Consider the following 70,541-nt stretch of genomic DNA (forward strand, 5'->3'; position numbering starts at 1 on the left):
AAGGGGCCCTCCCGCCCGGCCCCGCCCGAGCCCCGCCCGAGCCCCAGCCCCGCACCTCACCTTTCCCTTCATGCTGAGACCCCCGGTGTCGTAGACGATGCCCTTGCCCACCCACGCGATGGTCTGGGTGGCTCCGTCTGGGGTGTGGCTGAGGACGGCTAGGGCTGGGGGGTGGAGGGCAGCCTTGCCCACACCGTAGATCCCTAGGGAAAGCACAGGACACGTCAGCGAGGCGCGGGCTGGACCCAGCGGAGGACTCCCGGAAGCCCCCCAGCAACACTGCTCTCCCCCCGAAGTAGCCACTGGCCTGTGGACGTTCCTCCCGGACAGCTCCCTGCCCCCTCCCGCCCCCTCCCGCCCCCTGGCTGGTGTGGGATCGGGGAAGGCAAATGAGTTCACTGCCCTGGGACTGCAAATGAATTCCACACAAAGTATTGTGAGGCAAGAACACCCGCTGAGAAAAAAAATACTGTATCATTCCCAGAAAGACGTGAACAGGATTGCAGAATGAAACGATTTCTGGATAATTCTTCAAGGCCGCTCCAGCCCCTGCTCGCCCTCCCTTCCCTGACCTCTCTGTGCACTCAGGATGGACCTCCCTTTCCGACCTCGCTCCCACCACTGCCTCACTGTTGGTTTCTATGCCCCACCTTCTCAAGAAAACTGTGGCTTGCTGTGGGCACAGCCCATGCCTCAAGGCCCCCCAGTAATCGAACTGAACAATCGTAGCAACCAGGACAAGAGGCAGTAATAGCTGCCTGACAAACTCCTACTCATCCTGCAAGACCCGCTGCAAACGTCACCTCCTCTGTGAAGCTTTCTGACTGAACTGCCTCTCCCTCCCCTAACACGTGCCCACAGATTCCGCCCCTGGGCATTCATGATTGTGTGGATCCCCTCCCCGAAGTGTGGGCAGGACTGCATGTCTCAGTTCCTCTGGGTGTGGCAGAGATGACAAGACCACTTCCAAGATTAGGTGACAAAAGAAGACCTTGCCTCTATCTTGCTTGCTCTTTCTCATCTCTTGCTTGGAGACCTTGCTCTGAAGAGAAGTAGTTGCCACGTTGTGAGCTGCTCAAGGACAGGCCCACAAGACAAGGAACAGCCAGTGGGGCCCAGAGGCCTGCTGGCAGGGCCGTGAGTGAGCCCTGCTGGGAGCACGTGGCCAGCCCCAGTGGGGCCTTCAGATGACTGCAGTCTCGAGAGACGCTGGGCCGGACCCAGCTAAGCCATGCCTGATTCCCCACCCACAGGACTGCAAGACAACTGGACACGTGTTGCTTTCAGCTGCTACCTTCCGGGGTAATTGGCTTTGCAGCCTCAGGTAACAACGACAGTGACCTTCCCAGCCAGACAGAAAGCTCCTGTCCTAGTCGTCACCGCATCTCAGTGCCTGGGAGTTAGGGAAGGACGGGCCTGGCAATCAGGAAAGGCCCTCTGAGGAGGTGGCCAAGACGTGCAGGGTAAGACAGCCCTATCGTGAGACTACCTCGGGGGAAAGCATCCCAGACAGAAAGGGCCGCAAGTGCAGGCCTTGATGTGGACGTGAACTTGTGTATTCGAGGAACAGAAAGGCCCTGCTGGGTTAGCCAGGGAGCCAGGACGGCAGCATGTGGGAGGCTGCAGAGCGAGTGGGCGGGGGAGGTCTTGGATCCTGAGGCTTCCAGGATCTGAATCAGAATCTGAATCGCTGCCTCCTCTCTCCCCCACAGATGGTCTGCTTCCCAGGGTCTGGCCTCGGGGCTGGACGCGGGCTGGGTTCCTTCAGGGCAGAGCTTAGGGCGAAGCTTGGGACGACACACCGTGCAGCCTGGTGCCCCCCTGCCGCCCAGGTACCCCGGGCCGCTCCTGAGGCCAGGATCTGCGAGGACCAGCCCCGACCCACCTCCAAACCCTCTCGTCTTCAGCTCCTCGTCCCGGATAACGGTTGGGACGATCCCCAGTTCTTTTCCAACTTTCTTAATCTCCTGGATGTGTTCATGGAAAAAACAACAACACACAAACACGTGAAGACGGCTTAAATCAGGGCGAGGCCAGGGCCTGGGCCAGGGGTGAGCAGATGCTTTACGGTGGGAGAGGGATGGGCCGGGATGCCGTGGCTTTGACTCTTGGCTCCGAGCATGATTGAACCCAGGAGAGGCGGCTCACCCTCCAAACTCTGCGATTTCCTGCAGCTCATGGCTGGAGTCCTGCTGAGGGGCCTTGGGGAGGAAGCTCTGTCCTCCCTCCACCCTCAGCTGAGGCCTGGGGGCCCCTTGGCTCTGGATGGACGGCAGGACTCTGTCCGCAGCAGCCCACGGCTTCCCCAGATGAGGTGCAGAGACTGTGGACCATCCCCCTGCAGCCCTGGGTTTCCTGACTCTCCCTGAGGTCTACCGACACCGTCCCAGTCCCGGCAGGACCCCAGGGCTACGAACCTCGAGGAAGGTGTCTGTGTCCATCTCGTTGCAGGGCGTGTCCACGATGCGGGCTGCCAGCCGCACGCCTTCTGTGGCGCTTGTTAAACACTAGGAGAAACAAAAGGCCGTCACTGGGGCCCTGGGACCAGGTGGAAGGCATCCCTCCTCATCCAATGGCCAGGGGCCCAGAGGTGTCAGAGGCACACCTCCCCCCGGGGGAGGTTGCAGGGCTGCTGCCAGGGGAGCGAGGGCAGGTGGAAGGGAAGCAGAAGTTTGCCCGTGACCCCCCAGCCGTCTACAGAAAGTCCAACGCAGCTCCAGAATCACAGAGGAACCCTTCAAGTCTGGCATCCTGCGTGGCCTACATGGGGCCCACCTTGCTTTCTAAACCTCATCTCCTGCTACGTACGCCCCTCATCCAGGTGGCAGGTGGCCCTCCTGCCTGGCTCTGAACACACATTATGTCTGGCCTCAGGAGGAGGTACTGCCCTCTGTTATGGCCTGAATGTCCTGAAGCCCTGACCCTCAATGGGATGGTATTAGGAGATGATCAGGATTCAATGAGGTCAGGAGGGTGGGGCCCCATGATGGGATGACTGCCCCTAAGAAGAGGACACAGCAGGCTTCCCTGGTGGCGCAGTGGTTAAGAATCCGCCTGCCAATGCAGCGGACATGGGTTCAAGCCCTGGTCCGGGAAGATCCCACGTGCCGCGGAGCAACTAAGCCCATGAGCCACAACTACTGAGCCTGTGCTCTAGAGCCCACGAGCCACAACTACTGAAGCCCGCACGCCTAGAGCCTGTGCTCCGCAACAAGAGAAGCCACCGCAACGAGAAGCCCGCGCACCGCAACGAAGAGCGGCCCCCACTCGTCGCAACTAGAGAAAGCCTGCGCGCGGCAACGAAGACCCAATGCAGCCAAAAATAAATAAATAAAATAAATAAATTTATAAGAAAAAAAAGAAGAGGACACAGCAAGAAGGTGGTGGTCTGAAAGCCGGGAAGAGATCCCCTCACAGGACCCACCGTGATCCTGGACGTCCTAAACATGTGCTGTTCAAGCCCCCCGTCTGTGGGCTGTTGTCATGGTGGCCTGAGCAGACCAAACGACTCCCCTTCTCTTGCCAAGATCCCAGCTACGCTTTGAGGTACTTCTCAAAGGCCATATCCTCCAGGAGCTTCTCTGGATCCTCCCAATGGAGAAAAGGTCCCTGGGCCCGCTGGGGAGGAGTTTTTCTCACGTGGGCCCCATGTGAGTGTCACAGACCCCCACCCTTTTTCCTGGTCGTCTGATGTGACACTGCTCTGGCCACAGGGCCAGGAGGGAAGGACACAGACAGAGCGGCCTTGTGCACCGACCCAGCGCCCAAAGGGGAGCAGGAGCCTGACCCCGTCCACCGCGGGAGGCACTGCAGACGGGGCACATGCACACGCAGAGGTCATGCTCATCCCCAAACCGGCTGTCCCCTCTCCCCTCGCAGCTTCCGCCAAGAACTTCTGTCCACCCGCGTCAGCCCTGATGCTCGGCTTTGCCTCCTGCCCCACCTGGCCCTCCAGCACCCACCTCCAGGGCCTGGCTGCCTTTCCCAGTGCAGGGAAGAGGCAACATCAAGAGAGAGGCGCAGCGTGGGTTTGGCGGGGGTGAGGATGGCATCCCGTTTCTCGCCGCCTCTTCCAGCCCCGCGGGGGCGGGGAGGGCAGGCTCTGGGTCCACAATGCCAGCCCAGCCACCTCCCAGGCTGTCCCGAGGTAATTAAACCCTGGCGCCTCAGAGGCAGAGTACTTGACAGCTCAGATGCGAGATGTGCCGTGTAGCCTGCACTGCCTGGCAGCGGGCTCTCCCCCAGGAGGGTGAGGCTCTCTGTCTGTGGGGGGTTGCACAGACCTGTGGCCGCTGTCGGGGAGGTGCGTCAGTGCCGGCCTCACGGACCTTGTGAGCGCAGCGGAGGCTCAGGTGCGAGGGCGCACCTTTGGGGTAGGAGCCTGCACCTCACTGTGCCTCGGTTTCCTCATCACGAAAGCAGGATCATCCGTTCACTCATTCATTCATTCCATCCACGTCACGTGAGCACCTACGGCGCGCCAGGCCCCACACTAGACTCTGAATTCAAAGATGCCCAAGGGACTCAAGTCCAGCAGAGAATCACAACACAGTGTTCCACCAGATGCCACAGAGGAGGAGGGTATGAGAGGCCACAGAGATGGGGTCTAGGCGGCCCCCGTGGTGAGGCAAAGGCCAGCCGGGGTGTCAGAGCCTCAAGTGCTCACGATCCAAGACAGAAGAGAAAGAGGGCTGACGGACGGCGGCCGCGGTTTAAGCCTGGCTCTACCCCATGCTGGCGTGGCCCCGGTAAGTCACTTCATATCTCTGAGGCTCAGTTTGCTCCACTCTAAAGTGGGGAGAGTAACAGAACCCATTTCACTGGGCAGTTGTGAGAATTAAGTGTGTGTGCACACGTGTGCTCGGAGCAGCGCCTGACACCTGACAAGCACTCGCAAAGCGCCGGCCCCTGCCTGGTTGTGAGGCAGTGGGAAGCGGAACCGGAGGGGGGCGTCTGGAGGCAGCGAGGCCAGTTAGGAGGCTGCCGCCGTGGTCCCAGAGAACAGTGGGGTGCAGGTGGGCAAAGCAGGATGGGTGGGATGTAGGGACCAGGGAGACCCTTCATCACATACAAGGCCGGTGCGGGGATTATTATGCACAGGACCAGGACCCTGCCCTCCGGGGGCTGGGGGACTCCGATTCCAGCGCAGGGCACAGAGGCTAAACTCAGATGCGTCATGTCCTGCGTGAGTGGCTCTCGGCTGGCAGAGGGCCTGGCAGTGTGGGAGAGGCCGGGCTAGCCAGGATGGCCAGGCCTCCCCGAGGAAGGGATGTGGGCAGAAGCCGGACTGAGACCAGGCAGAACCAGAGCCGGAAGGGCCCTGGAGAGGGACCCTGAGCAGGACCGGGCTTGGCGAGGCCAAGGGACAGCAGGAAGCCAGTCCCTGTGGCTGAGGGCAGGAGGAGAGGGGCTCGGAGCGGGTAGAGGATGCTCAGGTCTCCAGCCCCAGCCCAGAACTCAGAAGGAACTCCCTGGAGCGGGAGGGAAGGAGTGATCATTGGTGTCCAACTGCAGGCTGGAGCCCAGGGGCACTGAAACCACTCAGAGAGGAGGGAGTGAGGCCGGAATGCCCCCATGGTGGGGGGGGGGGGGCGGCGCACAAAGGGAATGCGGAGAGGGCGGGGCAGGCGGGAGGGGTACGGGGAGGAGAGAAGGCTCAGGCTCCTGGCTGGGCGGGTGCCCCACAAGGACGGATGACCAGTGCTCAAGTCAGGCAGATGTGGTCCTTGGAAAACAATGTCAGGAAGGGGGTGGGCGAACTCCATGCTGGTGGGCTGAGGGGGGAAAGGGAGTTAAGACAGGCAAAGCAAGCGGACCACGGGAGGTGAACGGAAGAAAAAAGAGGCGCCGCCTCAGGAGGGCAGAGATGAGGCACATTGCCTCCTCCTAGGGGACAGAATCCAGGTGGAGGGGAAGCAGTTACAGACCTGGGGGCACACAGCGGGTGAGGGGGTGCTCAAGGGGCCTGAGACAGAGTGACGGGTGAGGGAGGGGAGGGGAGGGGAAAGGACCACCTGAGTCTGGCGGTTGGAGCGGGGGCTGCAGGTGGGGAGGATGGGACCACAGCACCACTCGGCTGGGGGGGTCGCCACGGGAGGGAAACTGGCATTTGGCCCACACAAGGACTTCTAGGTTGGAAATCACTTCCAGCCTCGCCGTGCCTCAAAAGGATCAAACGAAGGAGGATCAAATGAAATAACACATGTAAAAGCGCACCATAAAGGGTAACGCGATATATACACGGGCAGGATTATTAGTATCGAAACATGAAAGCGCCCGGCACGGGGCAGGTGCTCGATAAACACTGGCTGAACAGAACCGAACCCTGAGAACAAGACCACCCTGGGGGGAGGGAGCCCGCTGCCCGGCTTTGGACAGGCCCCGGGGGGCTTTCTCGGGAATTCCAGCAGCCCTGTCCTGTCCTCCCAGGGAGTGGGAAAGAGAGCTCTGCCCAAGCTGGGGGGCGGCGGGGAGTGCGGCGCGGGGACCCGGTCTGAGCTTCCAGACACCCACTTGCAAAGTGGACACTTCCACTGGCCCGTTGTCTTGTCCCACCAGGAAAAACTCCACCGTGACGGTCTTCTTCTCCGGGCGCCGTGATGCCCCCGAGCGCTGGGTGAAGAGCGGGAAAGCGCGGGCCAGGGCACAGGCCGAGGCGAAGGCGTCCGACCGCTCACAGACCATCTGCAGCACAGAGAGTGGAGCCGTGGTGAGGGGGAGCGAGGCGGGGTTGGGGGGGGGGGATGGGACCCAGGGCCCAACCCATGGGAGCCGCCATCAGGAAGTGCTAGGGCCCCAGAGCTGGGTCAGAGGCCACTGTGGAAACAATCTGGACGGAGATGCCCCAGCAAAGCCATCATCCCAGGGGCCTTCCCCGGAATCACTGTCCCACGACGTGAGAAAGAAAATGTCAGCCACCAGATGGGGTCAACTGCCTCCCGAGACAGGAAGGCAGGACGTGCAGCGATGCACAGCGGACACAGGCTCAGGAAGCCTGGGTCTGAGTCTCACATCTGCCACCCAAACTGATCTGCGGTAGACCGTTCCGTCTCGGGGCCCTCGGTATCCCCGTTGGCGGTAAGGCCGGGGTTGCACTGCGCGGTCGCGGCGGCATCGTCCGCCTCGGGGATACCGTGGGCCGGAGTGCTCTGCGGTCCGGAGGGCTGAGCCACAGGCCCCGGCCAGCAGCCAGCACGCAGCGACCCGAAGCTCAGGGGCCCGTGCGGGGCCAGCCCCTCAGAAGCACTCACCAGAATGCACCGATGGGTTCCCGGCGGCAGGCAGGTCCGCACGAGCCGGGTGACGAAATGCGCGGCCGAGGGGCTGTTGTGCCGGCTCACCCTGGAGGGCAGGGCGGCCACGGTGGCATAGTTCAGGTAGAGGGGACAGCTGTCCGTGGGGCTGGGGTTGAGCGTGCTTAGGGCAGCCTGCCAGAGCTGCATCACAAGGGGAGACACAAGACAGACACCAGCCTTTACAGGGCCGCCGGCCAGGAGCCCTGCGCGCACACGCCTGCCTCACTTGCTAAAAGGGCACTTTTGCAGCCTCCCTGCGGCACCCAGGGTCCCTAATTAAGAAGTGTCACATCTCACTAGATAAGCGCTGTGTGCGTTGGCTGGCGCGCGTCCACCCTCGTGGGATTAAGCAGTGGGGACTTAAACGGCCAGGCTGGAGGCTGCTCTGCTACAAACGCTGGAAACCTGCACTGGGGTGGGACGCAGCCAGGTGCCCCTGGAGGGGGGCGGGCGGCACCACCACAAGGGCTCTGGAAGGCGGTGTCAGGGCCGCGCAGGCTGCCGGGCCCGGCCCCTCAAGGGCACTTCCTTCGCGCCTGGTCGAAGGGCAGGCCAGCTCTGCCCACGAGCCTGCGGCCCGGGTGGGTGCGGGGCGCGCGCGGCCTCCGGGCGGGGCTGCTGGACGGGAGCCCGCTCCTCTGGTTCCTGGGAGGCGGGCGGCCCCGGGCCTCGCCGGCCGGCCTGGCCTGCTGGGCGCGCCCGGGCCGTTGGGCCGTTGGGCCGTTGGGCCGGGCGGTCGAGGCGGGGCCTCCGCGGCCTCCCCGCCGGCCCGGCCCCGCCCGGCCTCCGCTCGCCGGCAGGGCGGCGCATGGCGGCCGGCGCGGCCCGCTCACCTCCTCGGTGACCCGGGGCAGCAGCTTCCCGCGGACGTGGCTCCAGGGCACGCGGTGCAGGTGGTGCAGCTGCCCGAGCAGCAGCAGCGGCCGGCTCTGCGGGTCCGCGTCCCCGGCGCTCGCCTGGAACTGCAGCCCCACGTTCGCCATCTTCGCCGGCCCGCGCCCCCGGCCCCGGCCACCGCGCCTGCCGCGCTTGGGCTCCCGCTCCGGCCGGGCCTCGGCGCCGCCCCGGCCCTGCCCGGCCGCCGGCCCCGCCTCCCCCGCCGCTCCGGGCCGCTCGCGAGACGTGCAGGGCCCGCCCGGGGCGCGAGGGGGCGCCGGGCCGGCGGGGCGGGTTGTGGGGGGGGGGGGGCAGGCCCGGGGCGGGCGGCCCGGGGCGGCCCGGACCTGCAGGCCCCGGCCCAGGGCGAGCCCCGAACTCCGCCAGGCCCCGCACCGCAGGCAGTAGGCCCAGGCCCGGCCCCACCAGGCCCCATTCCCGGCAGGCCTCAAACCGCGGCAGGCCTCTAACCGCGGCAGGCCCTGGCCCTGGGGCAGGTCCCGACGTGGGTCCTTGCGCGCAACTGAGGAAACACAGCTCTCCGGACGGCCGTTCCGGGAAGGGGCCCCCCCAGCCCCAGCAGGCTGCTAGCGGACCCTAGTGCACCTGAGCTCCAGCAGGTCCTGAGCAGATGCAGGCCCGACCTCAAGGCCACCCCAGCCCGTCCACCAGACCACAGTCTAGGTGGGCCCTGAGCCAGCCCAGCCCCGAGGAGAGGCAGGCCTCCCAGGGGTCTCTGAGCAGCAGTGGTGGTCCAGCTGGACCCCTCCCGGAGCCCTCGCCACACCCTGTCGCGTTTGGACTGGCTGGGTGATTCTTGGATTCGGGCCAGCTCCCCGTGGCACGGGGCCCCTCTGGCATGCTGGGCAGTGTGCATAATCCCCTCATCCTCACTTAGTGGGTTCCTGAACCTTTGTCAGACCCCCAGGATTTGCCAGGCCTGTCCTGGATGTGACGAGGGCACCGGGGACGGGGTGTCCATTCAGGCTGCTGCTTCTGGGATGGCCACTTAGGAAGCCAGGCGTCACCTCGCCAGCCCAGCCCTTTGCGAGAAGCTGTCCCTGCGGCCTCCCACCCCGCTTAGGGAGAGAGGAGGGGCAGCCAGTGGCTTACAAGACCCCTGAGCCCACCCCTCTCTGAGGAGGGAAGGCTAGTGGAAGGGCCCCCAGAGGGTGGGGGGGGGGGCGCCCGGTGGATGGTGAGGGTGCCTGGCTCCCGCTGCGGCTCAGGTACGAGGGTCCGGGGGTGGGGACCCAGTTGAGGAAGCTCTACCAGGAGTCATTTAAAAATAAACACCTGTCACTCCATCCCGTGCACATCCTGATTGCTCGAGGGCCTTTGGTTGGCACCCCTCTCTGCTACCTCAGCTAGTTCCATGCACCAGTCCTCTTATATTTAGAGTTTTCTCTTCATCACCAACCTTAAGAAGCAGCAGAGCCAACTCTCTAGTGTGGCAGCCAAGCGCCACGGCTGCTGACCTCCCAGCGTGTCCCTGACTCCCTGACTCCCTGACTTGTGACTTGCGCCACCCACGCACGAGCCACACTCCCATCTTCCCTGTCTGCTCCCTCCACGTCTGCCCCTCAGCTGGCCGTGGTCCCTGGCACAGGGCAGACGGCCCCACGCATCCCACGGACTAGAGCCTTTTTCTTCAGGGCCTGGCACAGAGCAGCCCTCAGTTTCTGACTGAGTGAAAGGAATTCCTTCGAAACCCTCAGCTTTCCCGACACAAAAGTCGGCGCTAATTGGATCTTATTTTCCTCAAAAGATTTTACAGCAGCTGAATGTTTTCACACATTTGTAAAGGGTACGAAGAGCATGTATGAAGATCTATCACTCTTTCTTCTGTTTGCAAATATGCTGCAGACAGGCGTGTGGGGCACTTGGGGGCGGGGGGGAGGGCTTCCTGGAAGGTGAGGGACGTTAAGCCCTGCCCCGATGGATGAACTAGGGCTTGCGCAGGCTAACAGGACAGGACAGGATGGGACGGGACGGGACGGGGGAGGCACGGAGCCCGTGTCCACGGGGCTCTGAAACCAGAGTGTAAGAGCAGCGGGTTGCCAGAGACGAGGGAAGGAGCGGGGTCAGGGGGACCAGGGAGTCTTTGATTCAATCCACAGACTTTTGCAAACTGAGGGAGGATCCAAGCCGCATTTCAGAAAGCCCGATCTGGCAGTGTTTGTGTACAGGGAGTTGGGGGGCGGGAGGGGGGCAGAGAAACTGCTGGTAGACCATCTTTCCCTTTAGAAATCTTCCATATTTAAGAATAGATTGAATAACCCCGATGGCCCCAAGAAAGGGTGAACAAGATGATTCAATGCAACCGACATTTATTGAACACTTACGTACACAAAGCAAGAGAAAATGTTAGATGCTTGTTAGAAGCAGATATTTCTGATTCTGGTCTTAAGCCACCCCTGAATCGAAGAAATCCAAACTAAACAGAACACTAAGGAATTATTCCACTTCAAACGCCTGCCAATTTCCTCAAGATGCCGCTTGTGACAGATATAACTATATTCCAGGAAAGTACTTGCCCCTTTTCACTGCAGACTTTGCAGACTTCAACATAAATAAGACAGGCCCCACTTTGTTTAGATAAATTTTTATGAAGGTATTAATCCAGAGCTTGGTATATATTTCACTGTCAATGAAAAATTCACCTCAATTTAATTTTCTTAAAAAGTGAAAATTTAAAACAACTTACCAGGCTCTTTAATGCAACCCAAGAAGTAACTCATGTTTTTGATGACTTCAAACTCGTTCCAAACTCAACTGGGTCTTCAGACTTTTAATTTAGGAGTTGAGGAAAAGACTAAAAACTTCTGGAAGAAATCAGAATAAAGTTCCCAGGACATATTAGGAAGTTTTTTGGTACAGGTCACATACTAGAACATATTTCTTAAGTCATATCATGTAAGATGGCTCTCGGTGTATGAAATGTGCATTTATGTGTTAATTTCATGCCAGAGTTTACCTATATAAAATCAAAATATATGAGTACCAGTTCTGAAGAGCTTCAGGCCAGGTCAGGCTTTGGGGATGTGCAGCAGTGTGTGTGTGTGTGTGTGTGTGTGTATGTGCACGTGCGTGTGTGCGTGTGTGTGTGTGTGCGCACGCGCAGGGGTGAAGGAACAGACACAGCAGTAAAACCAAGAAATCCAGTCACTGGGAGAAGACTGAGTTTGGATGAGATATTTGAGCTGGGTCTTGAGGGCAGGTGTGCCAGGCAGTCTGATCCCTGACAAGGGAATCGTTCACACGAAGACCCAAAGTACTACTAACCAACGGGCACGGGCCATTCTGGAACCACCGTGGCTCCCGTGGCTGCACACATAAATTGTGCGTGAGATGTATGCTGAGCCCTGGCCTTTGGACTTGACCTTGCGGGCCACTGAAAGCCAGTGGACGGGCCTCAGTCAGGACCAACGTGAAATCGAGGGAGGGCTTGTTCCTGGTTGAGAATGACCTGCTGCTTCTTGTGCCCAGAGGATGCAGAGGAAGGCTCGGCTCCAGCCACCTCCCTCCATGGGGCAGCTGGCCTGGAAGTGAGCCCCCATCCAAGAAAGGTGGCGGGTGACACGTGCATGACCTCCCTGGAGGCTGCCTGTGTCCAGCGTGTGCCCTCCATCACCATGCCTGGACCTCAGGGAGCCTCCCAGTTACATTTTGTAAATAACTGCGTCAGACGTGCCAACTAGAAGATTTGTACGTTCCCTCAAGGATTGAAAATTAACTAATTGCCATAAAAATCACATTTCCCTAAACACTTTTTTGAAAAAAATGCATGAACTTATGGAAAAGTTGAAAAACCAGTACAATGAACGCTTGTATGCCCTTCACCTAGGTTCATATATATGTGTGTGGATGTGTATGGGTGTATATATAGGTATTTTTCTCTGCATCATGTAAAGTTAGCTGCACACACTTAACCCTAAATGCCTCTGTGCATCTCTCTTAGGAACAGGGACACCAGCCCCCATGATGACAACAGCCATGGAAATTTAACATAGAAGCCATTCTGTCATCTAATATGCAGTTCCCATTGAAACTTCTTTAGTTCTCCCCAAAATGTCCTTCATGGCCTTTTCTTTTTAAATCCAGAATCCAAGTAAGGATCAGGCGTTCTGCTTGGTTGTCAAGGCTCTTTGGTCTCCTTTAATCCAGAACAATCCCTGCCTTTGTCTTTTCTGACATTGACGCGTCTCACAGAAGGTGCCCACAGTCTGGATTCCTCTGATTGTTTCCTTATGATTAGATTCGGGTTAGACCTTTTTGGCAACAATGCACGTTGTTTCCCACTGCGCCCCATCAGGAAGCACATAACCTAGGTTGTCTCGCCTTACTGGCCAAGGTTGGTTACTTGGTTTAAGCGGGGTCGGCCAGATCTCTTCATGGTAAAGGTACACTTCCCCCTTTACACCGAATAGAATGGAAATCAGCTTCCTCTTTATAATGCTGGAGTGACACTCTGAGACTATGAGAATGTTCTGTTTCCTGACAACCTTTCCCCCATGGCTTTCAAACCCAATAATGATCTCTGCCTGCATCGAGGACTGGTTGCAGCATGGTTATTTTCCAGCTATCTCATCCTTTCTACACTTGCTGCCTGGTATTCTTGAGTAAAGAAGACCATCATCTCTGGAGGTCTAGGGCAAAAATGAAAATGCAGAGCCTCTTTTTCAAGATGGTGACAGAAGAGCATTGAACCCAAGACAGGGCCTGGGCGACTGCAGTGGCTGCAAGCCCAGGACGCCGGCCTTTCCCCCACTGAGGACGTACGTAAGGGGGTACCTTTCAGCATCTCTGCTCCAAGCGTCTCCACTTAGGCCGATGAGAACCCAGCAGGCAGGCTCCTGTGTCTCTTTCCCATGTCCCTATCGGTTTTTGTGTACTTCTGTCATTTCTGGAACAATAAGATGACCCCCAGGCTCACAGTGTCCCTTCCTTGCCCAACATCTACAGCCAGCCACTTCTCCAAGGAACCCTGTTTCCTTTTGGTTGGGGGAATGGCTGGTAAGAAAGTAAGGGCTTCCTATTGAGAAACCCAGAACTGCATTCCAGGCGTGCTCACAGCTCCTTGGGTGTCATTGCTCCCAATCCTTTTAGAGGACAGCAGTAGAATTTGTTTTATAGGGATACTCAGTTGTTCTTTCCTACAACTCTCACCAAATAGCCTCCACTCCTGACAACAAACCTACCGCATCAAGATTCCGTCCCTCCTTCCCTCCTTCCTTTCTTCCTTCATGTTCTTAGAATGTATCCCACTGATATATTCAAATTTTACTTCATGTTTGTGTGGTCTGTCTAGCTGATGTCCATCTAGATTCCTGTGTTTCTGTTTGTATTCAACATAAGGGTTTGCTGGGTCAACTGAAGTAAAAATGCACAATGTGGGAGCCGTGAGTTCAGTTCTATTTGGAGACTCACTGAGGACTCTAGCCCAGGAGCTCTGAGGAACTGCTCCAAAGAGGTGGGGCGGGGGGAGATGTCAGTATATACGTGATATTGGAGAAGGGGTAGCTGCAATCAAGCACACGTCTTGGTAGAAGGTTACTATTAGTCACAAGGAACAGATTATCTCAGTTCAAGATTTCAGCACTTTTCTAAGTATGGGAAGATACAAGAATCTAGGTTCATGAAATTTTCTCCTGAAAATATCTAACTATCTGAGGGCCTGTTCTCCTTGTTTTCCCAGAGCGCAGAGGGCCTCATTCCTGCTCTCCACCCTGAATTCCTTTCAGGGTGTACGGTAGGTAGAACTGGATGATGGGCAACATTCTTTGTTTTACAGCTGTTTTGTAGTTTTGGTTTTTTTTTTTACATTTTCAGTTTTTGAACACATAAAACATTTGTATGGTTCAAGAGATGAAACTGTAAAAAGGAATGCTCAAAGAAATCTCCTGTTCCTTCCACCCCTTTCCACATTCTCCCACCGTAACCATTTTCATTACTTTTTAGTTTATCTTTCTTGTCTCCTTTTGAAAAAAAAAAAAAAGCTTATATATATTCATGGATCTTACACAAAAGACAGCATATTGCACGTCATCTTTTGCGCTTTGCGTTAAAAGCACATTTTGTAGTCTCATCTCAAGTCCTGTGTTCGTTTTTACCTTCCAGGATCAGTGGGGATGACAGAATGTGTTAATAAAAATGTTACTAGTGGAATCATTTATTAACAACAATAAGCATTCCTTCTTAACATCAGTTTTCAGGGCTTCTCGATAAAATGAGGGCTGAATGAGTTGCTCTCGGAGCTCCCTGGCCGTGCTAGCAGCCTAAATTATTCTCCCAGCAAGGGGAGAGTGTCAGATAGCAATGACCCTCATGTCTCGGGAACTAAATTTCTATTTACTTCTCAACACCAGCAAAATTATTTTTGTGGTTGTAAAAGTTTTCAAGGGCATATTGAAGACCTGGAGCCTGGAGATGGGGTGGCTGAAGGAAGTAAGAGAGAAATCATTAACAGACCAATCGTGGTTCTACATTCCTTGAAGCAAACTCAGCATATAAAATGGAGATGTATAGGAAAGCGAAATGAGGGGTCCGTGTTTATTTTGATCAAGAAATTGTTTCTTTAGGAAAAGCGTCCCTTATAGGATCCTCTGAAGTGGTAGGCTTCTCGAGTGCCTTGAAAATGACTCAGTCTTTAAAAACCTGAGTCACATTTTTTTTCCAGAAACACTCTTGTGTAAAGCAACACATCTATCTTCGTATCTAAATGTGGATCTCTTAAAAAGCAAAAAAGAATCCCGAATCTGTCGCTGATGATTTTGGTATAGCTGAGCAGTGTGGAGGTAAGGCTGGGAGAGGGAAAAATTAACCAGAAATTATTGGGGTTTTTTTTTAAGGCCCATGAGAAGGAAATTCAGTATTTTTTTCTCACTGATTCTGGAAGGCTCCATAATTTGGGCCGGTTCCTAGTCATGGATGGGAAGCACAAAGAAGGAGCAACCTTGCGTGTATTACAATGCAGGTTAAAATGCTAGGTTTGAAATCAGATCACCTATCCCTTCTCGGTGATTTACGAAACTTGAGTGACATTATAACCCAAACAGAGTAAAAAGCATTCCAATCAGGTCTGTGGTTCTCCTAACATCTTCATAAGTTCAGTAACACTTAAACATCACCTATGAGAACCCTAAAAAGACATTCTGAAGTCTTTTTCTTAAAACGTTGGGAACATGTAGTAAATACGCACTATAAAGTACTATTTTTAAAACATGATTGATTTGTTACATTATAAATTCAGCAGCACATGAAACCAAGTAGCGTATATACCAAGAGTTCCCCTCTTTCTTTTTCCTTTCCTTTAAATGAGAGGCTACTCTCTATCCTCCAGTACTCCTGGGGCCATAGAACAAGGAGAGGAGAGATGGGAGGGGTACAGTGTCAGGTGTGGGGGGCTGCGGCAGTCCGAGGGGAAGGAGTGACAGGGCTGGATGGCAGCCAGCTCTGGGACTTAGCAAGTCAGGGTGCACGATCTGCTGTGTGTCTGCACCTTCGCCGGGGACTTTCGCCTGCCGCTGTTGTGCAAAAACACACGACGGGTGCCTCCACGAGGCACGACGTAAGTGTTGAAGTCCTGTGTAAATTTAATTATTAGCGTGAACTGAAGGTACTGTCATCGTTTAACTCAGCCGACCTTTTAAATGGATAACCAACCTTGAGGCTTAATTGGATTTAAAAAAATCAATTTCTAGCCACTGCCTAGCATGGAAATGAAGCGCTACATTCTCAGGCAATTGTAAAATCAGTTCTGCTCGAGACTATTTTTTATTATTTACAACGTCAACATGACACGATCCATCTTGGTCAGCGTTTTATGCAGACGTACACCTTTTATACGGACAACCGCAGATGGACACGTATGCACACCGAGGCATGTCACAAAAGCAGCATTATTATCTGCTGGGCGGCAGCCTTAGTCATCGGCAGCCAGCCCTTCACACCAATTACACGAAAAACTGAGCTCGGGGTAATGACATACCGCTCTTTGCAAATCTCTCTTAGCCTCAGTCTGCTCTAATCTTTGTAGTAAGAAAAAAAAAAAATCCTTGAGGAAGCTTTTACCAAATCACATCTTGACCATTAAATCTTTCTGGAAGAAGGTCATTTAATTTTATGGAAAGAAATGAACACTGAAAAGGGCATAAGCAGAAACAGTACTGGTCTGGAAATTGGGAAGTCGAAGATTCTAGTTCCCGCCGTGGGTTCCACTAGTCTTGTGACCTTGGCAAGCCCTCTGTCGGCTCTCAGTTTCCCCATCTGGAAAAGGGGGAGGTTTGGCGGGGAGAAGGGGGGCTGCTCTATTTCCCCGACAGCTGATGAAAATGGAGGTCTATTATGGTGCCGAGTCAGAACACCAAGTTTAAAAACAAAACAAAAACAACCATTTGATTCCCTCAGCACTTCCTCTGAGAAAAAGAGACCGAATGATGCAAACCAGAGCCCTTCTGCTTGCATTACAACAACTACAAAATGAGAGAAACAGTGATTCCTAACGGCGGAATTTGGACAATTAGCTAAAATGCAATTTTAGCATAACAGTTGACAAACAGAAATCGCTAAACCCAGTGGTCTATCTTAACTAAGCCCGATTTAAATGTGCGTTGCGTTGAGTGGAGTCTCTCTTAAATGATCCATTTTAGCCAGATTACAGAGCTGAAACGGGGGCCCACACAATTATCTTGAACATTCAGGACAGACCAGAGAGCTCATTTGGACAATTGGACAAATGGTTATTTTCTTTTGCCTCAACTGACCAGATAATCGTACACAAGTCCCTGCCATCTGATGCTGTGGAAATGTCCCTTTGTGTTGGAAGAAGACCCAGCCACGGACCGGTAGACCGCCGTCGGGGTGGTGTGGAGTCGGGGACGGGATACACACGGCACACGGCTGACGCCCACCGTCCAACTCCAAGTCCTGAATCGGAGGCACCTTCAGACGAGCAGAGGCTCTACACGCCCGCACCAGCACCCTCGTTAGTTCTGACACCCATCATTTCGAAGCGGGTTGTTGTCTCCCAATTTAAAAACAAAACTAAACAAAAGCATCAGGCAGCAAAGTTAGAGGTGGCGTCTGGGTGGTCAAGGGAACTTGGAGAGAGGAAACTAGTTTTTAAAGGGCTCACACACACAGGGATCTACACCTCGGGCCCCACCATGTCCACGTGTGCACAGCGCTGAGTTTCAAAGTGTAGCTAACATCAAACAAACCGAGTCTGCCCCTCTAAGTCTTAGGGGGAGGGGACACTTAGGATGACTAGTCAGTGAATTAGCACCATCCCATCCTCCCTACACCCAACAAATGAATGTCCGATCCGCGGAGACAGCAAGCCAGTTTCTCCACGTGGTTCCCACATCTTGACTAGAACCGGGGATCCTGATGATAGGAGTTAAGCCAGCAGGTAGAGAAACATGCTATCCAATAAATGTAGAAACAAATGGTGGCAGGCTAGCTGAGTCGTTCTGCTGCGGCTACACAAGTACGACAGGCAAACCAGGAAGAATTCTAGGCTGCTCCAACTCCTGGTATGAACACAGTTCTGAGAAGATGTTCAGGACACTGACAGGGGCAACTACACGCAGCCTGTCCTCCTGCCGTCAACATGTGTCCCCGAGAGGACCCACCCAACGGTCCACACGCGACACGGTCACGCCTGAGGGCCAGCACCCGAGGAGCTCTCTGCCCAGCAAGCAATGTTTCCAATCACTGTACCTGCACGTACCTGGAGCACCGCCTCAAGAGAAGGCCACCAAAACCTCAGTGGGAACACGAGCCACGAGGCTACCGCGCAAGGAGCACATGCGTCCGGCAGAGCCCACGCGTGCGGCCGCGTCTCCCGCGGCCCCGTCAGGATGGAGCGTTTCTTCGGTGTGTATCCTCGGAGAGTGGACTTGATCGTGGACACAGCCAATGGCTGATAAGCAAGCTGGGGGGCTGTGGTTCCAGTCTAAAGACAAGGTGAGCGCACAGGAAGAGGAGAGGCTGCTTCTTCCGTGTGGATCGGCGGGCTCCGGAGACACCGCGCTGCCTGGAGCAACAGTGACCTCCAAGGACTGAATGCATGGCGCCCAAGGAGACCGCCCGCAGAGCCAGCGCCCGCTTCCATGTGTGTGCACCCTGGGGTGTAGCTAAGAAGACACACGCCCGGCGCGCCCCGATGGCATCTCTCACCGGGCAGACGCGGGTGAGAGTCAGCGATGAGTTAACAGAGAACCCTCCCGGCCTTTGAGGAGCCCAGGACCTTCGAGAGGAAATACAGTCCTGGCTTTGAGTTCGACTGGCAAACACCACCCCCGAAATTTTCCGATTAATAGGATGGGAAACATTCAAAGTCATTGAGAAGTTCAAGTCTCCCGGAGCCCGTGTGTAAGAATTACTTCTCAACGAGGCACACATAACTACGGTTTTATCTGAAGATCTCCAGTGTTTCTTGCTATGTATATAAAGCATACATTTTCATAAGGAAAGTAATGATCTGCCTTTTTGTATAGTGGGTAGCAAATCGAGGTGGTCCCCTTGAAAGCATCCATTAGACAGACAGATGGACCCTCAGACACTGAGACAAAGGCCTCGGCACAAAACAAATAGTCATCAGCCCAAACGATCACAGAACAGGCCAGGCTCTCCCGAAACACAGACGCACTTGAAGAAAACATGCACCCCATCGTTAAAATTAATACTAGGATAGCAGGATGTTCTTTAATCTGCACGACTGCTTTATTGTACAAAAAGTTTCCAGTAACAGTAAATTAGTTTTAAAAAAAGGACAAAAAAAGTCATTTTAGATAGAAGCGCTTCACTAATTGCTTTATTTAAGCACACAAGAAAAAAAGTCTTATCTGACCAATTAGGTTGGAAGGGTTTTATTACCTTTAAGAAGCCATTAGCCAGGATAAAACACTGAGAGTGCTTGTGTCAAAACAAATAAATAATGCTCTCTCAATTAGCAGAGAACGCAGTAAATTCGTTAAATTAGAGACGTACGCGGCTTCGCACCCATGGCGGGCGAGCCAGCACCTCCCCCCAACCCCAAATTAATAAAACAAGAGACAGTAGCTTTCAGTTACGATCTCTCGGGAAAGATCAGGAGCTCTGGGGACCTGACAGTCAATGTCTACGTTTCCCCTCTCCAGCCCTGGTCAACAGAGCCACCTAGGGCACGTTACAGGGGCCAGGGGTCCAGGCTGAGCCCAGAGGAGCCCTCCCTGTGGGTCCTCTTCTCGGGGCGCACTCCAGGCGAGGGGAGAAACGGGACAGGCCATCACTGCCCCTAGAGCTGTGGGCAGGAAGAGGAGGGCGAGAAGGGCCCTCAGGTGCCAGGACGCTGGTTACTAACTTGCCCCTGCTCCCGCAATGCTGCGGATCTTTCCGCAAGTGAAGGCTCAACAGAACAGTACAGTGTTTTGCGGTGCATGGGCTCGGGGCCACTTCCCCGCCTTGGGACACAGTGGTGGCAGCGGACGGCTGGGCTTTAGCTGGCACTGCACTGGATCCAGTCAGCGGGGGGCAGCTGCCCGGACCCCACACAGGATCCTTCAAACCATTCCTAGTCAGATTCATTGTTTTACCCAATGAGTTGGGTAAAAAACCCAACTCTAGTCACCCTATTCACTGAAAATAAATACAAATGAACAGTGATCCTTTCTCAGTGGGTCACTTTCCTTCAAAGGTCAGTAAGACGCAGCACTTGAAAAGCTTCAGCAGTAACCTGTATCACCATCGCAGACTGTCTGGGAGGGAGGCCCCTCATCTCGACAGCCCCACTGCTAGGAGCAGCTGGTCCAAGGGAGCAGCTTGACTCCATGAGGTCAGAACCGCTGAGACGAAAGACGCCTACAGCTACTCTCGAGGACCGCAGAAGCCCCCCATTTCAGGGGCGATCGAGGAGGGGCTGGACTCTTATCCCCCCACCTTCTTTCCCAATAAATAACTGTCAGGGAATGCCGTGCTATTTCCTGAAATGCCAGGGGCACCTTTAGATCCTCCTACGGCCACATCAGTAATAAGAAAACCAGTGACTGCCCGGCGTCGTAAACCACTAGGGAAGGGAAGGCTGGGGCAGGGGTCCGGGTTTTAAGCCCATGATCTGTTTGGACAACTTGAATCTCGGGACTTGAGTTTAAATTTCTGGAAATAACTTCCAAGTCAGTTCTAGAGAAACATTCTATGTGACTGGTCCAAATAAACGGCAGCACATTTAATGAGATCATGCTCTTTTAAAACATTTTAAGAAAGGTAAAAATAATGGAAAGCCATTGAAAATGATGCAAAGACCATTAAAACAATACTGGTGTCTCAAGACCAATTAAAACATGAACAACTTCAGTTTCCAAAGTTATCACTTTCCACATTATTCCACAGGTCCAGGAATATATTCAAGCACCATATTGATAACAGGTAAGTAAACAACAAAGTCCTACTTTGGCGATCTGATTCACGCTCACACAAACGAGGGGCTTCTCTAGCCAAGATTTTCACAAATTGCAAGAATATGCCTACTTTCTGGGCATGGTAAGTGGCAAACGAAGGGCCAATAAATCAAACCACTGGTGGAATATTTTACTTTGAAATGGAGTGATGTTTGGTTAATAATTTGAGACCCACTAATCCTATATGGGGTGACCCATTTAGAATGGCCTCTGTGTAAATTCACAGTTCATTAAATGGTGTCTGGTTTGAACAGGTCATTAAGTAGTGAGTACATAAGCAATGGATTGAGCAAGGATGGCTGGGGACGAGCACAGGGACACACCGGCTGCTTCTGGTGACTTTCACAACACTACGAAGCTTCCTCTCAATGTGAGGTTATTTCAAATCACCAACTTTTAAATTTAGGTGGTTTTGCTTAGTAACCCCTTTTGGTTACGGGAGAACATGCAGTGCACAAATTTTAGATGAGGAATACTCCATTTACAATTAATTTAAACTTATAGAGCTGTTTTTAACTGGCCCATCTAAATGTGTTAATTAACATCAATGATGGTTTCTTATTTTTCACACTTTGTTACTCTGATCATTAACAGTGATGGAAGAGCTAAATTAAGTTAATGGGGAATGGATTACAAATTCTTAAAGGACTTCTCAGTTTGTTTTCAACTGGAAAATATACAGAGAAAAATGAAGAGGCATTTTTGCCTTTACTCATAAATTTTTGGTACCAAATTTCTTAAAAACCAGATGGTTTAAAAAAAATTTTTCCAAAAATTATTTTAACATGCTGCTCAGACATGACTGCTAAAAAAAATAGCATATACAGATATAATATATCGAACAGCTTGAGGAGGCCTGTAAACCTTCAACTCGTTTTCTCTTTCTAAAAAAAAAATATATTATAACTGAAGGGAGAACTCGTCTCTAATCTGCAGCAGTATCCAAGGTCCTTCAAGTGTTGACAGTGAAGGAAAAGCAGAAGCCCCTTCCCATTGCGCGAGCACGACGGCGCGGAGGCGTCCACGGAAACGCTCGCCGCCCCGACTGGCCCGGGGCCGCACCTCGGCAGGAACCCACGGGCGCCGGGCCCGCGCACCCGGGTCCACGCGGGCCTCACGCCCCGGCCCAGCGCTGCTCAGTGCGACTTCACGCCGACGAGGACCACAATGAGGACAATGATGATGACAAACAATATGAGAATCACAAGCATCTTCCGATTCTTCTTCTGATACTGCTCTGCCTACAGAAAGAGGAGGGAAAAAAGGCCGTCATTTTCCCCAAAATCCCAAATCACGGCTCGCTCATTTCCAGTCCTAGGCCTCTGGCTGCACCCACACACCCGACACCTCTGCCACCGGCTCCAGCATCACGATCCCTGCCATCAGCTCCCGCGAGTTCAATCCACACGAGTCCCATGACCCCGGAGCTCCCTATTGACCCGGCTTCGCTAACGCCCGCGCTGGGGACCCGCCATCACACGGAGGCCGCCGGAGAGGCCGAAGGCTCTGCTTTCAGATCCCTGTGGGCCGCTTCTCCTTACTTCTCCTTCCACTGACCGCAAGGACCCACTCTTTCAACAGAAGCCTCTCGCTTCCGGACACAGTTCTCTGGATGAACGCACAGCTCCTTCACTAAGAAATCGAACACCTGGCTAAAGTTACCACAGCCAGCAGGGACGGAACCGAGGGTCCCAGAGAAGCTTGTTTTCTACCTCCTCTGAATTTGGGAACAAGAAGAAATTCAACCTTTGAAGTAGAAACAGGAAAGTTGGCCCTGTGGTGTCAAGCGCAGAAAGAACCCACCGAGTCCAGTTCTGTGCGTCTGCGGACACACACGCCCGTGGTGCAGAACGTGACCCACAGAAAGGAGAGGGGAGAAGGAAGTCGTGAGGGTGTCCCTGTCCACGTCGGGGAGAGCACGTCCTGCCCTTCCGAGGACAGCGCTGCTTCACAGTGAAGGTGAAAGCAAGGAGACAGCCTGAGGGCCGGACCTGCTCAGAACGTCCAGCCTCCGCTGCCCTACTTCCCCGTCCCCACCAACCTTCTGACCAGGACGTCTGTTTCCTAAGCGAGCCTGCCCGCCCACCAGGAGCCACTCAGCCACAGGAGGAAACCTCAGGGCAGACAGGTTCACCCGTCTGGAGAGCCCGGCCCATGTGAAGCAGCTCCCAAGGCTCCATCAGCCTCAGATGAGCTGACCGCCAAGGCAACGGCCAGCCGTGCCTGGAGAAAGAGGACGGCGCGTGCTTAGTTTTCTAATAAGTAACCTGCACCACCACGGAAGCTGACACCAAATGATATACTTTGAAACCTCTCAAGATGGTTTATAAAGTAGAACCTTAAACAAAATTTCTAGTTCCCATTAAGCTTTGTACGCTCCCGCAGAGAAAGCTTTTTCCCTTTATCTGTGTTATATCAATAAACATGTTTCACTAGTTTTTATTTAAGAAACTTTAAAACCGATGCATAATTCAACAGCATATGAAAGCCCGGGCATTACAGAGTGATAAACTAAAGTTAGTTTTCACTCTCTTAATACACAAAGCTTGGCAACCGAATGAACCTAATGCTTAAAAAGCCCTCTGCATGCACAGGGCAAGCCTCTTCTTTCTCAGTATATGCTGGAACGCCATCCCCACCCGGCATGTGGTGACAAAAGCACGTGGAAGAGGCAGTGAAGGGCTTCTGGTCAGACCTATGCGAGGTCTTTCTGTAAACCTGACACTACTGTCAGATACGGCCATCTCTGCCACAGGAAGTGGCTGGTTTCAGAAAGGTGACAGAGAAGTACATTAGTGAATCGGAAAAATGACCATTATATACGGGTAGGAATACTGCTAGGTCTCAAAGACATGAGGAAACAGACACAATTTATTTTATTTGTGAAGTATTACATTCCTTTTAAAGAAAACATGCACCCAATTATATATGAGAGACACACAGCAGCGTATGTGTATGTTTCTCATAACTCATTACAAGATTTTAAAGATGTTTTCCATTTATTTTTAACAAATATCGTGAAAAACATTCCTGAAACAGCCACTTTATTATTAGCAAAGAATAAGAGAGCTAATACTCTCACTTCAACAAACTACTCTTTCCTCAAGGTAGTACACAGATATACTGCAGTAATTAAAAGGAAAAATTAGATTTTTATCTCCTCCAGAATGAATCCCCACCAGCAATTTATCAGAAAAGTATCACAACAAAGAGAGGCCTGAGTCAGCAGCAACAAGCAGACAGAATGCTCAACACGTATTTTAACAAATACCCACTCAAATCGATTTCCTAAAACAAGACGACCTAAACAAGGAATAAAATATTTTCTAAAAGGGAGAAAACCCAACCCCAACTCCTTCAGAATCCACTGTCACAGAAGGGGATTCTCGGCCATTTCAGACCTGCGTGTGAGGTGCACCCGGAATCATTAACTGCAGTAAAACGGCAACAGCGCACGTGGTCGCCTCTGAATAAAACGACACGGTGCATTTTTACAGTCCTATCTCGAGCCGACGGCAGACGAGAACGCCGAAGACAGTTATGATGGAAGAGAAGCCTCTCATGAATTCTTGATATCTGATAATAGTTCTTCAAATTCTCAACCACTGAAAGATAGGGCATTACCTTGTGAAGCTGTTTCAAGCCATCTTCAGTTTTGATACAGGACTGTTCAACATTATAGTCGATTCTATCAAGGACGGTACCCTGAGTAATAAATGACAGTTACAGACGATCAACAACCGCAACTGGGAAAACTGAACTTCAAAAATAAGAGATGCAAATTGCAGACATCATTATCCACAGAATTATCTGTTTTACCTAACTGTGATGTAAAGGTACACACTGCCAGGTCTGGAATCCATCACCGTGCAATATTAGGCACTCAGTGGCAGACTGCTGCACTAGTCACAATAAAGTCTAGCTCAGGAGAAAGAGATACTGACAAATTGAGGTTTCTTTTTTGGATTTAGCCACTGCAGGATATGCCATATTCAGACTTACTGGGGCTTTAAAAAATATACGGTTCAGTGGAAATAGGCTCTGAGTGGTGAAGGGCTTGCGTCTGTGCCCGTTTGTCGCTTAAATACTTGGATTCAAGTAAGCAGAGAGGGCCAAGTTAAGCCAGGCCTGGTTTCGATGAGGTCTGGAAATTGACTATCATGTCTATAAACGTCAGTCACCACGTGGCTCCATGGGTCAGAGCAAACACGGTAAGCTCCAATCCACATGTGAAGTTACACATTCGCCTCAGGGAGAATTTTGTTTTTAATTGTTTAATCTCTTGGTTCAGACAGGAAGAAGGGACACTGGGCTCCAGGGAAGGACAGGGCTGTGAACGGAAACGTGCTGTGTGAGGAGAGACAACGGCAGCAGCAGTCCCGTGGGAGCCTCGGGGGTAATTAACGTAACTAGATCTTCCACAGCCCCGCCACTCCATTCTGAGGCTGGTTTCAGGGGGATCAGGACCCAAATCCCTGCTGGCAAGATAATAAAATACCCTAATCAGATTGCAACAGCGAACAAACAATTTAATTCTACTTGAGAGCTAGTGGTTCCAGTTGCCATTACACAATAACCTGCCAAAATTAGAAGGGAAACCTTATCTATTGGCAGAATCACTGCTGAGCGTGGGCAGACCAACCAGGCCCCCAGCGCGGGGTGCTGCCATGAGCACCCCTGGGGTAGAGGCAGAGAAGAGGAGAACTGTCACGGACATTTGTTTTTCATCTAAAAAATAGTTTATTAGTCTTTTTATGGGGAATGATAGCAGTATATGCATATAATTTGTACACACACATACATGCGTTCGGGGAGTAGGTTCAAATTGTGTTCCTGACGGAAGTGCAGAACCGAAAACGTCTGGAGAAGGACTAGACACTATGGCAGGAAAACCCACTGAGGAGGCAGGTGAATTCACGTACCTGCTCTACAATCATCGCCCCGAGGTCCCTAAATATCTCGTTTAGGTCAGAAATAGACTGCACGATCCGGCCAATCTCCCGCTCCCGCTCTTCCACCATCAGTGTGTTCTGCCCCACCAGCACCACCTGGTCATCTGTAAAACCCTAGCAAAACAAAAAGGACGAAATGTGTGCGTTAGGTTTTATTCCCCTCAAGAAAGCTACAGTGTACCATTTTAGATGTAACTTAAAGGAAATGAATTCTGAAACTATTTCTCTAAAGCACATAAACCACAGATAAGCACTTATTCTTCCCTAACAGGAAAGATCCAAATTCCCCAAACAAGCGGGCTCTAAAGCACTATCGGCCAAAGCAGGGGACACAGAGAACCCCACGTCTGCAGCTACCCAAGGGCTAAGTAGCAAAACCACCGGGGAGAAGCCTGCACACCTCTGGGTTCTTCCCAGGAGTGGGGTGGGCAGACTGCTTTCCGGAAGGTTCTGGAAGGCAGATGACAAGGTCTCCCTGCAGCCTTTGGAAAGGAAGAAACAGTATGGCCCCCATGACCGTTCTTCCGCCGGCTGCCAAAGCCACTCGATGGATGTGCACGTCACGCAGGGCTGATCCATTTGCATCGCATGGAAGTTAAAGGTCCACGAAGAGAAGGAAACAGACCGGAGCGCAAATGCACAGCAGTCAATTCTGCAGCCCCTCACGTACCCGATCATAAAGAGTATTATCGTCTCCATCGTCCATCAGTGGTACTGATGTATCAAAAAAATGCTGGGATCTTTCCTCTCGATTCTTCAGGCCTATCACGGATAGGAATTCACTTTACTTGAATACGTAAACCATCCTGGTACTGTCCCACCATTAAAAAGGGGAAATCTAGAGTAAAACTCAACAGTCAAAATGGAGACATTCTTAGCAGCTTTAAAAGGACCCTATCTCACCTCCAGCAGAGGTGGGGGGACAGTAGAGAACTACAAACATGCAACAGTATGCGAGCACCTGGGGTTATCTAAGACAAAAATCACACCGTAAATGTGTATAATTCACTGGATGCCAAGTGAATGACAAAATGACACAACCATGTGAGACTCTCTAAGAGAAGCAGAAATATTTAATCTAACTGCTGTTACAAAACATTAAAAAAAAAAACCCGATTATCTCTCCCTAAAGCCATCTCTAGTAGAATTCCAAATGGCCCCAGTCAAATTTTAGAAATAGTAAAATTAAAACACAAATATGCCAGTTGTCAGGAGGAGGGAGAACTCGTTTTGGGGGGAGCATGTGGGGATATTATTGATTACAATGGCAATAAAGAAAAAACCAGTTTATAGGGTAATTAGAACGAGGATGTAGCTGAAGCCTGACTTGGCACTATTTAGGAAGAAAGGGAGCCCGAGTAAATCACTGTGCCAAGGGAGAAAGCGTTTGTTTAAGCTACTTCCAGGAAAGGCGTTGGGACCCTCTCTCAAATACCTGCTGTTGCGCAAATACGAAGCTTTAGCAGGGTCACAACTGCTTTCTACCTACTTAGCAGCAGCTCCTCCACCCCTAACATCTAGGAAGCCACACGTTTTTAAAATGTGCGAGACTCATTTTCAAATACTTTAAACTTGACACGGCCTATGTTTCTGTTTTGTTCTTTTTCAGACGTGAACGATTTGACACCCTGTCGCCGTGGCTTCAACCTGGGCACGGTTTCCCACTGGGGGCGGAAGGGAGCTCCTTTCTGTTCCGCAAGGTGGGAATGTGCTCAAAAGCTAACAACGAAAGGCACAGGACAAAACGGAGACTAGCAGCGAAAGAGAAGGGTAAAACCACAAAGTCGTTCCAGGCTCTGACGCCGGAACTCCTGTGACTCACAAGGCCCCGCAGGGGCCGGACACTCACGCTTGAGGTAGCCCGACTGTGCGCGCCGGAAGCTGGTGGACAGCTCCTGCAGAGCCTGCGCCAGGGAGGCCACCACGTTGCGAAGGAGCCGCTCCTCCTGCTCCGAGCAGGCCCTGCGGGCCCGGCTGGGCAGTGCCTGCACTGCACGCTGGCACCTGTGGAAGAGCTGGGAGAACAGGTGGCGTTCACAGCAGGGCGGCGGGTGGGGGGGGGGGTGGCCCAAGGTGCCCCTCGGCCTCTTCGCTCACCGGCCAGAGTGAGACACACAGCGCTCTGTCCAGACCGGCTGGTGCCGAGAACGGCCAAGAGATCAAAGCTGAACCGGGTGTGTGTGTGTGTGTGTGTGTGTGTGTGTGTGTGTGCGCGCGTGTGCGTGCGTGCGTGTGTGTGCGCGTGCGCGCGCATGCTATGTGCATCACTCCTTATGGCCTTCTTCTCATTTAATCCCGACAACCACCCTAAGAGGCAGGTATTACTATTATCACTCCCATTTTACAGACGAGAACACTGGAGTCCAAGGGATTAAATGAGAATCATGCCATTGTTACGTCGCTAAAAGCCAGGATCCAAACACCCCAACACCCCAGGGCTTTCCCCACCCACCACACCGCTTCTCTGTGCATCAGCAACCCAGGAGATTTAAATAAATGAAAAATGTAAGTGCTAGTTTACACACTAGTCACATTATTTTAAAATTATTCAAATTTAACATTTTACAGGAAACATTTCTAGGATGCTGAGTTTCTCTAGGATACTAATATACTCAGTCTGGGGCAATAGCTCTCCATCCTTTCAGTTACAACCACCATTTTTTTTTAACATGAAAAAATTTTGCACACTACTATACAACAGAACTTACACATCTTAAAACCAAATGACTGAACTCAGTAATGTTCTGAATTTAATTTTCAAATCAATCCACAGTAGTATCTACGAACAAATGAAAAACAGTCCCCACTCCTCCAAGGCATGGAGCAGATGCTGACACCTGGAGCAGCGCAGGGCCTCCTAGAGTCCCTCTGTGAACCTCCGCTTGGGAAGTGAAGCTCTGGGACTAACCTGCGATCTGATTTAGAGCCGGAGCGCGTTCCGGCTTTTGCGCGGGGGAGAAGGCTGGGAAGCACAGGTCCCCACCTGCGGCCCCTTCCACCCTCACCTGCGGCCCCTTCCACCCTCACCTGCGTGACCTCCTGGGTGGTGATCTCGATGGCATGTTCCTGCTCGCTGCTGTCATCCAGGGTGGGTCTGTTTAAGTGCTGGTCATGAAGGCTGGCTAACTCCTTCATCTTCTGTTTAATCCGGCCAACATCGTACTGTATCTAAACAAATGAAATCAGAGAACATCACTGTTGCCTGCCAGCTATCTGCCTGCCTCTGAGACAACTGGCTACACTCACAGTATGGAGCTCAGTCTTCAGCCAACTTGTAGCTGCCTGAGCAACTTTTAATTCAAACAACCAGACATTCAAACAGCACTCCTCCTGGTTACACAGTTCTTCAGTTTATTTCTACAATTCAGATAGTTAGTACGAAAACCAAAATCACAAGCGTGCACACACACACACACACACACACACACCCCTTTCTTGTGGTATGTGAACAGAATAATCCTAAATGTAACATGCTTCCAGGGACGCTCATTTGAGTCTTTATGGCAGGTATCTTAAAATACGTTAATGTCATAATTACCTCAATAAATAAAAGAGTGTGAAACTAACATTCAACTTACTTCGTCCACTCCATCCACCCATTTAGGAGGTAACCGCTTTGTCACGCCAATTGCTGCTTCTGGGTCTAAGCTAATGCCTGACACCAGAGCCATGCGATCATCCGCAAGCTACAGGGAGATAAAGGGACATTAAAAAAATTACTCAAATTCAATTTAGATAAGCACAGTCTTACTACCTTTCACTGCCGCTCCCTAAGAAGATTCAGAAATGGAGGAATAAGTGCACTTCCCTGTGTTACACACTTGCTTCTGATACTGCTAGGGTATGCAATGGTTTTCCTGTCTCTTCATGCACCACTTCTTAATTTCCTTGGACATACTTGTGAACATGCATTTGACTTGCTCTGGCTATGGAAATGTAATGGAAAAGTCAACAAAAGATTCTTACAAGAAAAACCTTAGTACTATACTATGATGGGATGGCATGAACCTCAGCAATTAATTTGATCAGACAGATGCAAGTTAAAAAAAAATTCTAGGCTGTAAATGGAACTAACACACAAATGTCACGGTTTACTTACATACACTTAGCTTATTTTGTAAACAGGGCTGATCTAGTTACCTTAGTCACAAGATCATCAACCACGTGTTAAAATGCGTGAAAGAACTGCCTAAAACAGTCAGCAAATTACCCACCATTTGGCAAAAGCAATCCTTAAAATTTCAAGGCACTCTTACACTGTCCTTTCCTTTCTTTGGTTAAATGTCCACAGGCAACATTTTCACTTATTTTGAAACGATCTCAACAGCTCTTGTTTACTTTACCTATATAATACACTGCGGTAGGAAGCTTTTAAGAATGGGAGGGAAATCACGGGTTCTGCACGCTGAAGCTGCCCTCTGGCCTGGAGGCAGTGAATGCTGAAAGGGTCCCAAGGTACCCTCCGGAGCCGAGCACTTACAAATGCCAGTTTCAAAAGATGCAAATGATGATCAAAAAAGAATGGAAAATAGCACATGAAAGTCCTTTACAGGTAATACTTTGTAAATTTTCTAAATCACACTGCAGAATTGGGTGAATAATTTATATTGCTTTTCTCCCCACCCCTGCATTTATCTAAATTTATTGTTTTTCATTCATTCGGCAAATACTTGTTTGCTTTTCTAACAATAAAGGAACAAGGCAAAATGTTTAACATCCTCAGACGAAGGGGGAAGATAAATCACATAAGGAAAAGCCTAAATTAAAAGAATTCTTCAAGTAATAAGCCCTAAATCCTGAGCAGAGAGATTGTAGCAAAATCCCTAAAAGCAAATGAGAGTCTTGCGTCTGCCACCCGTCATGCCTGGTGTGGCGCTGCCCCCACTGGCTCAGGGGACCAGCAGCCCCAGAAGTGCTCCCAGAGCGTCTGAGTCGTGATCAGGGCCAGCGCATTCCGCCACCGCGTGGACCCTGCAGGGCCGGTGTCATTTCAGGTCTTAAACAAATGGTGTGCCATCCCGCCTGCACTATCCGGGGCTCTGCGTCTGTGACGTGGTAATTCTCAACCAGAGCCACCTTGTTTGTTTTTAAGAGTTCACTAACAGGAATTTTACATTCTCTTTATTATTTTAATCCTCACAAAAGCTAGGTGAGCTAGGAATTATTATTCCAATCTATAAATGAGGAAATTGAAACTCAGGAAAGTTAACTAGCTTGCCCAAGGTCACAGCGTATTATGTGACAGATTAAAACCTGGATCGGCTACTCCAGAAGCACCGTCCACCCGCACGCTGCCAATCACTTTGGCAGGCGCGTGAAATATAACTGTAACTTGCTAAACGCACCAGGACGACAAGCCCTCAGACTTAAACAATAACACCAGACACGGTCCTCGGACCCACTCCCTACCAGCTACACCAGGGACTCCAGGACAGGCTCTGGCTGAGCACAGAGGCATCCACAAAGCAGCCTCTCTCGAGGACCATCTGCAGATGCAGCCCCGAGGTGCAGACCTCACTCCACACAGAGCTGTGTATTCCTCAAAAGTCCTGTCCCAAAGTCACCAAGAGCTATGCAACTTTGTGTAGGGCACGATGACCAAAACAGAAGGGACAAATCACACAATCAGCACCCAGCATCTGCCAGCTATACAGCAGGCACTGCAGAGTTGCCTAACTGAGAGCAGAACTTGAACTTAAATCTCCAGCTGTTCGTACAAAGCAACACCTACGGGTCATAGAGTTTCTACTACGCCAGTTTATCATCTAACCCACTACATTTTACTATTACACCGTATCTCAATAAAGTAATAATAGTAATTTGTTTTATTTAGAGTTTTTAAACTCACGATTTTGAACTGTTGTTACGGTTTACTAATATACATTGAACTAAAAAGGATACAGAGATGGTATTTACCTAAATTTATCTGCACAATAATTAGTATCAACTTCTCTGAAACAAATAAGAAATTATAAATCACATATGAAAAGTCAGTTGAAGTGGATTCAACTCTTTTTTAAGCAGTACTTGATTTTACACCATAGACGTGTTCCCCCAAAAAACGCACGTAAAAGAGTGTGCAAACACACCCTCTTCTTCAAGTGTCCTAAGGAAGCTTGCTAATCGAGAGATCCCCACGTGAGGGGGACAGACGCTAGCCCATCTAGCTGGCCCTAGCTTTCCCACATGCTGTATCAGGATGTTGCCAATAAGACAGAATAGCTGATTCTTTGAGACTGAAAGCCTTAAACAGGGAAGAATTTGTCCCCTTTATGGTATAATCTGTAGCGATAGCTCATCATGATAAAGAAATGCAGCCTTACTCAGAAAAAATGTGGCATTTATTTTATCAGTATGGATTTGTAATATATTTCACAGTATGTACTTTTTTTTTTTTTTTTAAGACTGTTTTGGGAAGGGAAAACCTAATTGAAGATAAATGTCACTTAAAAATGGGAACAAATATGAACATTAAAAAAATACATCTTAAATGCAAAACAATCACCCTTTCAACTTCAGAAACCTCACTGCCCATCTCAACACGTTTCCTCATTTTTAAGATCCAGAATACATCAGTTTTCAAGTTGCCATCCAAGTCAGTTCAGACCTTAAAAAGCTGCCAGGTTTCTCATTCTCTTTACTTGTGCCTACTCCATTCGGTGTCCCCCTACCAAACACATGATGTTGCTCATTAAAGCTTTTCTTAGTGAACTTGTGCTTCTGAAGTAAAAAAAAAAATCTTACTTTTTAAATAAGAAAAAAATTTTTAATAAAATTGTATTTATGAGGATTAAGAATTCTTGTCTCTTTGATTTGTAACTCTTGTCCTTCAAGAACTATAGGGTGCACGACCACAACCCAGAGTCATCCAGCTCGACTGCATCAACGCAGGAAAATGCCAGCGGGTGCCCACAATGGCACACCCACAGGCTTCTTGTTCAGCTCATCAAAATTCTCTTTTGCTCTTGGTCCACTTTAGACATTGACAACTGTCCCTTTAAAGAGTACCAGACAGTATGGACGAGTGCTTGATCTATGGACGGAACACACACACACACACACACACACACACACGAGCACAGTCTTATAAATCTTGCTGTCCCAAATATACAGCCTTCCTCCTCTTAGCAAACCCTGCCTTTACGAGAAGGCTGATTTGGTGTACCGTAAGATTAAGGAAATGGCAGGGCCCCTGCAGGGACTAGAAAAGTCAAACACAGCCCCTCCCACCCCCCCGCCACACACCCATGTAAAAAAACACACCAAGTTCAGCCATAATGCCCTGGTAATAAGAACCAGTACTGACAATTCTGGACTTTTTAAATGTTCTGTGGCAACGAACATTTAAAAAGTCCAGAAGGGACGTTGACAATTACAGCCTGGCAGCTCTGGTCTCCACCTGAGACAGTGTGGGAGTGTGTATGATGCAGTCAGACCACAAGCGTAACTCACTGGGCTCGGAAGGCTAACAGACAATTAGGCTGAAGAAATCTCAGTTCTTTCAGGGAGTGAATAAGCATGTTGTAGAAAAGAGAATCAGGGGCTGTCAGCCCTACAGTTTTGTTTTTTTTTAATCTGTGATAGTTTTAAAAGTGTTTACTTTCTCTGATTATGAAACGATAAATGTTCAAAATTGACACTTCTTTAAATGTGCAAAAAATATAGAAATTTAAAAAATCTGACAATCACACCACCCAGATACAATGTTACTAGTTTCGCTGATTTTCCTTTTTTTCTCAACTCTTATATACATCCTAAAAAAAAAAAAAAGTAGGGAGCAACAATTACCTGCGCTCTGTTGGTACTGGACCCCCATTGACTTGGTCATTTTAGTCCCAACAACAAAAGTGCAGCGGGAACTGCTCCCTGTTCTACAGATACAGACACCGAGGGGCTCACAGACTTTCCTTCTCAATGCTGCCCTCCGCAGGGACACCAGTGAGCCAGCCTGTGGCCCCCCCACGCCCCTGCTACTTCACCCTGCCCTTCCCAGGCTATATGGTTTGGGAGCCTGATTTTACATCTTGTAATTTTTTAATAGTTCCTCCTATGAATTTTAAAACCCAACAACTTGGGAGATGACTTTGTCCTAGGCAGGGAGTAGATGAGAGCAGAGAGCAGAGGACAGGGCCGTACACTGGGCAAAAGGGTGAACGGTGGGTGGGCTTTCTCCCTGGGCACACCTTACTTAGTATTCCTGGGGAAGAACACAGCCTGCTATCCCCAGCGTGCAGCAGATTTTCGAGTTGGCTTGAGTAGGAGAAACGACAAACCAGTGTGGACACACTGCAGGACGCCACCCGTGACGCAGTCAGGACAGCATGCTCAGGCCTCACCCACCCAGGGGTGGGCTTCCATCTGACCCACGCCAGGATCGATTCGAAGCCCTACTGCAGTCTTGGCAAGGTGAGGCTCTGGACACCGTTCCCAACACAGCCCCAGCTCCTCGGTCAGCGCCTGGCACTTCGTGGTAATAAGTACGCAATTATAATCAGTTGCATGAGTCAACAATAAATGGAATGAATGAATGAAGTAAATAAAAGACAGGTCATGTACAATTCACTTCACTGATACAGTGGTTCTGGACAAAGGACAAGAAGGGGAAGCGAGTGGCTCGGGTGGCCGAAGGGCCACGTGGCCCCGGAATGGAAAGGCTTGGAGCTCGGAGGGCCTCTTGGCACGTGAGGTGCGTGTGGCTGGGAAGGGGCTCTCCACTCGGGGTCTCTGCTAGAGATCGTGGCAGAGAGAATTTCTGCGGGGGGAGCCAGTGTCTGGAACTTGCTGCCTGAAGAGGAAGTAGGAGAGACTGGAAATAGGTTCAGACGGCGGAGCCCTCAGGAAAGACGACCCTTGACAGGCCCGGTGGGAGAAGTGTTCAAACTGAAGCTGTTCTGCTGTTTGTTTTTTCCCCACGGCCCACTTCCTTTTTGGGGCCACAAGTCCCACATTTCCAAACCGTTCAGTAAGCGGTAGCATCCATTCTTAGATGGATGGGTTTGGTTTTAAATACTAATTGTTTTTTAATGACTCAAGTAATAGATACACGTGGCTTAAAAATATATATCCAACCTACGGAAAGGGTTTGCAACAGAAAGGCAGTTTCCCTTCCATCCCAGACTTCTCCTGGAAGGTATCCACTGTTAATAGTTTCTTCTGTCTCTTTTCAGACATCTAAGTACACACAAGCCTGAATGTTAGTTATTTTTCTTAAAAAAATAAAATAAGACATAATTTTTATTTATTTATTTATTTTTAAAGAGTAGGAATCGCGGTGTCCAGTGTTTTGCATCAGGCTTCTCCCCACTTGGCCATGTGTCTGGGAGCTCATTCCCTGCAGCCCTCAGAGACAGACTGCACTCTTTTTAACAGGTACAGTACAGGGAATGAGAGTTGCTATATAATTTATTTAACCAGTTCTCCACGAAGGATCTTTAGGTTGTTTCCCATCTGTTGTTATTATCAACTAGTAAGGGACCCCATTGGTTTTGAAGACAGTGGCCCTAACCCCACCTCACTGTTCATACTTCTAAATGAAAACAAAAACCAGTGACACCCTCCCACCCCCAATTTTAAAAGGACTCTTTTAAAAAGGTCTACCTTTAGGAAAAATATTTTCAACCCCTTCATGGCTGAAACAGATACTAGAAACACAAAACCAACAATCACAGTTCAATCCCCTTTTTCCTCAACACTTTTATTCACACGACTAGAATAAAGTGCTGTGAACACATACCCTCTCCATCTTCTGGGAGAATTGCTAATAAGTGACGAAAAGGCCAAAATCGTGCTGCTAGGAAGGGGGCCACGTAACGATTAGTCAGTCAGCACAACCGGAGGGTCACTCGCTTGGGGCCAGTGACACCTCAGCAGACATCTCAACAGGTCTGGTGGCTCCGGGTCCTGCTTCCTTAGGGCTTTTGCCAGACATCACGTCCTTCTACACCTCTGAGCAACCTCACTGCACAGTCTCAGGAATCAAGGGAGCTGCATGCATAATCCTAAAAACAATGTGGCTTATTTTAAGTGCAAGAAATTTTACTGCTTCCAAAGTTGAGACACTTTCCCTACAGTAGTAAATAATGTTCCTAAGCCCTTCTCTAAATCATCAATTCATCTGGTGTGAAAATACATTAAATAAATCCTAAGTATTAAATTGTAAAACACGACAATTAGAAGTAATCAAAACAAATGCTAAAATGTACACTCTTAGCATTTTACATATGACCAAAGATTTCAGAAAAACAGGCATAATTTTATAAACTAACATACAAAAATAGTCAAAACACAATACCTCATCCAGCTCCTGAAGAGATATGTTGTTCCCATCAGCCCATCCAGTTAGGGAGAGCAAAAAAAAAAGAAGGATGGGGACAGACAGACAGACAGATAAGGGATGGTCAGTTGAGAAAACACTGAGATTTTAAGCAACTGTAAAGTTGACTAAAAATAAAGATCCACTAACCAAAGCATTTAAAAAAATCTCCCCCTTCTGATTCTTCCTTTTTTTTTTTTTTTTTAAAAAAAAGCTACATCAATATTTATCTTATTATGTTTTTTATTTTTATTTACCATGATTGTTGTTTTGGTAAATGAGATAGGATACAAACAATAAATAGTTGTAAAAATTAAAATACAATAGAAACAAATAAAACACACTTGCTTTAGTTTCAATAAAATATAATGGTATCGCTTCATAAATATCAAATATCATATACAAGATTCTAAATTTCCCTGAGGAAGATTAAATCAAGAGAGCAAAGCTAAAATGTAATTTTACCATGTCAAATAAATGTAAATTTTAACACGTAAATCAGCCCTGCAAATGCAGCAAAATTAGAAAATGAAAGCCCCCCAAAATTGTCTATGGCCGAATTCAGATAATATTTGAGTGACCACATATGTAAGGGCTCTACAAATTAAATCCCGCAGACACGGCTTTCTCCGTGGTAATAAGCAAGCCGAGAAACCACTCTTCCCCGGAGAGAGACACAGGTGGTAAAAGAAAAGAAAAACTCTTCCCATTTGCTTGGCATGCATTATTATTAGTCTAGAAGGCACACAGTTATTTATTAGGCTATTATAAAGGAAAGTAAAACAAAACAAAAGGTAAGGAGAGGGTTTTTTGTTGTTGTTGTTGTTTTGTTTTTTAAAGGGGGAGCAGAAAGGAAGCAGCACCGGCTGGCAGAAGATTAAGTTTCAATTTAAAACCAAAGGTTCTTTTTTCGATCAAAGTGGAACTCTATCTTCTGAACAGACATTTACTAATGACAGATAATCTGAACAACTAGGTCTTTTTTTTTTTTTTTTTTTTTACAGTATTGATCACTGAAATAATTAGTGGTGAATTTCAATAATCAACTGTGTTGATTTTTTTTTTATGCTGAGCAGTCAATTTAGAAAATAAAAAACCATAACTTCCTTCTTTAAAAATTAATAGTGCAAATGAAACTGGTCTATCAGGGCCAAAATATTATTAAACAATGACAGCAATAACAGTGTAACCACACAACATTCCTCCATGTAAAAATTCAATCAGCTGACATTATAGAAAGCTGAAAGCCCTCTTCATTCCTTCTACACTTTGCCATGAGAGCAAGAGAACTATATTTCTATACACACCCTGCCATAACAGTAGTACTACAAGATATTAATAGAGAAGATAGTGTCAAATGGAAATGATTTAATTACCTTTTACTTTAAAAAGAAAACCTCTTTATTTTTTAAAAGCTTAACATTTTCAGCAAGAAAGCACTGAAGTGGTTTTATTAATAAAACAAGACACAAGGCAAAACCCCTAATTCAGTATCTCAGTCTGCACATCTGCCTGTCCTGCAGTGCCTCCTTGGCATCCAATCTTTGGATAAAGCATTACCGCAAACCCTGGTTAAGATCTCTGCTGCACATGAGCCTGGCCTCTTGGATTATCAACCAAGCACACACCCTGATCTTTTGGTTTCTACAATTATTAGTTGACAAGAGGTGAAATCAGAATCATGGGCTAGATACGACTCTTTTTTTTTTTTTTTTTTTTAAACAGATAGGAAAATCAAGCTTCAGAATATATAAATCCATTTCCCCAAAGTCACAGGGCTGAGATGGGGACAGACCCAGGTGTTCAGGCCTCTTTCCACCCCACCTTCCAGTCTCTCTAATTTTATTAACAATTCAGGGAGTTACTAGTGATAGGCAGCTACTACCATACCACACTGGGAATTAAATTCAGGAGGTCTTCTTTTTGAACAGCATCATCCCCTCCCATTTTGCTACTTAAAAACAGAAGGCCTTTCAAAACTCCCCCTGCCACCAATTTACCAGAAAATTTTGTCAAGACCTGAATTAAAACATTTAGAATTACCATCAGGAAAAACCAAAATATAGCCAAATGAAAACACGGCACTACACATCATCACTTTCTAAATCTTTATAACGTCTACATCTAGGTTTCTGACCTGCCAATGGCATACAATCAAGCAAATATTGAAAACTCCAAGTAGCATGTGGAATTTATTGTCTAAAGAACTTTCTACATAAAACTGAAAAATAAGTGGAAACCCATCTGTGTTTACTCGGGAAGTCTGGAAAAGTTGAGCAAAATGAGTTGGAAATACAGGTCTATGCTATAGTGATATTTACTTTATTTCCGTTACTACCAAAGTAAAAGTTTGCTTCACTTTTATCCAACAAAGTACCCTTATTCTCAAGTAAGCCTCTCTGCTCAAATGGAATCTTTAGAAGCAGAAAAGCAAATAGATCTAAAGAGAAATATACAATGATTTCATACTTGGATTCTAAAGACAGAGAACTAACTTTCCAACAGACTCAGCATGGACTAAAACACAGAACTTTCAATATGCAAGTCAAAATGGACTTGCATGGTTGTAAAATGAGATAAAGATGCAATCCCATAGTAAGAAGAAAAAGATTTTTTTTAATGGGTTCTTCCATTCTCCGGGACCTGCAGCCCAAGTCCGGGAAAAGCAGCCAGCACTCCTGTGGCCCAACAGGTAACACGGGGCTCCGGGCCAGGTCTGCCTGAGTTCCCAATCCAGTTCCCTGGCTCACTAGATGGGCAATACTGAGCAAGTTTCCTAACTCCTCGAAGCCTCAGTTTCCAGATCTGTATCATGAGAAAACAACACCACCTATTTGATGGAGCTCTGTGAGGATGAAGCAGGGTTACACATGGAGAGGGCTAAGCCCAGTGCCAGGCACACAGTAAGCTCTCAATAAATCTTGGCTAATATTATAGTCAAGACTGAAGAAGGACCTCAGTTTTCTTATAACCACAGTTAATCCTCAATTGTTTTTCTTCCCCCAAAGCACACCGTGTTTTATTAAAAATAATGTGCTACTTTCAAACTAATCTAAGACCAATTAACTCTAGCTTCCATTTATAGATTGTGCATTATTCTGAAACAGAGAAAAGATTAAGCAGTAAACACTAACAAAGTAGCTCAAATCCCTCTATAAGATCTGTTTCAGGAGATCAAAGGAAATCACACAAGTCACACAGCACCTCACCAGATGAGAACAGCAACTCAACATCTACTTGTCATTCATTCAAGACTTTACACGTTTTTTTGAATGATTATTTAATGCTGTAAATTCATTCCAGCTCCTTAAAGCTAAGCTGCCTGTAACTGCCTGAATGAGGTGCTGCCTTAAAACCTGCACTTGGCAGACAGAACGTTAAAACTACTTCTCCACAGTATTGGAGCTACTTTTGAGGATTTTTGAGGTAACATCGGGCTGATGGGCAGGGCAATGCTGTTGACTGTGATTTCCTCCTTTTCAAGTTAAAGCTAAGGCTGCAAGCCTTGGTCAGGAGAAACAATGTATTAAAACAGAATCTGAGAAAGCACGGCTGAATCCACAGGGCCACTAGAAATCACCTAACTCAAACCCTCCATTTACAATTAAGGCAAAAGATGCCAGAAGAGATTAAAAGCTTGCAGGAAGACCTACATTCGGAGTCAGCCACAGAGTGAGACTTGGCCCTAAATTCCCAGGTTTAAACTCCAGGGCTCTTCCCTGTATTTCACGCTGCCCTGAGGCCTAACCGTGATGGGGCGTCCAAAACTGAGGCCAAAACCGAATGAATGGGAAATGCCAACAGCTGCATTTTGCTGACAGTCTAAAAATCAAACCCCTGGTCTATTTTTAACAATTAGTTTTACTAATATCAACACAACCGAGAACACAATTAAGTAGAATTTTGATGAGTTCTGGGTGCTGAACTTTAAAAAGCACACAGAAAAACTAGACTTCATTCATAGGCAAGAAAACTTAACCTCCCTGCCTGAGCCGGGACTGCTGAGCTAGAGAAAGCTCCGGGGCACCAGCAAGCTGCAGGGTTATCTATCCCGCAGGAGAAGGAAGAGGCTTCCCGTGTCAGAGACCCCGGGGGCTCCGAAGCAGAGCTAGGACCACAGGATGCAAGACACAGACAGAGACGGGGTTAATAAAGGCAAGGACTTTTTTCACAGTGAAAGAGGTAGGGGTGACGGCTGCTGGAATTTCCTATCCCCATCACATAATGCGGTCAAGGAAGGCAGGCAGAGGGGTTATCACAGAGGGGATGTTGGGTCAAACGACCTTAGGTCCCTCCTGGCCCTTGGGACGCTTTGTTTGTTTTGTCACCGCACATCCTCCTTAAATTCGTGCTTAGCTGTGACATATTTGCCCGAATGTGGCACAAACCTGTTTTATACGCGTGTATAGGTACACACACTAACCCCACCACCACCAACCACCAACTTCTACTTTTTTCCTCCAACTAGGATGCAAAAAAATGCCTGTTCAAATTTTTTGAATGATATGGCTTTATGTGCCCTTTGTTTTGAGGTGTGTGACACACACACGCACGCACAAACACTTTACAATCAATTTCCACAGCTTTCACCTAAAATAAGGATGTGCAGATTCAGGTTTAAAACTAAAAAAAAAAAAAAAAAAAATTTCAGATGTGATTTATTTCTAATTGTGAGATAATTTGCACACCCCAAAATCAAGGTCTACAGCTTTTTCTTCTAACTAGGAAGTAGAAATTTCAGTTTATGATTTTTTAATTAAGTTACACTCTAGAATTTAGTTACTTCCTTTTTTAATTACCTGAGTTTTAGATAAATATATACAAATTGCCTTTTAATTGTTTTACTTGTGTTTTTAACATGCTAGGTATTTGTTAAGTTTTTATTTATGATTTTTCAAACATACAGAAAACTATGTAAAATGGCATAGCCTCCCCCCACATATTCATCAGTAGACTTAACAATTAGTAACACTCTGCCTTAACAATTAGTAACACTCTGCCTTATTTGTTTCCTTTATGGGGGGCGGGGGTTAAGCATATAAACTAGGTGATCTTTTGACATTTCAACACTAAACATTTCAGTAGACCCCTCTAATAAAGCTAACAAATTTATTTAATTAGTTTAACTAACTAATAATTTCTTAATACCACCTAAAACCCAGTCCATATTCAAATTTGATAGCATTAATTTTGTTTGATTTGCTACATGATTTTGAAATTTACAACTCAGAAATGAGGTTTAAAAAATTTTATGAGCTAGATATGCAGTGAAAAATATTACATCAGTTATTTAATAAAGTTTTAAAAATTGTGTTAGACAGTTTTCCCCAAAATGTTTATAACATTTTTCCAACTTCCAGAAAAATTGAAAATATTGTACCCTCTATGTAGTCATGCTAACATCTTGACATATTTAATTTTGTGTGTCTGTGTGTGTGTAGAAATGGTTTCTGTAGAATCAACTGTAAGCAAGCTGAAAATATAATAATTCACCCCTAAACACTTCGGAAATTTATGACATGCCATATGTTTTTTAATGCACACAATTAAAATATATAAACGTGTGACTTCTATTTAATTCTAACTTAGGCAAACCATCTTTGTTTAATTGCAAAATCTATTTTTTAGATAGTCTTAATTGACTACAAGGATATTTTAAATGATCTGATTGCTCATAATGATCTGAGAAAGATTTTAAATAGTCAAACCAACATATGTAACATTTTAAATGGTATAATATGTAAAAAATACTTTTTAGTGCTCTCACTTAGGCATGTATTTTTAGTCTGACTTAGAAATCTATTTTCAAGAAAATGTCTGAGTTAGCTAAATATACCTGTACATTTTCTGACATATCTTTTTCCAAATTGTACAGTTTAGCTATGTATTTTAAAATATTTGACTTAGTTTATACATATATTTAAAATTGCCTAACTTCGAAAACCATTTAAAAAATAGATTTGACTTAGAGATGCACTTTTAAAAAGCTGCCATCTCAGACACCAGGTTTTTAAACCGTCTGACCAAATGATTAAAAAAAAAAAAAAAAAAAGTCTCGTGTTATTCTATGGTTCAGTGTATTCCGAACCTTACATGATTAAAAATTTTAAAGCAAACATTATGTTTTAAAATCAGATACCTGATCAGATACCTTAGAAACATTAACAGGAGTTTTAGTTCTGTTTTTTTCTCCCCACGAGGTAGCATAAAATCAAGTCATTTAAGGAACATGCAATTTTTACATCTTATTTAGCAAAACAAAAGTTCCATGGAGGAATTTTTTTTTTTTTTTCACTCACTTCTACTCTCTATTTCTTGGCTTATTTCAGAACATTCTTTTCAAAATTAGCGCTGGAATTAGCCCATTCCCATTTTGCACTTACTTCAGTATAATACGACTTCTTTCAGTTTACAAACGTAAAAAACCTTCAAATTCTTAAGTAAATGAAAAGCTAAACACACTCTGTCCCTCTGTTTTCTATGCTTTTTGACCTAAGTTTACCGTGATTTTATTCCTAAAACTGCTCACACAGTTTACAATATTTTTTCTATATAAGCAAGCTGGCCAAATACATTTTCCTCTTCCGATTTACAAAAAGGAAAAACTGTCTTTGTAGACTCTCTGTCAATAATCAAGACAGAAGGCCTGATTTTTGTGAAGCATTTAGATCAAGTCATAAAGAAAAAATGTAAAGGGAATACAGTCCCTAACAGGTGAAATAAATGTGATTCCCCAAACTACTGTATATGTCAAGTATAACCCCCAAGAACTTGGTCTTGGGGTGACTTTATTCTCTCCTCCTCCAATGCTGCTTCTATTCAAACCCAGCCCGTCTACAGCAAGGACCCCCCCCCCCCTACAAACTAGTTTCATAACTTCACTTTTCCATTTAGGCTACCACAGAGCTCATCTTCATTCTCCTGTTTAGATCATGCACACACACCCCCTTATTCAACAGAGCAGGAAACTGAAGCTCAGGAAGAGAAAGGAGCCCCTTAAACAAACAGAAAAGCACAGCAATCCTTCCAGGCCCTCCCAGTAAAAGATTCTACGGCTGGGCTAAAGATAGTTTCAGGTTAATTAAATCAAAAACCGTGGGCTATTTGGGGGGTTGATTTTCACATACACACCATGTTCTTTTTAAAAAGTTCGAATGGAGGGAAAAGCTTAATTTCCTGTCTGGGAAATGGAAAACGAAGAAGCTAGCACCTTACAGCCTTACAAACGAGAGCCCCCAGGAAAAACAGCGAAGCAATTATTCACAGGGAACACTAAACACAGAGGACTGCGAGGCCATTAAAAGAAAACGGACTACAAAAAACCAAAACAACAACTCCTTCCTCTTTGGGGGAAGGGCATCGTGCATTTGCAAGGATTTGGGTCTGCGAGCCTGCAACCCGACCAGCAGAACCGAAGTGAGGCTCAGTCTGCGGGGGCGGAGTGGGGGAGGGGAGCTTAAAACAAAACGGAACGAAAAGGCTTCAGAAAGGCCCAAAGCTTCCAAACCTTAGTGCTAAAACATATGTAAATTGGAGGCTGCGGGTCGCGCAGGGACGGCCGGGGGGAGGCCGGGGGGTGGGTGGGGGGAACTGGGAGAGATGCGGAAGTGAGGAGAGAGTGCAAGGCAGAGGTGGAGCAGGGAGGGGCCTAGCACTGGTTCTTCCCCAGCCAGGGTGATCGATGCTCTCGGACCCCAGCCGAGAGACCTTGCATTTCCGTACTAGTCTTAATCTTTTTTAAACAGAGAGACAGACAGAGACAGACAAACAGGCAGAGCCGCAGTGCACACGGTGCGTGTGTCGGAGAGGCCGCCGCCAGGAGACTCACCGCAGCAATACTACGTGAATGCAGAGGGCTGCAGGTGGTGTGACTACTCACTTGCTCGGCTAACAGCTGCCGGTTTTGGATGGAATTATTCCGCAACAACAAGAAAGCGTCCGTTAAACGCCTGGTGGCCATGTCTCACCCTTTGTGACCCCCCGCTCAGGGGCCCCCCGCCCACTTCGAGGCCAGGTTTATTCACTTTCTTTCTCTTGGCCTGGCCTAGTCTAGCCCACCCTTCACAGGAGCTTCTCTTGACAAGGCCTCGGGCCTTCAGCCGAGCAGGCGCTGCTCTGCACTTCGTCTAAGCGCAAAGACCCCTCCCCAAATAACCACCTAGGCTTTCCGATTGTCTGACTCCCCCTACCCAAGACCTGCCTTCGATCTCTAAGCACTTAAATCCCCCCAATCCTTGCGTTGCTAGCCAACTTCCCAGAGACCCCTCCCCAATCCAACCTTGGATCTACAAGCGTCTAACTCGCCAATCCGGCTCCGGGCTGGGAGGCCCTGAAGCCCCCTACCACATTAGTCTCTGACACCCCCTAGGGCCTTAGCTGGCTCTGCCTAACTTGGCTCACAGGCGTCTGGGCCGGGCCCTCAGGCCTGTCTCCGGCTCAGTGTCCCCGCCAGAGGCTCTGGGAGGCCTGCCTGAGGTCCCCTTTGGACAACCCGAGCCAGGCCTGGGCCCTGAACTTCTGCTGCTCCCTTCTGGGGCCTGGTCTGAGCCTGCTAAGGCCGAGGCCCGACCTCCTGACCCCTTCCCTCTGTGGGCGGCCTGGTCCTCCACTGCCACCGCAGGCTGCCGGCCTCCAGGAGGGCAGCAGGGCCTGCCTCCCCGGCCTCCTCACTCCTCTTCTCCGGCTCCCTCCATCCCGGGATCTGACTGCTGCTCAGCCCCGGGCCGTTTCCGTGCTATGGTCCCGGGTTCTGGCGTCCCCCCTGGCCCTCTTCCTGTCCGTCTCTCGCGAGTGCCCCCCTGCGACGTTCATAAGCCTAGCTCGCAACGTTCCGGGCGCGGGAGATCCCTACCCCACCCCCCCCACCCCACGCCTGCCCCGGGGCACGGGAGCGCTCCGCCCTCTCCCGGGGTGCTCCCGCGACGCTCGGTTTCCCCTTTCCAACTGGGCCCAGGCACTGGGAGCGGGCCGCCGGGCGGGCCTGAGCCTCGAGAGCGTGGCCCCCACGTTGCAAACAACCGCCAGGGGCCTTGGCGCGCTTATTAGAGTGGAGTCGAGCGGCAGGCAAATTTGGGCTCCGGCAGAGCCGTAGTTTGAGGCGCGCGGAGTTGGGGCGGGAGAGGAAAAGTTGGAGACGACTGCCTCTGGAGGCCGAGCACGCTCCACTGCAGGCGGCGGCTCACGCTCGCTTTTTTTCTTTTTCTTCCTTTTTTTTTTTTTTTCCAATTCTGAAAAAAAAGATGTATCAGAAAAACCACCAGGAGGGGAAAAAAAAAAAAAAAAAAAAAAGCAAAAGCTGCAGCTAGAGCTCCAGGCCGCCTGGGCCGCACCGCCCACTGCGGTCGGAGGTCGTGGGGGGCGCCCGCCCTCCCCGGCTGCCGCTTTCTGTAGGGGGCACTGCAGGGTTGTAGAATCTCAAGTGGAAAAGTTCCCCGAAACTTTGACAGTCCCCCCCCGCCCCCAGCAACTTTTCCCTGCCTAGTGGGCCCGCGCGCCGGCGTGCCAAGCCTGGCCCCGCGCCCCCCGCGCCCCCGGCCCGCTTTCCGGCGCTGGAGTCCGGTCGGGGAGCTCCTCGCGACCGCGGCTGGAGGTTGGGGACCTGGGTGGCCGGGATTCAGGCAGGGGCTCCGCCGGGGCGCGTTGGGATGGAGCCGCCCGAGCCCGAGCGCGCGAGCAGGGGCTAGGCGGTCGCCCCGCGAGGTGTCCGGCCCGGGGCCACACCACGGGCCGCACGAGGCCACGCCACCGGCGGCACGAGGTCACCCCCCGGGCGCCCCGAGGCCGAAGCCCGAGCCAGAAACGGCCTGGGCCGGCCGCGCGGGCCCGAGCGGGTCGGGGTCGCGGAGCCAGGCGGCCGCGCCTCCCCCGGGCCCGGGGCCGGGGCTGTGCGGGCTTCCCCTCCCCGGGCGAGCCGGGGCCGCCGTGCCGCACTCGCGACTGAGGTCTTAACAAAGGAAAATCGCCCCGGCACTCGGGAACGGCCCCCATCCCCGCAATTGGTCCTGCATTAAACAAACTTTACACACACGTGTGTATTTTCCGAGCGTTTCCCGCGTGCTTAGCTCCGGGTTTGCAAAAAAGAAGGAAAGCAAAACGGGAAACACAAAGCCGGTGTCGGCGCTCACAAAGGGCGGCCGCCCGGGCGGCGCGGAGACCCGCGCGCGGCTCTCAGCTGCACCCGCGGGGCGCCCGGCGGAGTCCCGCCGGGGATCCGCCGGGCAGCTGGCGACCCGCTAGATAGAAATATATCATTTTTCTTTCCTAAAGGAGAATGTTTCTGTGCATCGGTCGTGTAACTACAAATTGTTGTGAAACATATCTTTGGGAGGGATATATCAAAATGCATAAAAGAAAAAGAACCGGGAGAGCCAGCGAGCAGGGCTGGCGCGTTCGTTTCGAGGAAGGGGCTGTGGTTTCCGGAGCCGGGCGGCGGGAGAGGGAGATGCGCGGGGAAGCGGCGCTCGTTCGCGGGCTTTCGCGGGCGGTGGGCGATGCTCGGGCGAGACAAAACCTCGCAGCCGTCTCGCCGCCGCGTGTCTCCGCGGACAGCGAGCTGCCTGCCTCTCCGAGCGGGAGGCTGCGGCGGGAGAAAGCCGCTGCTCCAAAGGCAGGGACCCCGGTTATCTCGTGGAGGGAAATTCGGGGAGCCTGTGTGCGGACCCCCGGCAAGCTCGGCACCCCGGGGGATATGTGCCTGTTTGCCGAAAGAGGGAGAGAACGGTCCCCACACCGCGTGCGATCCCCGCAGTGAGACCTGACCCGGGGCGCACGGCTAAGCCCCCTATTCCCCCCTTCGGGGGACAGATATTGTAAATAACAGCCGAGCCGGTGTTCGGCAAGACATCAGATTAGAAACGTGATCCGCACCCTGTTCCTTTCTCTTGAGCACTCATCACCTTGCAAAGCGGGGACATGTATTATCTCTGGCTTTCTCCCCCAGGCTAGAACGTGATCTTCCTGTGCAGGCACCGTGTTTTATTCATCTTTGTACCCTCTGCCATTTCATCTATTTGGGACTAGGCTCCAGATAAATGTTTTGTTTTGTTTTTATGCGCATGAATGAATTAGAGACCCGCGATACCCTCCACAAACTCTCTGACCTCCCTCAAGTGACTTTAAGCCTTTAGAGCCCTTATCGGTTAGGAAGGGGAAAATGTGGGGTTTTAATAATCCATGTAATCCGTGCCCTGTCTACCTCTCGGGGCTATTGTGAAGATCCAATGAGATAAGTGAAAACCTTTGTCAACTATCAGGTGCTGAGCAAATATTACATAGGATGGTTATTCATTCCCTTCACTGGGAAAGCTTAACAAAGTAATTCCTGGGCTTGTGTTTCAGCAGATGGTGGTCGCCCTTCCTGGTCAGTCTTAAATATTTATTGCAGGACAATCTCGTTCTTACATTTAGGAAATCAATCAAGCTTCCATTTCTTTGAGAGAAATGAACGGGCACTTGCCCACATAAATAATGGAAGAAAAATCCCTGTATTCCCCAAACAGCCACCTCAAGCAACCCACGAGCCCGAGAGCAGGGAAATCATGAAGAATCCATGAGACTGGCATAGCAACCCAAAGGTGGCAGCGTGCAGTTATAACCTGGCTGCGTCCAGGCACAAGATCATGTGCGTGAAATAGTGTCAAGTGAAATGGAAGCCCTGGCCAGGACATGCACACTGGTGGAGACCGTGTCCAGTCCGTGTACGCCCTGACCCATACTGGAAGGGAGGTGGGTTGGGGGGAGAGGGAGGATGTAAATCATTACATTTGAATGTTCCTTGGCTGTTTTATTTTCCTGTCAAGTGGCTTAAGACTGATTTTTTTTTTTCAAGCATTCCCTCATGGCCAAGTATGTGTTTCCTTGGAATTGAAATCTAGGTTGATGGTTTTATATTTTAAAAGCTTTCATTGTGACTCATTCTTGGCCTGGGATAGGATTCTGTAATACTCCCCAAGCTCAAAGAGCCTGGGTGTCCTGTTTCTTGGGCTTTGTACCCACTTTCTAACATTTTGCCAGTGGATCCAAGAAGTCACTTTGGGAGACAAGTGTTTCATTGTCTCCTTGTCATCTTAATCAGTGCGGAAGGGAACCATAAACATGGACTTTCCTGGCTGAAGCCAGACAATGGCAGGGGCAGGAGAAGGTTTTCAAGTGCAGATAGGTCAGTGGTTAGACAAAATGGGTCAGCAGCGCGAGACCCACACCCTTCAGGGAAGAAGTTTAGATGAGATAGGGCTCACGGAGCCCTCATTTGGGGCCAGCGCGTACTAAGTGTTCCGAACGTGGCCACGTGTTTTATTTCAGGAGCCGTCTTGCTGACACAAAGCTCACGTAGGCTGGGCTCTCCCTGGAAGGCTTCACAGCAAACTCCAAATAGTAGGTCATGGTGGTGGGAACTGGGTACTCCCCTGAATACGTTTCAAAATTCGGATTCTGTGGCTTAGGAATCCAGATGTGTCTAAGCAGGTGGAAAAGGGGTTTAAACAGTCTCAAATGGACACCTTTTACCTTGGGCCTTCCTAGCGCCTTTTGGAAGACAGGTGGTCATTCTTTTATCAGGATGAGCAGCAGAGCCCCCGAGCCTAATGAATGTCTCATTTGCACAGATTTGGCATAACAGGCAGATTCTGACCAGATTTAGGAAACAGGAGCTTTGTGTTCTGTCTCCCCAAATAGCTCCTCAAAACCTTGAGTGTTTCCAACCTCTGGAAACTCCCTAGCTCTGTCTGCCTTCAGCCACAATGCCTCTCGTGAGCAGAGAGATGCCAGAGAGAGGCAAGTTTTGTTTTGTCCAGACTCCATTAGGTTTTTATAGCAGACAATTCAATTCAGGAAGCATTTCTAAAAAATCTAGCAGTGGCTCTGCCTAGCTCTTGCCAGGCACTGCTAAAACGGCTGAACCAGAGCAAAACTCTGGCCTTCAAGGAATGCAGCCTCCGCTATTCTGCCCAAATGCTGGTTCTCATCATGTGTGTTTCTCCAACAGCCTAACACACGCTCTCTCTTTCCCTCCATCCATCCTCTACCCTGCAGCCGTGGTGACCTTTCCAAAGCGCGACTCTCATCATGTCACTGCCTGATTGAGGCTCTGAAACAGCTCCCTCTGGCCCACACCAGCGACACTCAGCAGAAAACAGGTGTTCTCCAAGCCAGGCCATCACTAATAGTAACTAATGATGGTCTTTTCTTGGTTGGCAGAAAAAAATTAAGCTAATTGATGGAATAGTCTCCATTTTAACTGCTTCTCCCCTCACTGTTTCTTAAGCCTTTGTTCACTGCTACCCCTTGGCTGAATATAGCGTAAGATTATATCTGATTTATCCCAGAATCATGAATTTCACTGACAAATTTTTTTCACATATCAACATTTCCTGGCGTTCTGCACATGGGTGTTCTGTATGGTGGGGGGTCCGCTGGGAGGGAGGCCAGGCATTCAAGACCCTTCCCAACAGCCCTCCACCCCAAACAGTGAGCTCTTCCCTTGCCAGGCCTTGGCTCATGTGGTTTTCTCTGCCTGGATTGTGGGTCTTTCCCCATTTGCTTTGTGAACTCTTCCTTCAATTCTTAGTGCCACCCATTGTCTACATGTCATAAATGTTTATGGAATAGATGAATGGTTGGACTGATAGATGGAAAGATGAGAGGAAATATATTAAGGACCAGCATATACCAGAAGGTCAAGACCTCTGGTCCTCTTTCCCCACTTCCTCCTCACTGTGCTCCAGCTACACTGGCCATCTTACTAGTTCTCAGACCGCCTTAGAACTTGTTGCTCCCGCCAACTTAGTCTATTCACACGACTGGCTCCTTCTCACGACTCAGGTCTCAGATCACCCCATGTAAAATAGTCCCCCGACCTTGTCTGTGCCATTGGGAAAGGAACGTCCTCTGCTGGGGCCCTGGGCCATCATACCATGTGGCTGTGTTTGATCAACTTCAAGACTGAAACAACATCTAACCTCATGGCTTTTGATCTTCAAGGTCCCCAAAGAAACCTCTTAAGTAACAGCTGATGCCAGCAAAGCATACATTCTGTTTTCTTCTGTGCTCTATTTTCTTCCGTGGGATGATGTTGACACATGTGTCCTCAAATAAATCAACCTTCCCATCTTAACCATCTTCCTTGGCAAGATCAATTAGTCGAAGTGCCAAGCCGGGGCTGACCTGGATGACTCAACCCTTGAAAAATATAAAGGAAATCATTGTGTTTTCACGTTAACAGGTACTGAGACACAGCCAGCACATCCATTTCTACATATATTTTTTTCCCATGGTGGTAACCACTGGCCTGTCCATGGTATTCTGAGTGTTGTCAAGTACAGACCTGGACCCAGTCTTCTCCAGATGCCACTCTGGTGACCAGCAGCCTCTCATTAGCCACGTGGCCTTGTAAGAGTCAAGACTCCTTGGGCTGCAAGGGACAGAACCCAAATCAAATTGGTTTCAGCTTAAAAGCAAATGTATTGGCCCAAATAACTAAAAAAAAAAAAAAAAAAAAAAAAAGAAAGGAACGAAAAATCTAGGCAGAGCTGGATCCAGAGGGGAAATCCACAAGAGTCTATCTCTCAGCTCTTCCTTCCTCTGCGTGGGTTTCATGCTCGGGCTAGCTCTCCCCAGGAGGTGGCAAATTGATATCTGGAAGCCCAGCCCTGGTGTCTCATGGCATAGCAACCGCAGTAGAAAGGACGCTTCTCTTTCTCAATAACTTCAACAAAAGTCTAGAACCGACTCTCACTGGCCTGTCTTAGTCCCATCCTCATTCCTGGACCCTAAACACCAAACTGTGGCCAGAAAGTAGTGATCATCTGATTGGTCGGGCTTAGGTCATGTGACCACTTCTGGACTCAGGAAGGTGAGGGCGGTGGGGTCTGAGCCACCCAAACAAAATGCACTGCAAGTTCGCCCTTTTTGAAGTCAGTGTGTTGGACCCAAGAAAAGGGACATTGGGTACTCCAATGCAGCAGGTTTCTGCCTCAAGCCAGTTTTCAGTCCTTACTCTGTGCCCTTCACACATGGCCATCTGCCTCTCCTTGAAACTCACTCCTTCGTAGTCTGTCTGTGGCCCAGTCCCCAGATGTTTGGTTCTTGCTTTTCTTATCTTACCCTTTACCTACCCGTGGTTTCAGGGACCACCTAGCGAGAGGTTCTCTCCACAGACTCCACCGTGTCCAACCGCACAGAGCCTCCTGGAGGTCCTCCCCGTCCCACAGTGAACCCCTGGCTTCCCTCCTAGGTATACTCCTCCCCCTGGATTCCTGATCTTCATCAGTGGCACCACCAGTCAGCCGAGCCCCTAAGCAGAGCCTTTGGCATTATCTGCCATCCTAGATCCTCCTTGCCTGAGTCAACATACCACCCACAACCAGAATGCAAAAGATTCCTCCTCCTACCTATGGGCGGTCCTTCCGCCCCTCCGTGCCCACGGCCACTCCACTGGTCTTGTCCCTTTTGCCTGGAAAATCACAACAGCGGCCTCTCAGCCTTGTCTCCACGCCTCTGATGCTGGTCCCTGATGCAGGATGTTCTCTAAACCATCACCTTCCCAAAAAGATCAATCTGGTCGTGCTTCTCTCCTGGTTAGATGCCTGCTCTGTCATCCTACTGCATATGGAGAAAAAATGAACTCCTTAACTTTGCCCCTAAATGCCTGTAGTGCCCATGCCTCTCGAGCCACACCCACGGGGAATCCTATGCCTTGTGGAACATTCTCCGCACCCTCCGTGTTTACCATTTCTGTGCCTTTTGACATCTGATAGCTTCTGCCTTGAATTTTTTCCTCCACTCCCACTCCCTCCTCCTGGAAAACTCCCTCGCCCTTCAAGATCAGGTTCCAATGTCACCAGTGAGCCCGTCCCCAGCCCCACAGGCAACATCAGTCACTTCCCCTTCTTGGAGCACAGAGCACCACGTCCACTCATGGCCTGGAGGACACGCCATGCTGTCTTGTGTTGGTCTGTTTCCACATCTGCCTTCGCCACTCGTCGGGGGCCATGGGGAGGGCAGGCACTGCCGGGGGAAGCACTTGCTCGTTGAGCGTGACTGGATGAATGACATTTGAGCACTGCTGATGGGGGATGTGGAAGGAGGCAGGTTACAGCACATCACAGTGGGAAGATGGATCCTTGTTTTACAACCAAAGCCCAGGGTTTGGGATGTGAGGTTTGTGAGGCCAGGCCGGACCAAGCGAAGTCCAGGTAGATGTCTTTAGGGCCAGCTACCTGTGATCAGGAGGCATCCATAAGCCCAAATGGCTCGAGGTGTACTGGGGCTAACGAGAAGTTCGTACAAACTGAGGACAGAGGGAGAAAAATCCAGCTGAATTCTGCATCTCCAATTGGCATATCTCCTTTGAAAGGCCGGCTCATCCTTAGCCACAGCCTAAACCAATTTGAGCCTCAAGGTTGGATTGTCAGGGGTAAACACATGTCTCTGGTACCCACCCTCTTTCTCTTTTTTTGCTTCCAAAGTTCAGTTACAAACTTAGTTAAGTGTTTCCTTTGGCTCTATTAGATGTGACTCAACTATTCTCCCCTGATGGGATCGACGGTGTGCTTCATGTCTTTTTGGTGGAAATAGAGGCTGAGTGAGTCAGACTGGAGTCAAATTATCTATGGAAATATGACTGGGCATGAGTCTGGGTGAAACTCATTCAATTCTCTGTAGGTGCCCTGTTTCCCCCAAGGAGCCGGGGAAGCAGGGCGTGTGCCACTTGCAACATTCAGTGGAGAGTTGTGTGCAGGCCCATGGGGACCACAGAGTGACATGACTTGATGTAACTGGGACTCACTCTTGCCGAAGACCCAGTCTAAGCAGGGTGGGGTAGAGGTCTAGGGAGGAGCCAAGCTCCCACAGACTTTTCTACATGGGTCACATCTCCTACTTCAAAGGTTACCAGGACTGAGATGTTTAGCACCTCCTTGGTGCTCCAAGCACCATTTCCAGCCATCAGCATTAAGATCCCACTCAGTCAATGAAGGCACCAATTGCTTTACCAATACAGAAGTATTGAACAGCTACCATGAACACGGCATCATGGAGCCACTGGAGTCATGTAAGACGCTCTGCTCTCAAAGAACTCACAGTCTAGCTGGGGAAACAAAACCAACAGACGGGAAACAATTAGTGAGCACTGGAGCTTGAAAAAATATGCCAAAGTGACTATAAAGGCAGCAGCGGTTCAGAAAAGGGAGAGATTGGTATTTCAGCGAAAGCTTCCTCATGAAGGAAGCAGAGGAGGACCCGTTCCTTGAAGGATGGGAAAGGGCTTCAGAAAGGGGAGGGCATTCCAGAGAGGGGGAAGCAGCATGGGCGAAGCTGAAGAAGCAGGGCTCAGAAGAAGGTGGGCGAGGGACCAGGAGAGAGCCCCGCTGAGCCCCGTAAACACTGGGGAGGTGACAATGCAGAAGGAGTGAGATTTGGAGTCCCCTGAAGGTCAGGGGTTTAAATGTGACATTCATTCAATTCATAAGCACTTATCTCGTGCCTACTCTGTGTCAGGCACTGTGGATTGTGCTGGAGGTTCAGAGATGAACCAGACACAAGGAAAGTCAGGCACTTCAATAAATATCTTCCAGTAAGTGTTACAGGGGACATACCCACCAGCTGCCTGGAAGCCAGAGAGGGGCAGCTGGCCTCACTTAGTGAAGATTAATGGGGGCTTCTCAGAGGGAATCTCATAGAGCATCAGAAGTTGTCCAGGTGGGGAGGGGGCAGAAGCACGATATGGTCATGTACAAAGATGTTCACTGCAATGTTGTTTATCAGAGTGAAAACGGGCAGACAATCTGAATTCCCAGCAAAAAGCCGCTGATGCAATAGGTTACGGTTCGTCCATATGGAATCCTGTAGAGCAGTTAAAAAGGATAAAGCAGTTCAGTATGTATTGATTTGGAAAGGTCTCCAAGATACAGTGTCAAGAGAAAAAAAAAAAAAGCAAGATCCAGAAAAAAAATACTGTATGCTCTCTTTCACGTGAGGAAAAGTTATATATGTGTTTTGCTGGCAAATGACTAGACATTTCCAGAAAGAGACGCAAGAAACATGGAATAATGGTGGCTTCCAGGGAGGAGAGCCAGCAGGGGAGCACAGAGGAAGGCTGTGACTCAGCCTTGGTGTCAAATGACTCCAAAAGGAGCCATCGCTTGAAGCTTGAATCTTAAAAGGTGCTGAGGTCCAGCCAATGGATGGGTGAAGAGCTGTATTCTGGGGGACGGGACGCTCAAACGGGCCTGGGTGTTCCTAGACCCTTAACGATGGTTGGGAGGAAGATGGGCAGGTAGAAGGTGCACCATAATGAGAATGATGTTCCAGCCTAAGGAGTTCACACCTTAATCCAAAACCACTCACTCGCTCCCATCGTCAATACTGATTCAGGGTGACTCTCCAGTATGCTAACTTGGTGTCTCGGTTGCCCGGTTCAGTCCAGACAGGCTGCTAGAACAAAATGCCACAGACTGGGTGGCTTATAAACAACAGAAATTTACTTCTTACTGTCCTGGAGGCTGGGAAGATCCAAGATCAAGGTGCCAGCAGGGTCGACCACTGGTGAGGGCCCTCTTCCTGGTGAATAACTGGTGTCTCCTCACCCGGTGGAAGGGGGCGAGGGAGCTCGGCGGGTCCTGCTTTATAAGAGCACTAATCCCATTCATGAGGGCTCCACCCTCGTGACCCAGTCATCTCCCAAAGGCCCCACCTCCTAATACCATCACCTTGGGGGTTAGGATTTCAACACAGGGGTTTCGCGGGGCAGTGAGGGGATACAAGCATTCAGACCACAGCACTTGGCCAGGCTGAACGACATTTCCTAGAATCCCCTTTCTTCCATGTTTGTAGTTGGGATGGGCCACAAGGAGATTCTTGCAAGTTTCTGGAGGCATCGTTCCTGACTTGGGACACAGGATGGACAAACCAGTGTGCCGCCTGTCCTCCGACAGTTCCCTTGCCGGGAGGAAGAATCAGAAAATAAACAACAGATAAATAATGCGATCTCAGAAAGTAAGGATTTGCCAGCAGAAAACTAAAAAAAAAGTGGCCTGCTTTAGACCAGGGATGTTTCAGGGAAGGCCTCTCAGAACAAGCGACCTTGACCTGAAGGACAGCGGGGAAGGCCAGTCGTAGAGGCTCAGACTGAAGGTCGAGGTCAAGGGCTCCGAGGTGGGCCAAGCCAGAGCCTTTGAGGAGCAGGAAGGAGCCGACAGGCTGGCGGGTCGTGAAGGAGGGGAGAGCGTGAGGGGTGAGGTCGGAGCCGAGGGCCTCGTTGGCCTTGGAAGTCGGGCGTTTGGATTTTATTCTAGAAGCATCCTGGAGTCAAGGTATCTTTCAAAGTCGGCCACGTGAGAGGCCACACACAGCTTTTCCTTTGAAAAGTGGGGATAAACCATGGTCTTGCTGTGTGTGTGCATGCGTGTGTGTCAGAGAGGGAGGGAGAGAAATTTCACGTCTTGGTCTTTGCCTCGGGCTGACTTGCAGATCTTTCCACCCTGCGTCTGTGCTGGGAGGGCCCGGCTCCCTGCTGGTCTCACCAGAATTCCATCTTTCCAAGGAAATCAGACTTCCTCCTGCTAAGGGCTTCTTTCCAGGCCCCTGAGAAAAGCATTATGTGAAGCTGAATAACTCACACGGTTTTACGTTTCATTTCCCCGGGATGCCATTAGCAACGCAGAGCCCTTCTGCCTTTTTTCGACAGAATTTCCTACCCTGTTCTTCCTGGAACAGAAGAAAAACGAAAGGGGAGAAATGGTCTCGGGGAGTTGGGGCCCCTTTCAGCAGAGGGAGGACCTCTCAGAACACGACAGACGGCAGCTACCTTCCCAAGGGGTCATGGGTCAGCTCCACGTACCCTGGCTCCTGTTCCAAGCCTCCTGGCCTCAGCATTTCTATCTAATTGATTTAGAAATAACGAATTTATTAGATAGATACTTAGAGACCACGGAGGCCGGAGGAGGGAAGCCATTTGGCCAAGGTCACATGCTGCCCAGCGGCAGGATTTGGCCTTGAACCCAGCTCGACTCCCAGCGTGGCCCTTCAGCACACCAGAGTCCCTCTGAGAAGAATTAGTACCTTCCCCGGGTCCCCGACGAAGACCAGCACCTCCTCTGGGTGGGTCTCTGGGAGAGTGGGTCTCACTTCTCACTAAATCACTTAGATCATGGCTTGTTCGCAAGCAGGAAGTGGGCTGGGTGTGCAGGTCAGAGGGGATGGAAGCAGGGAACCACTCACATGCTGGGGAAAGGACTCGGACCCTTCAGCCAAGCCATACACAGGCTTAGAACACAGCCAGCTTCTCTTGGGTCGGAAGATGACTGGTCACCTCGTGGGAGGGCTGGCTGCACTCACTTCTGTCCCATCATTTAAGACCCGAAGCTCTACCTTCAAAAAGCCTTCCTGGATTGATGGAAGATGAACGGATTCTTTGGCCTCGACCAGCGTTTCTGGACTCATTGGTCATTCCAGTAAAGGTCCCAGAACTGAGCCTCATTGGCCAGATTTAGGTCACCTGCCTCTTCATCCCAGAACCAATCAATCTTTATCCCTGGGGGAGGGAGGGTCTGTCTGGCCTGGCCTGGCTCACCCACAAGGGCTGAGGCAGGCGTGGGGAGGCCTTCCCAAGGAAAATCAGGGTGTTGTTAGTGGAAGAAGGGAAAGTCGATGCTGGGCCAGCAGAAAGAACAGCAAGCCCCAAAGACCGAAAACAAGGATTTCCTTATGTCCATTTCAGAACCACAGAGAGCTGCGGGACCACGTATGCATTTCTATATTATGCTCAGGCAGAGTGAGGGCTTTGTAAACATTTGTGGAGTGAATGAAAGAATAAACGAATAGTAAGTGAATGATGGACCTCCTGGGAGTGACAGGCAGTCCCCACGGTGGGAATAGAGCCGCGGACGGCCCCGGACCCCATGTTTGGCTCATGGAGAGTGCACGAGGCCCCAGCAGGCTGACTGCACCCCTGCCAAAGGCGCTTGGGCTTGAAGCTAAGCCGGAGGCTGCGTGAGCTGGCATGCTGGTGGCAGGGCTACGGGCTCAGAGTGCAGCTCCGTGTGAAATGAGGGCTGTTCTTCCCCCTGTGTCAGCCTTGGCCAATGGCCCTGGTCCTGGAGGAACTTTCCGGGCAGCAGATGGATCCAGAGTGATAGGAGGTAGCCCCCAGGCATGATGATTTCCTCGCACCTGGGAAGCCGAGCCGTCACCAGCCCAGAATGAAGACTTGTTGATAGGCTTGTCTCCTGAGTTGGGGGGTGGATTGCTGGGGGGTCCTGGACAACATCCAGGAGAGATGGCAGGGAAGCATCCCTTCCCCAGAGGCTGGCCTGGCTGGAGCAGGGCTCCCGGGGCCCCTGACAGCAATGCCGGGCATGGGCAACGGTGACTGAACAGACAACTCCTTTGTTTCCAGTGCAGGAGGCTCTGATGGGCCATCTTTAACACCTGGAAAGGGTGGTGGGAAGGGGCCGTGCATGTCTGAATGCTAAACAAGGCTGCTTTGGGATGCTTTTCATGCAAATCCCATGATTGAGTTTCCCATGTGTGGGAGCAGTTTTTTCACAGCTCCTTGGTCTTAAACTGAGAGGCACACGGAGGCTGGAAAGATTTGGTAGCCCCCAAAGGACCTACTGGGAAAGAAACATCCCCAGGCTCTCGGCTCACGAAGAAAAAGCATCCCATTTTTCAAGAAACTCTGCCTAACCATGCTTCTCCTTGCGGGGAGGAGGTGCTGTGCTACATCTGTGCTCAGCACCTGATACGAGTCATCTCAAATAACCCTCCAAACAGTCCTAGGGGCCAGCGTTCCTGAGGTCATGGAGAGGCAGAGCCAAGATGGAACTCAGGTCCGGCTGGCTCCAGGGCCCACACCCAAGCCCTCAATCATGTTGTAAATTTTGAGGGAATCTACTGATGCCACCCATGATGATCTTGGTTAAGCCCACTCAGCCAAGAGCATCTTGTAAGCAAGTCCTCCGAGGACAAACGTAGCAGAGTCCCCAGGAACAAGGGTGGGACAGATACTGAGAGTGTGCCAGGCACAGAGCCAGCTGCTGTGGATGCCGTGGCCAGCAAGACGCAAGGTCCCTGCCTCGTGGCAGACAGTAGAATCACATGAAGGATGATCCGGGAAGGCCTCTAAGAGGAGGTGACACTGGAGCAGAGACACGGTCTGCGGAAGAGTGTCTCAGGGAGAGGGAACGGCAGCATCTGTGATGTTGCCCGAAGGACTTGGGGTTTGGCTGAATCGAATCAGGCTGTTGCCCATTCCTAGAGTCTTTACTTGTGGGCCACCTCCGCGTCTCCCTCTCCGGTTCTGAAAAGCTTTGTGCCCCTAAGGGCTGTGGTCTGAGAGCAGCAGTTCCTCTGGCCTGGAAGCCTCCATCCAGTGCCTGCAAGCTACAGCCACAGAGGGGGTTCTGAGTCGGCCTTCCCTTTCAACGTTGGGTCTGGCGGGCTTCCACCGGCTGGGTGGTCTCATTCCCCCATCCCTGTGGTCGCCTGCCCTGGCCGTCACCTGAAATGGAAGGATTCCGAGGCCCTTCTCCCAAAACTTCTCCAGAACGTCTCCATGTGACACAAGGGCTGGCCAGCACTTCCTTCTCTGCTCCAGGGAGATTCACCATTAAGAACATTTTCTTTCTTTCTGGTTTGTTTTTGTCTTTTAACAACCACAGATCTTCAGCTGGCTTCACGTTCTTTCCTCTGGTGGAAAAGGTTGCGGGAATGTTTCTGGCGCTCTCTCTCTCTCACTTGATTTTAAAGGTGCAACAGGCCACCATCAAAGAACCGAGTAGGACAGAGTGAGGGAGGTGGGGAGGGGCGGGAACAGCTGTCCAATGACTGTCCCTGGCCTTCAAGGAGGTCACTTCCCCACTGGACTCCTCAGTTTGTCCGCTCCTCAAGTGGGCACATATATTCTTGACCCACAGGAGAGTCCTGAGAGACAGAAGGAGGGGTTTCCACGTGGCCGCGAGCGTTCAAAAGAAGGGAAGCAGGCGAGAAATCTCTCTAGATCAGGTCCCCAACCTGGGGGCTGGATGGTTCTCCGCTGGGAGGCTGTCCTGTGCGTTTTAGGGTGTGTAACAGCTTTCCTGGTCCACACCCATGAGAGGCCAGTGGAAAACCTGAACCGTAACAACCAAAAATGTCTCCAGACACTGGCAGACATCCCCAGCTGAGGTCCACGGCTCTTTATGTCCCAAGGCCCTGGATGGTGTCCCCAAGGCTGCTGTCAGGACTCGGTGGCCTTCAAGGGGAGGGCTCTTGGTGCCTCAAGGGCTGGGGCACATTCACACTGTGGGGAACCGGGAAAGACTTGGGCCCCAAGCTGGTGCGAGGCAACCCCTCACCTGGACCGGGACACGTCATCGCCTAGGAGGCCCCTCTCTTGGGAGAAGATGTTGGCTCCTCTGAGCGCTCAGAAAGGCCCGCAGGATGCAGAGAATCCTCCCAAAGCCCCCGTGCTCCTGCTCCTCTGCGACCTACAGGAACGTCAGCCCCTTTTGGTGGGAGATGTGTCCCCGAGTTGCAGGGAGAGAGGGGTCTGCGGACCTCCAGCACATCAGATCCCAACAAGGAGGGCCAGTTGGGGCCTGGCGGTTCTTTGAGAACCTACACGGCTCCCCAAACTGGAGTGGGTATGGCCTAAGCTTTACTCTTCTTACACTTCCATTTTTAATTTTTTTCCCTTGGTTCTTGGCTCTGGACAAAGTGGAAAAACGTATACAGTGACCATACTGTTGATGTCTTGTTTAGAGAGGAGGAAAGATTTCACAGTTACTCAGAGAAAACACTGGCTGACGTGTGGGTTAATAAATCACGCCCACATTTATGCATTTGCGGGTGTGGGTCTCGATGGCATTTTTCCTTTCTCGAGAAGAAAATTTAAGCTCCAGACTCTGACACGGCCCCATTAAATAGGGCCTTTCTCCCGCCTGCCTGCCGAGGGCTGCTTTCATAAGAGTGTTTGTCAAACAGCCCAGATCCCCACACCCCACTCCGTAGGGAGTGCGGAGACTCCCACACCGGCCCAGCATCTCAGCCCTGAGGACCTGGCCTTGGGAGAGGCAAGCAGGGTTCCCCGGCATCGAGTTCATGAAACTAGAGACAGGAAGGTGCCTTCCTGAGCGGGGACCACGGCACTTCCAGCATCCAGGACAGCACCAGGCACGTCGTCTGTACTTAGCAGGCGTAGAAAAATGACTTCTTTACACCCAGATTGGCGAGATCTTGGTCTTTGGCACATCCCCCACCCCCGCCCAGTCTCCTCTCCAGCAGACAGGTCCTCCCACCCCCTCACTCTCTTCTCCCCCTCGCTTAATCTAGCTTGTAGTCACTAGGCTATAAAATGACTGTTGAATAAACTATTGATCAAATAACAAATATTTTTTAACATCTATCATGTATATGCCACTGGGTTAAGACCTAGAAAATATATGGGGCTTTGGGGAGGGGGAACGAGGCTCTCGGTGATGAAGGATGGCAAGTACGTGGTATGCCTGCCCCCACCCTTCCCTCCCGTGCTCCTAGCAGACATTGCTGATCATTCACTGCATGTGTAGCTCCAGAATTCTGTTCGACGTAGAGCTCTGGGCTGCACCTCCTTGGGAAGGTCTCTCAGTATGTAGCTCTGGGAGATAAGGGATCACCCACTTGGCCAGCCAGATGTGTCACATCTCTCCTGGTGATCAGTGGAGTAACAGACGTCACCCTATTCTGTGTATCTTGGGAGGATTAGACACCCACTCGTCATAAAACAAAGACCCTTAGGAGGCACAGCCATGAGTGATGATGGCCAGATGGGGCCATGGCAGAAGGCCTAGGCTTTCTGAGGGGCTACTGCTCACCTCCACCATGGCCAGCCTGAAAGACTTCCTAGAGGAGGTGGCATGCCAGTGTGTTGGCTGTCTCACTAGGGCATTTGTCTCTGATCACATGGCAATCCTGCATCCCTGCTCCTCAGTGGGACCCACTGCTATCCAGCCATGGGAGCCTTGGATACATTCTTAGAACTGGCCAAACCTTCCCCTCCCCAGGCCCTTTGCCTCTGCTGTTCTCTCTGCCTAAAATGCTCTTGTCCTAGCTCCTCCCATGGCTGGCTCCTTCCTCACCTCCAAGTCCCAGCTCAAATGACTCCCCCTCAGAGAAGTCCTCTGGCTGCACCCTCCTGCTGGGTCTTCCCATAAGTCTCTATCTCAGCACCTTGTGTCGTCCACTAGATGTGAGCTGGCCTGCAGGATATAGAAGCAACCCAAGTGTCCATCAACAGATGAATGGATAAAGAAGATGTGGTGTGTATATATATATATATATATACACACACACACAATAGAATACTACTCAGCCATCATAAAGAAGGAAATTTTGCCATTTGCAATAACATGGATAGACTCAGAGGGTATATGCTAAGTGAAATAAGTCAGACAGAGAAAGCCAAATACTGTATGATGTCACTTATATGTGGAATCTAAAAAATACAACAAACTACTGAACATAACAAAAAAGAAGCAGACTCACAGATACAGAGAACAAACTAGTGGTTACCAGTGGGAAGAGGGAAGGGGGAAGGGTCAGTATAGGGGTAGGGGATTGAGAGGTACAAATTATTATGTATAAAATAAGCTACAAGAATATATTGTACAACACAGGGACTATAGCCAATATTCTATAATAGCTATAAATGGAGTATGACCTTTAAAAATTGAGTCACTATTGTACACCTGTAACTTATATAATATTGTACATTAACTGTACTTCAGTAAAACAAGAATAAATGAATGACTACACTGAATGCCTGCATGAATGAATAAAAAAATTTTTAATGGTTAAAAAAATAAATAAAAATAAACGCTATGAAAATGGTAAAAAAAAAAAAAAAAATGGATCTGGGTTGGCCTGGGCAGCTCATGACTCTGGCCCTAACACAGATGGTCAGGCATACTATAGGCGCTCAATAAATATTTGTCCAAAGAAGGAAGAAGGAATGAAGCTCAAAAGGTTTCGTGGAAGGTGCAGGGGACAAGGAGGCCTTTGCAAAGCCTGTCCAGAAAGCAACAAACCACATTGCACGTTTCATGGAACCCTGGTCACTACCCTGAAGCTGCCGTTAACTCTTCTGCTGAGGAAACCCGTACAGCGACCCTGTCCCCTGAAGTGAGCTCACTGGTCCTCTGTGAAGCTGGCTTCTGCACATCCTTCCCACATGGATTGCGGGTGGGGTGAGCCCTGGGGGCAAGCAATGGTGCGGCCAGCCCATTGGCTGATGGAAAACAATGGAGAAGTTGTCCCCTTCGCACGGGATAAGATGAACAGCAGCCCTAATGCCCACGCACCTGGGCCGGGCGCTGTGCTAAGAGTCCCCCAGCCAAGTTCCTTTTAGTCCTTCTAACAACCTAGTACCTCCATTTTACAGACGGGGAAACTGAGGCTCAGAGAGGCTTAGCCAACATTTTAAAGAGGGGGAGAGAGGAGCTCAGAAAAGTGAAGTTGCTTGTTCAAGGCTGCACAGCTAGTAAGCAAGAGAGCCAGGGCTCAAACCTGGACGGCATGACCCTCTCAGGCCCTGGTACTCTTTATTCAGAGACCCTGCAGCAAAGGGTCTCAGAAGGGGAGGCAGGTGGGGCCTGGCCAGAGTCAAGGCATTGGCCCCCCGCATGGGCTCGGGCTGAGGGGCTCTCCCTTGGTTGGGAGGACCCCCGAGAAGGTCTGCTGCTGCTCCTGGCCACAGCCATCCCAGGGCCTCTGGTCTGAGGTGAGAAGCCATGTCGGACACAGACCTGGAGCCCAGCCCACGTCTGGAGAAGGCCCGAGGGCCCTGGCCCACCATCTTGGATGGTCTCTAGGCTACCCATTTCTTCCCCACCTTTCTGGCTATCAGAGCCCCATGCAGCCTGGAACAGCCCTCCACAGCCCAGTCCCCCATCTTTTGTGCAGTTTCCCATCCAGGTGTCTTTGGTTTCTTCAACTGTCTTCCCACCCAGGCTCCAGTTCAACCTCCTTTGGGTTGCATCAGTGTCTTGGGGCTGCTGAAACAAAGTGTCACAGACTGGGGGACTTAAAACCACAGGAATCTAATCTCTCCCAGTTCTGGAGACCAGACTTCTGAAATCAAGGTGTGGGCAAGGCTGCACTCCCTCTGCAGGCTCTAGGGGAGGATCCTTTCCTGGCCTCTTCCAGCTTCTGGTGGTTGACTTGTGGCTGCATCCCTCCAATCTCTGCCTCTGTCTTCACATCATCCTCTTCCCTCTGTCTCTGTCTTCTCCTCTCTTCTTTTTTTTTGGCTGCATTGGGTCTCTGTTGCTGCGTGCAGGCTTTCTCTAGTCGCGGCGAGCGGGGGCTACTCTTCGTTGCGGTGCACGGGCTTCTCATTGCGGTGGCTTCTCTTGTTGCAGAGCACGGGCTCTAGGCGAGTGGGCTTCAGTAGTTGTGGCGCATGGGCTCAGTAGTTGAGGCACGTGGGCCCAGTAGTTGTGGCGTGTGGGCTTAGCTGCTCCACGGCATGTGGCTTCTTCCCGGCCCAGGGATCAAACCTGTCTCCCCTGCATTGGTAGGCGGATTCTTTTTTTTTTTTTTTTTAAATTAATTTATTTATTTAGTTATTTTTGGCTGCGTTGGGTCCTCGTTTCTGTGCGAGGGCTTCCTCCAGTTGCGGCAAGCGGGGGCCACTCTTCGTTGCGGTGCGCGGGCCTCTCACTATCGCGGCCTTTCTTGTTGCGGAGCACAGGCTCCAGACGCGCAGGCTCAGCAGTTGTGGCTCAGGGGCCTAGTTGCTCCGCGGCATGTGGGATCTTCCCAGACCAGGGCTCGAACCCGTGTCCCCTGCATTGGCAGGCGGATTCTCAACCACTGTGCCACCAGGGAAGCCTGGTAGGTGGATTCTTAACCACCGTGCCACCGGGGAAGTCCCCGCTCCTCTTCTTATAAGGACACCAGTCATTGGATTTAAGTCCCACCTGAATAATAATTTAGGGCCCACCAATAACTTCATCTCAAGATCCTTAACTAGGTACATCTGCGAAGATCTTACTTCCAAGTAAGGCCACTGAGGTTCTGGATAGATATGAAGTCTGGGGGAGACACAATTCAGTCCACTCCAGGGGTGATCAGGACAGCGGCTGGATGTGGACAGCAGCCCCTGCTCATCCAGGGCTGTCCTCAGATCCAGACGCCCCAGAGCTGAAGGCAACATTCACAGCCAGAGCTGCCTGACTGGCTTGTTGCCCTGGTGGGTACCACCTCCCACCTCCCACCCCTCCTCAGCGCCAAGCTCCCTCAGTGGGGTCTACGCAGTCCTGTTTGCCAGGATGACTTCAGGAATGGCCTGCGTTTCCTTCTTTCTTTAGGGGCAGGATGGAGCTCAGGTCATCCTGCCACTTGGATTCCATCATCATTGATTTTTACTTTTTTTTCTGGAGTGTGTATGTTTTTAACTTGTTTTGTTTCTTAAAGAGCAAGCCAGGGCCACGGAAGGGTCTTTAAGTCCTTGTAACATCATCACAGGCTAACAGAGGGCCCATTGTCCCCAGGGCCAGGTGCCCTCTGGGGAGATGTAAGTCTCCCTCCTCCTGGGCCTGAGGCTGGTCCCAGCTGCCCCTGAATCCCGCTTTTGCTGGAAAGCGGGCGGTAGAATGGACCCCGTGAGAGTCATGAACCCCAGGCAGGAATGAAGCGTGGCTGGAAAGGCTAGGCTTTGAATGGAATCATATACAGCCTGGGAGCTACGCCTCCTCTTATTCCAGGGCCCGGGTGCTGCAACAAAGCCCACACATGGATTCCTGGGAAGATCTGAACCAGGAAATGAGACCTAAGGACTGGCCTGCCTGCCTTCCAGTATTCAGAGACAGTCCAGCCAGAGTGACTGCCCTCAGGGAGCCCCCTACTCATGGGGGAGACCAACACACAGGCAGGGTGCTGGGGGAAGGGGGAGGAAACCCCGGTTTGGGGTTCAGGAAGGCGGGCTTTGGAACACACCGGCTTCTCTCCATCTGGTCCCGCCTGGCTCCCCCGCTGCCTCCCTGCTCCGTGACATCATGACAGGCCCCCTCGCTGGGATCCCAGGTTTCCCCCTGCGCCCCCAAACACTCTCCACACGGGAACCAGAGGGACTTTTAAAAATCAGATGAGGGAGTTGGCGTAGGTAGAGGTAGGTAGAGCGCTACTGGATGGTCCAACGATGACCATTTTATTGAAAATGACAAGGAAGTAGTTTCTATATATACCAGGGGTCCCCAGCCCCCGGGCCACGGCCTGTTAGGAACCGGGCCGCACAGCAGGAGGTGAGCGAGCGAAGCTTCATCTGCCACTGCCCAGCGCTCCCCATCCCTCGCGTCACCGCCTGAGCCATCCCCGCCACCCAGCCCCCCCGTCCGTGGAAAAATTGTCTTCCACGAAACCGGTCCCTGGTGCCAAAAAGGTTGGGGACCGCTGCTCTATACACACACATCCCCCCAGCCTCCTGTGCTTTTTTGCCCTCTCCCTTGGCCGGGAAGGGTTGCTGCTGGGACACGGATGAGTATCTCCGGCCACAGTGAGCACGAGCTTCTCTGAGCCCCTGCCACACCAGCGGTGCCCCCTATGCAGCACTTACCCGCTTCTGGCCGTTTCCTGACTTCTCTGGGGAAGAAGTTGATGAGGATCTGCCTACAAACCCTCTATTCTTTGAAAATCACACACAGCTCTTGAGACCAAAACAACCAACTTTGCCCAGACTTGAAGGGTCCTTGACACCAACCGAGGGCCTTGGAGGAAAGACATGTTCTCACCCAGGGGATAAATGCATCCTCTCAGTAGGGAATAGTGCCTAGAGTTTCCGACTGGATTCCAGAAGGCCTCAGGGAAATCCATGGGCACCATTTTCAGGTGGTTTCAGAAGCACCTGGCATATGGTAGGTGCTGGATGCATATCTGAGTAAACCAAATAGCAATAATACTAAGAATAATGTTAATCCAAAGGCTCTTGGGCACTTACGAGTAACCATTCTCTGTGCTAAGCGCTTGACTCTTAATGGGAGACACAGCCCGTCCCCTGATGGTGACAAACCAGGCACATTCTGGCTACGGGCAGGGGAGAGAGAGGTGGACGCCTGCCCAGCCCTCTGGAAGCCCACGTCTGGTTAGAAAGACAAGATATCGAAAACTTCACCACTGATAAGGGTTAAACAGCTGTTCAATACAACAACAGAAGACATATTCAAGGCAGCACATGATTAATTGCCCCGTGAATCGTAGGGATGATAAATGTTTTAGGAACTCGGGGAGGGAGCCATTTGTCCAAGGCTGGCAGAAGAGACAGACACCATGGGGGTGGGGGGAGGATAGTGCCCTTTCAAAGGGGGCCTGTGGGGCTACTGTCTGAGGGGGTCATTGTCTGAGGGATCCACAATGGTGGGATTTGGGGGGATAGTCTTTCTTTTTTTATTTTTAAGGAGTAGGTCTGATATTTAGCTGTCCACTTGCTCTAGTCTCCCCACGCTGGAGTCTTTAGAAAACCAGCTAGTTCAAGAAAACTGGGAGCTAGTGAAAGCTTGATATTTATCTCCCTTCTATCTGTTTAAACTTCTCGAGGACAAGCCACCCATCTAAAATCTTTCCTCTAGAAACTGGTATTGGAATTTTGTGTGTGCATTATGTGAAACAAGGGTGAAGATGCTGGCTTAAAGCCCCGAAAGCAGCTGCGTCATCTCTCCCTTGGCAAATGGGTTCCACATAATATTAGAAAAACATATCATTTTCACGGTAGTGATAAGACTGACAAATGTTTGGATTTTGCCTGAAATTTCAATAGGCTAGAGCTGAGGAGTTTCTCTGAAGCTCTCGGAGCTCTGCATGACGTTCAGTTTGGGTATCTCTTAAGAAAACAGCCATTTCATCACGGCTAGTACCATCCATTGGTTCATGGATGCCCAAGGCTTTATCTCATTAAATCGTGTCACTCTCTGTAAATGGCATTCAGGCTGTTTCTCTGGGAGCGAGGTTATCTGACTGTTTAGAAACTCCAACCCAGGGTGGTAAGATGCTGCTATCTGCAGACTTGGGCGAGACCAAGCCTCTCCCAGCGTCTCCCAAAATGCAAACCATCCAGGAGCTGCGTTGGGTCAACCTGCAGCTGCCCCCCAGCCCAATGGGTCCCGCTCTGGGCTCCCGCAGTGAGAAAGCAGATGGCTGACGATGAATCACAGGCTGTCATCTGCAGGGGTGGCTGGTGACATTACAACTGGGGAGGGGGCTTCTGGAGCCAGGAGAGGCCCGGAGGGAGGTGTGCTACGCACTGAATTAGCCACAATGACCCCACCCTTCCCTGTCTCTCTCCCCCCACCCCAAACCTAACTGACTTAAATCCCTCACGACAAAAGGAATCTCTGCAAAAACCCATCTTTGTCACTGATGTTAAGTAATCGGAGTGGCCCCTCCCCCAGCTGGGTCTTAAAAGGCGGCCGTGATGGACTCGACACGGGGGCCAGTCCGCAGAGGAGGTAGGAGGCCCCGGCTTTGGGGTCAGAGTCCGGGTCAAGTCCCCACCGGACCACTCTGTTTTGGGCAGGCCACTCAGCTTCCCTGAGACTGGGCTTTCTCGCCTACAAAATGGGCTTTCAATGAGGACGATATCAAATAATGCATCTCGGCGGTTAGAAAGTGGCCGGCGTGCCGGCCGTGGGTGGCGGGTGGCGGTGGCAGCACCGGGGCTTGCTGTGGAGCGCCCAGCTCCACGAGGCTAAGTCCCCTCGGACTTTTCATCCAGACCCTCCCAAGGCTCTGTTATCCTTCTCAGACACTCGCTCAAGGGTAGGGAGAGGAGATGCTCGGGGAGAGAGCAACGCAGTTTGCTAGCCCAGAAGTCAGGGGGTGACGGGGAGGTGGGAAGGCTCAAGGGTGTCCGTGGGGCTTTCCTGGTCCTTCCAGGGCCTTGGCGTGGCCCCCAAAGCCAGGGAAAGTTTGGCCAAGCCGAAGAGGGGTTGGGTGGAGAAGATTTTCCAGGCTGGACACAGTAGCAAAACCCCAGAGGTAGCAACAACCCCGTGTTTCCAGGACAGCCAGGGGCAGTGGCAGGAGGCGGGGGAGGGAGGGAAGGGAGGAGTCTTATGGTTCTCTTAAATTAAAAATAAGTTCCGTATGTTGATGGTCCCCGGAAAGGTGACCCTGGCATGGAAGGCCCTGGCAGTCACTGGAAGACAGGTCTTAGAGAGGGCATGTCACCAAATCTCTCATTAGTTGTGTGAGCTACTAGAGGGAAACAATATTCTGAGAGCCACCTCTGACCCCCACCCCGGCACACAGTGCTGTCAGGACATCAGTCTGGAAGGAAATACGAGGAGGCGAGCCTTCCAGAGACCCTAGACAGGATGCTCCCCAGCAACGAGGTTGCTGAGAGGGACATTCCCAGAAACCGGAACAGTAGCGGCTACTCCAGAGCCCCCGAGGTCCTTCGCCCCACAGGCCACGAGGGCTGAGACTGCGCCTTGCCCAGCACAGACTTCCGGGGCTGGTCCCTCCCCCCGATCCCGCCGGGGGAGTCCAAACCCGTAGCTTGGCCTCCGAAGCCCTCAAGAGACAGGCGGGAAACATGCGGAAAGAACGTGTGTGTTTCTCCTCCTGCCCAGTGGGAATCACGGTGGAGGACACCTCCATCTAGCCCTCGCATGAGGACAGAACCCTCTCATGTGCTGGGCACTCAATAAATGTCTCATGTCATCCCCGTGCAAGGGAATGGGTCTCCCTTTAATTGGTCAGGAAACAGGATCCAAGAGGGGAAGGGGCTTGACCAAGACCACATGGAGCCGCACCCAAGGCCACCCCATTGCCACTTCCACCCAGCGCCATATTGGTTCCCTGCCTGGACCTGGGCTCCTCTCCTCGGCTCTTCTGCTGGCCTTGCCACCCTCTGCCTCGCACTCAGGCCAGCTGGGACCGTGCCTGGCTTCCTTCCAAGAAAGTGAGCCCCTGGCACATAGTTAGCACCCAACTACGGGGGAACTGGGAATCGAATTAGTCTTGTAACTTTGGAGGGCACCACTATGCCGTCAGGTGTGTGTATCCCACCGACTCTTCTAGAAAAGCAACTTCAGCAGATACAACAAGGAACCCAATTCTCAGTATGAGATGGGTCATCAAGGCAAGGAACCCTGACGAGCCCACTCTTGCCCTGTCCTTAAAGTTCCTTGGATTCTACTCAGAGAGGAAGGAGAAGAGGAACAGGGACGCTGTAAGAAGGAGGAGAGAGTGTGAAAGAGAGGAAGAAGAGGACGAGAAAGAAGGCGGGGAGAGGAGAAAGCAAAGGCAAAGACACAGAAGGAGAGGAGAGAACCAGAGGGTCGGAAGGAAAAGTTTGAGACACAAACAGACATGGAACCAACTTCAACAGTTTGACCTCCACCATCTTGCCAGTTCACCCAAGAAACCTGTCTCTAACTCCAAACTTGAGCCATCCCCGAGCTGGGCACTTGGGAGGCCTAGGACTGGCTGCAGAGGAGAAAATTGCTAAGGATCCCAGTCAAGGGTGGTGCCAGGCAAAGGGAAGTATGCGTGGCAGGGAGGCCCAAGGCTGTGTGTGGCTTCAGCCTACAGCCCCGCCAGGACCACACTGCGCTAAGAAATAGCCAAAACCCAAATCTTGAAATCTCCCACCACTATAGCATGCTTTCTGTCATCAGTGGTAACAAACTGATCTATAAATGGTTTGAAAAGTGCTACACGTGACTTCTCCAGTCCCCGAAGTCAAGCTCACTGGGGAATGTCAAGCTGATTGCATTGCTCTCTGCAAATCTGGGTGTTTGGATGTGGTTCGTAGACTGAGCTCCCCCAGGCGGCACCCAACGCTGGGTGGGCACCTCCAGGAGCGGGGTGAATGGAGAGCCCAGTGGGGGGCGTCCCTCAGGGGCTGCCTGGCCGGCCCTCCACCCCCGCCTCCTCCCCTTCTGGGTGGGCAAGGCTGGCGCAGGCACAGGGTCCAGCCCTGACCGAGGGGTGTGTGCTCAGGACACAGATAAACGTGGACGACGTCTCAGGTGGTCCTAACACCTACGAGGGAACACAGAGCAGCCCTCTCGCCATGCTGTCTGCTCCTTCTTACTTATCTGTCTGTCTGTCTGCCGTCCGTCTCTCCTGATGGGCAGGGGCTGCTATGACCTCGGCGGTGCCCCCTGCCTGCACGTGAGAGGCACCCGGGGGGCTGCTGAGCGGGGGCCAGTTTGGACAGCGCATCTGCCTGCCCTCTGCCCTCTGTATCTGGCTGGGAAGAGCGTCCTCAGTCTCTGGGGGCGTCACCCTCCCATCCCAGCTCACGAAGTGGCATTTGCAAGACAATGAGGGCCAGAGGCGCGGTGTGGGCGGACTGGCGCGGCTCAGGCTGAGAATAGGAGGCCGGTGGGGATTCGGTGCCTCACGGCCCGCACCCCTGTGGCTCTGCCGGGGAGTGACTCACCCGGAGAGCTGCTGCCGTGAGTCAGCTCGGCCAGAGATGCGCTGTGCACACTGATGAGGCCCAGCATCACAACGCACATGGTGATGGGCAGCCGGCGGATAGCGGCGGGGACGCCACACACACACACACACACACACACACACACACACACACACACACACGGATGCACACCCTCACACCCACCTGCACACACTAGCACAAACATCCCCACCTCACTCCGGCTCACAGCCACATTCACACACCCATACACACTTGCGCACAGACCCACAC

At 50.5% G+C, this 70,541-nt stretch overlaps 2 protein-coding genes across 7 annotated transcripts in view; both read right to left on the minus strand.

Annotated features, from left to right (window-relative positions):
• NPEPL1 (aminopeptidase like 1) overlaps nucleotides 1–8,353 on the minus strand; it is a 21,110-nt gene extending 12,757 nt beyond the window's left edge. For all 4 annotated transcript variants that reach the window (XR_011070341.1, XM_068524283.1, XM_068524282.1 and 1 more), the window contains exons 1-6: nucleotides 8,129–8,353; nucleotides 7,251–7,436; nucleotides 6,514–6,684; nucleotides 2,418–2,507; nucleotides 1,886–1,967; nucleotides 61–203 (exon numbers count right to left, since the gene is read on the minus strand). Coding sequence is in view for 3 of the 4 variants with exons in the window: in XM_068524283.1 (XP_068380384.1) it covers nucleotides 61–203; nucleotides 1,886–1,967; nucleotides 2,418–2,507; nucleotides 6,514–6,684; nucleotides 7,251–7,436; nucleotides 8,129–8,278 (822 nt within the window). In the remaining variant the exon portion in view is untranslated. The remainder of the gene's footprint in view (nucleotides 1–60; nucleotides 204–1,885; nucleotides 1,968–2,417; nucleotides 2,508–6,513; nucleotides 6,685–7,250; nucleotides 7,437–8,128) is intronic.
• A 10,539-nt stretch (nucleotides 8,354–18,892) lies between these two features.
• Nucleotides 18,893–44,631, minus strand: STX16 (syntaxin 16). Of its 3 annotated transcripts, none has more exons than XM_068523754.1 (8): nucleotides 43,755–44,631; nucleotides 29,142–29,249; nucleotides 28,591–28,731; nucleotides 27,413–27,578; nucleotides 26,234–26,325; nucleotides 25,534–25,677; nucleotides 24,236–24,316; nucleotides 18,893–21,852 (listed from the first exon to the last, which is right to left on the minus strand). In XM_068523754.1, the coding sequence occupies exons 1-8, from the start codon at nucleotides 43,833–43,835 to the stop codon at nucleotides 21,748–21,750; spliced, it is 918 nt and encodes a 305-aa protein (XP_068379855.1). In that variant the 5' UTR covers nucleotides 43,836–44,631; the 3' UTR covers nucleotides 18,893–21,747. The 3 variants fall into 3 exon arrangements, with proteins under 3 accessions (XP_068379855.1, XP_068379854.1, XP_068379856.1); XM_068523753.1 differs by having other exon boundaries at nucleotides 43,704–44,631; XM_068523755.1 differs by lacking the exon at nucleotides 43,755–44,631 and adding an exon at nucleotides 35,855–35,874.
• Nucleotides 44,632–70,541: the final 25,910 nt, after the last annotated feature.

Source organism: Eschrichtius robustus, chromosome 16 (assembly GCF_028021215.1).
Source record: "Eschrichtius robustus isolate mEscRob2 chromosome 16, mEscRob2.pri, whole genome shotgun sequence".
In the NCBI taxonomy this organism is placed as follows: Eukaryota; Metazoa; Chordata; class Mammalia; order Artiodactyla; family Eschrichtiidae; genus Eschrichtius; species Eschrichtius robustus.

Bases quoted from the DNA above. Each gene is read 5' to 3' on its own strand.
- STX16 (XM_068523753.1), bottom strand. From the start codon at position 43,835: ATGGCCACCAGGCGTTTAACGGACGCTTTCTTGTTGTTGCGGAATAAT. The intron at 29,250-43,703 runs GTGAGTCTCCTG...ATCTCCCTGTAG, and splicing joins ATTCACGTAGTATTGCTGCG to CTTGCGGATGATCGCATGGC. The intron at 25,678-26,233 runs GTACGTGAGGGG...TTGTTTTGCTAG, and splicing joins ATAATACTCTTTATGATCGG to GGTTTTACAGATGACCAGGT.